The sequence below is a fragment of the Phaethon aethereus genome, assembly GCF_964289735.1.
Source record: "Phaethon aethereus genome assembly, chromosome: 1".
In the NCBI taxonomy this organism is placed as follows: Eukaryota; Metazoa; Chordata; class Aves; order Phaethontiformes; family Phaethontidae; genus Phaethon; species Phaethon aethereus.
Window position 1 is genome coordinate 7,612,689 of NC_138575.1, and position 63,478 is coordinate 7,676,166.

General features: G+C 46.2%; 2 protein-coding genes across 3 annotated transcripts; both read right to left on the reverse strand.

Moving 5' to 3' along the window:
• Positions 1 to 9,322: 9,322 nt before the first annotated feature.
• Positions 9,323 to 23,138, reverse strand: PHYH (phytanoyl-CoA 2-hydroxylase; the record flags this gene model as incomplete). Its single annotated transcript, XM_081998968.1, has 9 exons — positions 9,323 to 9,376; positions 11,982 to 12,113; positions 14,591 to 14,740; positions 15,506 to 15,687; positions 17,428 to 17,509; positions 18,199 to 18,364; positions 18,483 to 18,593; positions 19,158 to 19,213; positions 23,046 to 23,138. The coding sequence occupies 9 exons, from the start codon at positions 23,136 to 23,138 to the stop codon at positions 9,323 to 9,325; spliced, it is 1,026 nt and encodes a 341-aa protein (XP_081855094.1).
• Positions 23,139 to 33,081: 9,943 nt separating this feature from the next.
• On the reverse strand, positions 33,082 to 54,300 carry SEPHS1 (selenophosphate synthetase 1; the record flags this gene model as incomplete). Of its 2 annotated transcripts, XM_081999722.1 has the most annotated exons (8): positions 53,495 to 54,300; positions 50,156 to 50,259; positions 45,736 to 45,843; positions 44,685 to 44,839; positions 43,784 to 43,874; positions 40,392 to 40,491; positions 38,622 to 38,834; positions 33,082 to 33,296 (listed from the first exon to the last, which is right to left on the reverse strand). In XM_081999722.1, the coding sequence occupies exons 1-8, from the start codon at positions 53,685 to 53,687 to the stop codon at positions 33,082 to 33,084; spliced, it is 1,179 nt and encodes a 392-aa protein (XP_081855848.1). In that variant the 5' UTR covers positions 53,688 to 54,300. The 2 variants fall into 2 exon arrangements, with proteins under 2 accessions (XP_081855848.1, XP_081855849.1); XM_081999723.1 differs by lacking the exon at positions 38,622 to 38,834.
• Positions 54,301 to 63,478: the final 9,178 nt, after the last annotated feature.

A 63,478-nucleotide genomic window follows, 5' to 3' on the forward strand; every position in this document is an offset into this window, starting at 1 on the left:
TAACTCAACATACTCTGTGCTCGCGCAGAAGCTGGACACCTCAGAATATGAAACAGCTCGGGTCTCAGCTCTGCTGAGCTGCAGAAGCTTATGAAGAGTCAAATCAACTTTGAAAGAACTGTGATGTAGATAATTAAACTTCCTTTTTCCCCCCATTTCTCTTGTATGAAGAAAGAAAGACCTTAATCTGCAGCACTGGAAGCCATAGGTACGATTCAAGATCCTTCCTTCGGCACCTATTCACGTGTCTTCATACCAAAGCACTGAGCGCGCAACCACTGTCAGCAAGGTCAGGAGTCAGCCTAAATTTGACCTGTCTGAACCGTTAGTCTGTAAACCAGCACATAAACACTAAGCAAAGCATCTTCTCGGTATTTATTGTCTTTTACCAAGCTCCAGGAAACACTTGGTTTCAACACATGTGAAATGTCAAGCCTAAAAAAAAAGTGTCTTAAACAGTGAGGCTTCATGCAATGCAGACGGCTGAATAAGCAGCTGGATGTCTAACTTTTGCAGGCTCCTTTTTGAAACTTGAATGCTGCTTTTTAAAAAAAAAAAAATAGTTGAGGGACAGTTAAGGTGGTGCAAAGACGTTAATGCAGAAACATAGTAAATTAGTTGGAAAGAATGTTTTAGATGTAACATGCGGTTAGCTAGAACAGAACTTCAGTTTAGGAGGCACACCCCGTACCCAAGGTGTGAACCTGAATATCTACAGCAAACCAAACAATGAGAAACATATCCCACCAAGCCAGGGCTATACTGAAACACACTATTACCAAAATAACTTCATATATTTTCAGAATTGTTTTTAATTCAATTCAAGCAACTTTTTTAAAAGGGTAAGCACCGCTTTGGTTAAATCCACGGCAACCCAGGCATACGTAACAACTTCTGCATTTCCCTCTCCTCAGAGCTCTGCTTACCAGGGTCTGGAAGTTTATTTATCAGCATCATCTGCATGGCCATTATGTTTGGGCCTGTGAAGCATTTAACCTATTTTAGGATCTACAGAGGAAAAGACAATAGAAAAAAATATGTTTTATGCTGCAGTAATATATTGTAAGTAAAAAAAGTTAGGCAGATCTATACTGTAAACTAACTGTTGATTGGGTTGTTCATGACGGAGAACCTATTATCAGCGGTTTTATCCAAAATAAAAAACTAGCACACAGAAACCACCTATAGGTGCTGCCGTAGGTGCAGTGCTCACCAGCGCTTTTTCTGCTGCCGTGTACGCCAAGGCATTGCCGAGATGGATGACTGCCAGGGCAACAGCTCGAGCTCTGCGAAATTTCGTATGTCCACCTCTGATTCTCCAGCACAACCAGAGTTTTGTAGTATTCCAGGGTCCAGGACAAGCCAGTACATGAGGACCTGTACCTACACGTCACATACATTAATATACTTTCTTATCTTAGGAAGAGTGATGGGAATCTGCTGCTGATAACCACCCCAACATGAACACAAAGTACAAATCCATCTGTTATTGTACGGAGCCTGTATTAGAATAGGCCTGTACAGAACAGAGCATCACATAACCTTGCAGAAGGGTTAGTCTGGCCTGCCCAGCTTGGACATTGCCTTCACCTTGGCATTAAAATGTGTACATGTTCTCACATCTCTGCTAGGTTCTCCTACCGCCATCCCCCTATTGGCTTTTTACCTCTGGCAGAGTACAGTATCTGAACAACTCTCCATCTTCCTGGAAATCATGCACTTTATTAACTGCTTTTTCAGACTGACCAAAGTTGGGTCTGCAGATCTCGTCTCGTTATCAGAACTCCCGGTGGATTCACCTCCTTGTTATAGAACCTCACAAACTCCTTTCTGCAAAGCAGAGGGAACTGGAGAAGCCAGAGCACATTTTAGCCACATTCGACCAAATTACTCTCCTCAAAGACACTGTTGCTACAGAGGAAGGTATCCAGCAAGACCACGCACATCCGTGTTGGGAGAGCCCGTCTTCCTCCAGCTTCCCAGAGCTCCCTCGGGATGCTGCTGCACTCCGGCCCCCCCAGCTCCTTAGGCAAGTGTCCCATACCTGAAGCGCTCAATGTCTTCATCAGAAACGAGCTTCTTAATGAGCAGATACCCGTTGTCTTCGTAGAACTGCCTTTGCTCTGCGGTGAGGACATCGTTGTGCAGGGCATAGCTGAGATGCAGAGAAGAAACACGTTAGTATGGCCGGGCAGCGCAACGGGAGCACCGTCGGCAAGACCCGGCGGAAGGACGGTGCCGTGCCAGGGATTGGCAGCCGCTGGGGAGAGGCAGGCGGCTGCGGCCGGCGGCCGGCGCAGAATCAGCGAGAAACCCTCCCCACAGCAGAACACCAAGGGCGCTTGGAAGAAAATCATTAAGTAGAAATTGTAGTTCAATTTTTGATTTTTGTATGAATGAAGATGGAATTTACTGAAACATCCTTGGCTGAGCATGAGCTGCTGCTGGAGCAGGAGCAGTTATTTGGGATGTAAATTAAGGAGAATACACTCAAGCACAACGGAGTATGAGAACGTTACTGCAGGGAAATGACACCCCTCCCAACGCCTCGCAGGGAAAGCGCACACAAAGGAGCCTTCCGATTCTTTTTAACAACGAGTTCAGACAAACGCGACCGTGTTCTGCCAGGCAGAGAGAGCACAGCCTCACCCACAGGACAGTTAACCCCCCTTCCTAACGAAGCCGCGCAACAGCTTTGTGAGTGGTGTTGAAGCTTCACCCAGAGAAGGTTCAAACCTGAGCTGGTAACGAGTCACACAAGGTGTGAGCACGGATACAGCCCGTGCACGCAAGCGCGACTGCGGGGGCCGAGTCAGGGGAAAGCGACGGGCCTGAGAGGAGTGGAGGAGGAGACGTAGGAAGGGAAAAGCTGGGGGGAGAGTGAGAAGGACGCGGCACGTGCAGGGTGCAAGCAGTCAGCGAGAGCAGGGCGGGGAGCGCCGCGGCAGGCCTCGGAGCAGAGGATGCCCGTACGGATGGCACTGCTGCACCAAGCTCAACAGGACGTAACCCCATACTTCGTGTCCCAATTTCAGTGGAAACTGGACTCACGGCCGCTCGCGTTCTCCAGCTGTCCAGGGCGCTGCTCTGAACCACGAAACCTCCTGGAGGGTCTTTCTCCTTCTTTTCAGGCATCGCAGAGCTGATGGAGACACAGGCACTGGTTGAGCCCCAGCTGCGGTGCTGTATTGGGTCTGGCTGAGATGGAGCGAGTTTTCCCCACCGCAGCCCTCACGGCGCTGTGCTTCGCGTGGGCAGCCGGGACGGTGTTGGGAACACACCAGTGTTTGGCCACTGCTGGGCAGTGCTGGCACAGCGTCCAGGCTGGCTCTCCACCATCCCCCCTCACCAGTAGGCTGCGGGTGGGCAAGACCCTGGGGAGGACACAGCCAGGACAGCCGACCCAAACTGCCCAAAGGGGTATTCCATGCCATATGGCCGCTGCTCAGCAATGAAAGCTAAGAGAAAGGAGGAGGCGGCGAGGGGGCATTCGTTATTAAGTTTGTCTTCCGGAGCAGTCGCTACGCGTATTGAATCCCCACTTCCCGGGAAGCGGCTGGACATCGCCTGCTGATGGGAAGTAGAGCATAAATCGTTTGTTTTCCCTTGTTTCTGCATGCAGCTTTTCCTTTATTGAACTGCCTTTATCTTGACCCACGTGTTTTTTTCCATCTTATTTTCTCCCTCTGTCCTGCTGAGGAGGGGAGTGATAGAGCAGCTCGGTGGGCAGCTGGCGATGGGGTGACAATGGGGCGACAGCACACAAGTCCACCAAGAGCTGGACCCCGATTGAACCCCTTCCTCCTGGGCTTTGCAGCACTTCTTCCTCTCACTGGTTTTGCTCTTGCCACCTTGCAACCCTCAAAGGACAAGTTTGGGTTGCTTGGACAACTAAAAACAAGAGGTACACAGGCTGGGAAGGTGCTACCACCTCTGGCAGTTCATTGTAGCGAAGACACAGAGTATTTAAACTTTCCCCTTCCCCTCACACACCCCCTTTTGGGAATAATGTATTCACAGGCATCTTAGCCAACGGTGCAGGCAATACTTGGTATGCTTGGCAATGCTTGGCAGGCAATGCTTGGGTACACTCAGAAGCAAGCAAGTGCTTTTGCAGAGACTGGCACAGCAAGGTTCACGATTCAAATAACTTCATTTATTATTCACAGGATACTGGGGGACATTGACAAATTAAAAAAAAAAAAACAAAATACACCTTTGTTCCAAGAAGCCATTTTCAATTTTTCAAATCCATCTCTCCTCCTGGTTCCTGTGCTCTTCAGGAGGAACTTCTTCAACACAAACCTGCAAAGGAGCCAGGAAATCCAGACTTCTCCATATAATCTCCTCAATCCAGCCATCCACGAAAAAGACAGGCGTCAACCTGGGAAATTCAAACTCTCACATAACACAGCAAGTAAGCTTCCTTGTGTGCTTGCAGTTTGAGGCAAGTCACAAAGTGCAAACGCTCCTTCTCCTCCCAGCTCAGTTCAGAGCTGCCGATGAATTCACAGGTGTAAGAGCAAAGGTCTTGCAAAGGCAATTGTGAATATGGCTTTTTCTCCATTAACACCTTTCAGTTATGAGAGAGGAGGCTGGGGATACAGAGTATAGCACTCTCTTCTTTCTGACATCAAGCATCCAAGAAACATCTTCTGGATCCTCTATGCCTCATGTCAGGCTCTTGAAGAAGCCTGTGCCTTTATCTGGGTCACACCACCACCAATGTGGAGACCACTGCTGCTTTCCACTCACCTCCCTCCTCCTTTTCCACTCCAGCCCCAGATCAGAAATGGTCCAGGAGCAGGGGCTGTACCCAGATGTGAGGATAAGTGCCACAGGTCAGCGTCCAGCTGAGCGGTTGTGTTTGGCTTTTCCATGATGACTTTGACGATGAGGAGATGTCATCAAGAGCCCAGCTCACCGCCCAGCACTTACAAGGTCTGCACAGCGCTCAGGGCAGAACTCAACCACAGCATGGGCAGCATCAAGGTGACAGTCCCTGAGTGCCGTTTGCTCCTCTTCACCTCCCCTGTGTATGTGCTGGCACCTGTGCATGCCCAGGAGCCTCTCAAGAAGCTACAGGTCTCACCATCCTGGCTGGGCAAAGGGTGGGAGTGAAGGAACAGGAAGGTTTTGGAACAGGAGGGCTTGTTGCTAGAGGCTGGGAAGTAGGTGAGGAAACTTCAAGCACGGTTCTACATGCTCCCTTTCCTGTACTCTGCTCATCTGCAGCTGCCAGCAGCCACCGTGATGGCTGCGAGGACACAGCCAACAAGCATGCAGAACCCAGCACCTGGCAGCTCAGTCACGCACCACATCTGTGCTGGCACGGGTGGTTTGCCAAATTAAAGAGCGTGATGGCTCCCATGCTCTAAGAGTGCTCTGCTGGGAAAGAGCAAGCCTGGAGGAGAAATCCTGGAGTAGGGAGAGAAGGAAAAGTGAAGCTAGCTTAAAAATGGGGAGCTGCAAACGGAGGTTGCAAAGGCCTTGTATTCCTCTCAAGTTGGGACATGCTTAAAAATTATATATTTTCAATGTACGCTGTCCTTAGCAGTGCGCTTGGTACTCTCATCTGCCAACATTAACTCTGTGAGCGGTATTTGAGAGGAGATAAATACTGAGATTGAATATGGATCCATAACAGACCTGCAGCAGTTCAGAAGATGATTTTTAACATCTTCGCACATCCCCTGTTGCCACTGCACTGTAGAGCCTCGCTGCTCCTGCAAAGTGGACTTCAGCCCCACCATGTCACAGTTCCGACTAGCTTGTGCCGTTGGTGTGACAGTCAGTTCATCCTCAAGCTCTACGCTGTGAAGCAGACACTGCTGAAGGTGGGGTTTTTCCTGCTGGATTTTGCTGTCCTTCATCTTTCACCTCTCCCTGGGCCAACTGCACAGCCCACAGGTCATGGCCCTTGCTGCGGGAGGGAAGGTGGAAGTATGGCTCTTCACAGAATCACTAGGTTGGAAAGGACCTTCAAGATCATCAAGTCCAACCATTAATCCAGCGCCACCATGTCCCCTAAACCATGTCCTGAAGCACTACATTCACACGTTTTTTGAACACTTCCAGAGATGGCGACTCCACCACCTCCCTGGGCAGCCTGTTCCAATGCCTGACCACTCTCTCAGTGAAGAAATTTTTCCTAATATCCAATCTAAACCTCCCCCTGCAAGGACCAGGAGTGGGTTGAATGCAACATGTTCTCATTATGAACAGGGGTCAGCTTTCCTTCAGTCTTTTCTGACCCCCAAAAAGTTGGAGGCCACAGGCTGACCATGGTCCTTCTCTTGGCAGAACTCTTCCTTTTTTCACATGAGCTTTTCACAGGATAGCAAAAAAAAAAAAAAAGCCACCACCCTTTCTGATGGAAATAGCTTGATACTTCGGGATTGCAGAAATCATTGAGGGATGGGCAGTGTGTTTGGGAAGAGCACTTGGGTTCCTGCATTTGTTCTTCATGGGGCCACAGCATGCTGGGCAGTTTCCTCCTGGAAAAAAATTAAGCTTGGGGCAGCAGGTGATGGTTAATTATTGCTTTTCCTCTCCTCCTCACCTTCCTGCTGCCATGGTGGTAATTCAAAGAAGAGGGAGTTTGGACCTGATGGTTCATAAGACCTTGCAGCTCTCCTGTGGACGCAGCTCTCTGCAGTCACCTGCCTGACATGCCTAAATCAGCTGCCCAGTACCACCAGGAAACCAAACCCAAAGATATATGGTTGTGGCTTTGTTTTTTATCAAGAAAGCCAAGTGCTGGAGACTGAGATTAATTTCTAGCTGTGAATTTCCACTGGTGGGGCACATGCTTTGGAAACCTGTGACTGCAGGATCTCTGCTGGCCGGCATGGGTGGGAACAAGAACAAGAAAGTACTAGGTAGATCCCTCACACAAAAGGTCACATTTAGACGAAGTAATTAAGCATACTTTGGACTCCAGCCCTTGCTCAAATTTCCTGTGAGGAAGCGCTTGTAGATCCTTACTCTCCCAGGGACATGGTCCTGCACCCATGAGTGTGTAGCTTTGCTGAGAAGGAGCCAAGAAGCCCTGCTGGATCCGGCTCTGCGCAGGGTCATTCTGGGGAGCAGTGATCAGACTCTTTGGCATTGCTAGGATGCAGCTGAGCTGGCCTTGCACACAGTCAAGGGGAGCTTGCCCAAGCTTAGCGCTCCCCAGGCTCTGGAGTATCCTTGATCTGTTGTTGTAGGAAGAAGTGAGGACATGAGTTCCACCAGGTGGGACAACTGCTAAGTTTAGATGATCTGCGAGGTCTTTGATGGGTTTGCTCTTCTGAAAGAGGAAATTTAATCCTAAATCCATAGGCAGAGATGCGCAAATTTTAAAAAACAAAGCTAAAGTACTTCCTTTCCTTCTCTCTCCCATCCATAGGAAGAGAAATCCACGATCTGGAAACTCTGGGAATCTGATGGACACATGTAGCTCTTCTCTGTGGTCACAGCTCCCTCTACAGCCAACTCAGCTACGGCAATAACGCCAGTGAAGTATCGCCTTGAATCTCGTGTTGCGAACCAGACAGGATAGTTTAAATCCTCACAAAAATCCCAAGGAGAGCATCAGCTAGGCTGTGAGCCAGAGCTCAGCAAAGTCAACAGAGTAGTCTCCAACTCACTGGAAATCATTCACTCAGGCCCATGCAGCAAGCAAAGACCAGGCTGAGAAGGTCCAAGTCTGGAGAGGCATCATGGCACATCTCCTCAAGAGCAGGATCAGTGCCAGGGTTATATAGAGGACATGGGAAGAGATGCAGAAACCAAGATACTCAAAAATCACCCACTGAGCAGGGCTGGAGGTCTGTCCTAAAGTCTCCACCTCGTCAGACTTCTTGGTTTTGTGGTCAAACCAGAGGCTACCGAGAGAATATGTCTGTCTCCAGGTGGGAACCACAGCCCAGACAGTTCACCCCACCACCAAGGGTTTAAGACCAACACAATAACTGTGCTCAAACCTCTCCTTGTTTAAAAAGCATACAAATAAACACAAAAACCTATAGATGCTGCAGGAAAAGGAAGCAGCACAACCCCCTCTGCAACAGCTTCGACTTGCAGCCACTTGTCTAGGCAGTCCCCCAGGGGAGAAGATTTTGAGCCCTGTGGGTCAAGGACAGGACTGCACCTGATCTCCTGTCTTGACTGAGTGACCTCCCGAGCTGCAGGATAACAGAGCAGAAGGAGCCATGAGAGCCCATCCTGTCGGTGCAGCCCTTGGTGCTGTTTTGGCACCTTCTTTGTGTGGAAGCGGGGGGTGAAAAAGAGCTGAGGACTGACGTATTCAATGACACAACCACCGCCAGAATTTCTGAGCTGCAGGAATAATACAACACAGCCCTTGAATGCAGTTTTCTCTGATTTAATCTGTATTTCAAAAAATAGATTCTGAAAGCAAAAGAATCTCTCAGAATACAAGGAAAAACATTGTGAAAGGCAAGAGGATCATTTCAGCCCGTGTCGCTCCACCCTGCCACTGGTGCATCCTGATGAGCATCTAACTGCCCCCAACCTGGCAGCACCAAAAGAACTTTTCCCAGACCCGCCAGACTCGAAGGAGGACTCCCTCATTTCACACAGCCTTGGATCGGTTGCGCGAGGCCAGTGGGACACTGCTTTGCTGCCAGCCAACCCTGCCAGCCACATGTTTCACTTGTGCCAGCGCTGCTTAGTAAGAGATGGTGCCACAACAGGTCATGTTTAAGGAACTCTACTAGCAATCATGTTCCAGCCCATCAATCCCATTTTTCTATATATGTGAGTGGTTGCTGCTTCCCCTTCACCCAGTTCCTTACACTGTTGATTCTGCTGGTACCAATATCCCCCACCTTCATCAGCTGTACTAATGACTTCCCATGTGAGCTCATACTGAGGGCTTGCATGAAACTCTGACGCTTTTTTTTTTTTGTGTAGAAAAGGAAGTTGGAAATGTTAAAAAACATACCCTGGCATAAATTCTTGCATAAAATCTTATGCTAGTATAGCATCACTCCAAAGGTATGTCATGTGAGAAACTTTTAAAAAACAAGAACGAAAGCATCAAGAAAATCAAGGTGTTCTTTCAAGACCTTAATTCTTTCAGTTGTCTAAGATAATCACAGCAAATCTCTGTTTTTCTAGCTGATGTACATCAGCTGTTCAACCCCAATGCAATTATTTTGTATTAGCATAAAATGATTTTGCAGTGCAGCATTTGGCTACAGAGGTCAACAAAGCACGCGTAATTCTGCCTGCCTAGGCAGGGTGTGCATTCTCCGATCAGAGAAGCTCATTCTCAGGCACGTGTTTTCCATCCTGATCTTCAGAGGCTGTTCTACAGGTTAATTCTTTCCCCTTGCACAAGCCGTGCTCGGAAGTTCCAAAGATCCTTCAAAACAAAAATGAGACAAAGGAAAAGCCATAAGGGCCAGCAAAAACTGTGACCAGGATTCCAGTTAACAGAGATCGAAAGAGATACAGCATTCTCAGCTTGCCTACCTACCCATAAAAACATACCAAAACACTTACTGAATATTGTTTCAAATCCTAAATATCAAGAGCAAGAATACAGCCCAAACTAAGGAAGAGGTGCAACTTCCACCCCCATGAGACAGGTTGTTTCCAGGTGTTACACAGCAAGATGACCATGGTTCTGTTCTGGAAGGTGTAGAAGAGGAAACATGAGCAGCACAGAGAATATTACCCTTGCAGAAGTCACCCTCGCCTGCTTGTGCACACAATGTCTCCTTTGTACGCCTCTGGGTGATCCAAAAAGCTCACCAACCGATTACACCTTGCATACTGCTGCCCAAGAGCAAGTGATATTCCTTGTGCAGCTGAAACCAGCAGGAAATAACGGATACGAATGCAAGCCCTTAGCCAGAAATCAGGTGCTGGGCAGGCAGTGCTGCAGATTGTAAAGCAGAGAAGACTACTGCTGTTTGCTTCACGGAGGTAAGTCTTGGACAAGCTCCTACCTCAGTTTCCCTGTGTGAGGATTGCTTGTTTCTCATCATTAGTCTCGTGAAGGTGAAATATAAGAGCTGGGAAGTCCTCTGGGAGAAAGCTCCAACTCTGGTTAAAAAGAGCTTAAAGCTACATGAAAACACAGATTCATCTGAGGCTTGTACGGGCACACACTCAAAAGAAGGGCAATGAAGCTGGTGAAGGGTCTAGGGCACAAGTCCTACAAGGAGCAGCTGAGGGAACTGGGGTTGTTCAGTCTGGAGAAGAGGAGGTTGAGGGGAGACCTTATCACTCTCTACAACTACCTGAAAGGGGGTTGTGGCGACGAGGGTGTTGGTCTCTTCTCCCAAGTAATAAGAGATGGGATGAGAGGAAACAGCCTCAAGTTGCGCCAGGGGAGGTTTAGACTGGATATTAGGAAAAATTCCTTCACCGAAAGGGTTGTCAAGCATTGGAACAGGCTGCCCAGGGAAGTGATGGAGTCACCATCCCCGGCGGTATTTAAGAGGTGTAGATGTGGTGCTTAGGGACATGGTTTAATGGTGGACTTGGCAGTGCTAGGTTAACGGTTGGACTCGATGATCATAAAGGTCTTTTCCAACCTAAATGATTCTGTGATTCATTTCCACTCATGAGGAGGAGAGCCTCACTATGCATCGCTTTGGATTTCACTGTGTAACTAAATAACTCCAGGAACCAAAAGTCAAGCAAGCTGTAACTTCACAGACAACATGTAAGATCAGGCTTGCAAAACACAGCTGGACAGCCCACCATACCCAGATACACTGGGGGAAAACCCAAACCAAACCAAAAACCTCAAAAGTGAAAAAGTCCTCGCCTCCAGAATGCCCTAGATATTGTAATATCTGTAAAATATGTAAATTTTAAAAGAAAATCACTGCCTATTATATCTAGACTTTACTGCCTTGATACTGGCTGTGCATGTGTTTGGGAACTGCTGCACATTAAGAAATTCAAAACATTTACATCCCAGTAACAAGGGTTTTTTTTTATTTCAGTGGCTGAATGCCTGAAGAATTTAGGTTTGCTTTCTATTTTACACAACACAACAGTTTCAGTTATTCAACAAGAGTCCATTACCCCCTTTTTTTTTTTTTGAAGCAGATGTATATCGCTGCTGATAGACCTGCTGCAGCCTCAAGTCTAAACAATTGATGTGGGATTATATTTAACAAAAAAAATTCAGTCCACTGTTGCAGTCACACGTGGCTTCTTGTTCTAAAAGGAAAATCCATCTGCCATTGGGAGGGGAAACTGTAAGAACAGTGACCATACAAACTGTGGACGAGCACCGAATATATTATTGCACCTTCTTATACTTGCGAATTCAGGGCAGGAGATGACCACATCTTCCTACTTACGTTGTGCAGTCCAAGTAAAACTGCAAAGAGCTCTGGTTCAGACACGTTCCCCACAACAAACCATGAACCAGGAGACACAGTGAAGGACAAAGCTTGCATGGACTTCACCCTATTCCTGCCTTGCCAGGTTACCCCTCCCCACTGCTACCCAGTGGGGCGAAGTCTGGACCCCCTTGAACGGTGTAAGAAATGCATGTGAGCAGGCTCAGAGCTGAGCCATCATGACAGAGGAGTCCGCAGCTCCTCCTCACTTATGTGACAACATCAGTAGCATAACGAAGTGCTAGTCTAATCTGCATCAGCTCAGCTGGCACTGGAAGGGATCAAGGCGTGCTCACAAAACCCATTCTGACCAGCAGAGCTGGAGGAGGAACTTCTGGAGGTCAAAGGATGTGAAAGGGCTGCCCAAAGAGCAAGGCCACTTCTCCAGCACAGCAAGAAGCAGCCTTATAGGCAAAAAGGCCCCAGAAAAGCCTGCCAGTCATCCTCTGAACATCAGGTCTTTTATTCTGCCTAGCACCTCTGCTTGGCACAGCTTGATCTGCCAAACTAGACATAGCAAAAAGCACAAACCTGTCATGCAAGAGACACTTAGGAAAGAGAACTGACCCGGACTGTAACAGAGGGCATACAGACAAGTCTTACCCTGAGTTCCACAGAAGTCATGTTGTATTTCTTGCGAACCATTTCTACCAGTTCTTTCTCCAGGTGCTCTTGGGTCGTGTTCTTGACATCAATGTAGTAGCACTCGGAGCTGGCAAAGTGACAGCTTATACTCTGCGTGAAGAAACTGGGCATCACTCACTGCCACAACAATTACAGATGACCGGTGGAAAAAAATCTCTTGCATCCCAGATTGTGGACATCCCACCCTTCCTTATAGATCATGTCAGCAAACTCCTTCCTCCTTTCCGAGCACTCCCACTCTCCTGAGTGTGTCCCCTTGGAGAAATACTCTTGCTGGAGAAAGAGTGTTGCTTGCGGACGTGCTCTTCTTAGAATCACAGAACTGTTTGGGCTGGAAGGGACCTTTAAAGGCCATCTAGTCCAACCCCTTGCCATAAGCAGGGACAGTTTCCACTAGAGCAGGTTGCTCAGAGCCCTGTCCAACCTGACCTGGAATGTTGCCAGGGATGGGGCATCTACCACCTCTCTGGGCAACCTGCACCAGGGTTCCACCATCCTCAATGTGAAAAATGTCTTCCTTCTATCTAGTCTACATCTCCCCTCTTTTAGTTTAAAACCATCACCCCTTGTCCTATGGCAACAGGCCCTGCTAAAAAGTCTGTCCCCATCTTTCTCATAAGCCCCTTTCCATCCTGGCAGCTGCAGTAAGGTCTCCCCGGAGCCTTCTCTGCTCCAGGCTGAACCCCCCCAGCTCTCCCAGCCTGTCCTCCCAGCAGAGCTGTTCCAGCCCTCGGAGCATTGCTGGGGCCTCCTCTGGCCCCGCTCCAACAGGTCCATGTCTCTCCTGTGCCGAGGGCTCCAGAGCTGGACGCAGCACTGCAGGGGGGTCTCCCCAGAGCGGGGCAGAGGGGCAGAATCCCCTCCCTTGCCCTGCTGGCCACGCGGCTTTGGGTGCAGCCCAGGACACGGTTGGCCGCCTGGGCTGCGAGCGCACATTGGCGACTCATGTCCTTCCCTTCTCTCCCAAACACTTCCCCAGCATGAACTGTACTACTTGGTCTCAGAATATCAGTAACTAAGGTGGGAATAGAGAAAGCCAGGGTTGGAGCAGACCTGTGTGTTCAGTAAGGGTTCTTACTTTCTGCACCCAGTCACATCAACCCACTCGTTTTGCAATCAGATCTTGCTTACACAGAGTCTAGAGGAAATAAATAGAAATGCCCCACTGGAAAAAGCTGTTCTCTCAGTACACGAGCTATGCCAGCTGCAAGCGAGATCATGCCATATCTCAAAGGGTGCTGCCAGTAACCTGGCTCAGAGAGCTCCAGGATACTCATTGATTTACCCCAAAGGCAGACAAATGTTGGGATTTGGCACAGTATGAGGAAGCTATCATGTTTCTGTGGGATACTGAACAGGACCATTGCTCTGCTAGCCAGGAAAGAGCCATCAGATGAGACTTTCAGTACCTGGTGCCCCTCTGCTTTCAGGATTGCAGGAGGAAGGAATTCCACACCAGTAAACTGCTACTGGGGCTGAAAGAATGGGCAATACAGTAGTCGATGCAGGCAGAATAAAATAAAAACAGAGCAGCCTGTGTTGGCAGCGCACGAGGGGAGATGTCTGCATTGCTACTAGTGGCCACGCTAGAGGCTACAGTTGCCTTACATGCCTGGATGAATCCACTTCTGAGAAAGGATCGGGCCTCCAAAGGAGGGCTCTTTTGCCTGCTTCAGTTAAATAATCATGATGCAAAACAAATAGAAAATGCATAATCAAATCTTTAATAGAAAAATGGGTTGTGTTATTATAGAAGGAGCGTCTGAGGGAACTGAGGGTGTTCAGTCTGGAGGAGGCTGAGGTGAGACCTTATCGCTCTCTACAACTACCTGAAAGGGGGTTGTGGTGAGGTGGGTGTTGGTCTCTTCTCCCAAGTAACTAGTGATGGGATGAGAGGAAATGGCCTCAAGTTGCGCCAGGGGAGATTTAGATTGGATATTAAGAAAAAATTATTTACGGAGAGAGTGGTCAAGCATCGGAACAGGCTGCCCAGGGAGGTGGTGGAGTCACCATCCCTGGAAGTGTTAAAAAACCCCATGTAGATGTGGCACTTCTGGACATGGTTTAGTGGGCATGGTGGTGGTGGGTTAATGATTGGACTTGATGATCTTAGAGGTGTTTTCCAACCTTAATGATTCTGTGATTCTGTGATAAATAAATATTATTTATTGGATGATGGAGGCTCCTGCCATCCAGAGATGAGGTACCAAGAAGGCAGGGGGAAGAAAGTTAAAGAAGGTCCTGATATTTGGGACAGCTGAACTATTGGAAAAGCAACTACAGCCAGCTGGGCTTTGAACATAGATTCAACATCTAATTTCTACTCCTGCTGTTTTTCTCAGGCAGCCCCACAGCATGCTCTTCTCCCAAAAGACAGAGATGTTTAAAAATTAATAATAAAAAATAAATAATAAAAATAAAAAAGAGAGTGTAAAAGTATATTAGGAAGCTAAAAATTGAATATGTGGATGAACTTTTAATTAATGAGCTTGGAATGGGAGGGATATTTTGATAAGTTTTAAAAAAATAAAAAATATCAAAAGGTGTATCACGAGATGGTTTCCTACCTTTCGAAAACCTGATGTCTTGTTTATCCCAGAGCCATGAATGAGCAGGGGATGGAAGAACACTGTGTCTCCCTTCTCCATGACAAGGTGAACCCTGGGACTCTTCTCATCCTCATCAAGCAGCCCATGGAAAAGTTTGTTGGCTTTACCCTAGAAAAAAATGCTGAGTTGAAATCACTCGGTTAAAATTAGAGCAAGTGTCGATTCTCAGTGCGAGGGACAGCGGGGACAGCTACTGCTCTGGCTTTCTCTGGGCAGCGTATTCGGTATGCCCGACCAAGAACCTGCTCACTTGCCTACAAGTCTTCCTATTTCAAGCCTGATGTACAGCAAAATAATGGTTTTTTCTATTTTCTGAAGCTGGATTCAGACAATTAAGAGCCTTTCTTGACCGGAGAGAACAGAGGGAGGCACCGGGGAATCCCACAAGTGTAGCCTGACACCACTGCTGGGGTCCACCCTTCTGCTCCCAGTATAACCATCACCAACGCCAGGTCAGGAAACATCCGTTCTTAAGAGGAAGATACTGATTGATATTTAATTGCATCCAGTTTTTACTATCTAATTTCTCCTCTTTGGGGCAGTACACATGCTCACCAGGCAGGAACAAATTCAGAGGAGGAGAAAGAGTCCTCAGACTCAGCAAGGGCAGTGGAAAACAGTTGCGTGTGTTTATGCTGTTATGCCACAACGTACCGGACAGTTTCTGGGGGAAGGTGGGAACAGCGGCAAATCTACGCAGGTTACGTGGAGTGAAGCCAACTAAGCAACTCACTCCCAAAGCAACAAGTCAGTGTTTGCATAAACAGAAAAACCATCACCGAAAACCTCAGCTTTGACCTGCGCGTCATCCCTCCATGGTGAGCTCTCCCCAGCCAAAATGTCGTCCCCACACACACGCCCGTGCTGCTCTACCTCCCACTGTGGATAGCCGTGAGGCTTCAGGGGCATCTTGTGCGTCCCTGGCTGCACAACCAGGCACCCGTTGTCCTGGTCGGCCCTCTCCATGGCGGTCCAGGAGCACACGATGCGGGCCGCAGGCCGGAAGGGGAAATAGTGCAAGTCCTGATGCATGGGGTGGAGAAAAGTCTGTTTATCTGCAACACAAGTTCAAAACCTTCAACCTCATCAACCGTGACACAGCCTTTTCCTTCCCATTTAACCACTGCACTTGTTGTAACATGTCCTAAGAAGCTGCTGCTTGCGACTGAAGGGACTTCGTGTACCCAGTGTCTGCTCCAGCTCACCACTGACTCGGAAACCAAATGGTTTAGCTTACACCCCATCCCAAGATGGACCAAGAGCACAGTGGTGGCTCTTGGGTCAGCAACGGCACAGGGTCATAGTGAATGCCAGGAGGTTGCCTGGCTGTGTGATCCCTCTGAAGACTCCTCTGGCTGGCCTTTGCCACCAACAACCCCCTACCAAGTTTTCACCATTCACTTTGGCTGCTCTCCAGTTTTTCCAGTTTTGTGAACTTTAACCAGCACGGTGTTGCACAAACCTCTCCTACTACAAGGACTTTCAAACAGCTGTGCTGTCTGTAGTCACTTGATCTATTGCTGTGTTGCAAGCAGAATCAACCCTGTCTGTGCTGCACCCAACACGTGTTTATTTAGCCTTCTCTTAAAAAAAAAAAAAAAATAAATCTCAATTTATGGACTGCAGCCTCCCCAGACAGTCTACCCAGCACTCCATTAGCCTTTGCCCTAGAGGCTTTTTTCCAAGAAGTCTAAACAAAAATAAATATTTCTGAAGTTTTGTTTGTAACTTCTTTTCCCCCTTTGGAAATGGAAACATATCATCCACACCAAGACATCCTTTTATGTATTATTTATATATTTATTTTGCCATTGAGTTTGCTCTTTGTTTCCACTTGCCTCATTTGCCATATTATTTAGACTTTGGGCAGCCTCAAAAACTCTCCTGAGATCTGCACCTCTCCTAAAGTACTCCTCAAAGATATTGAAGCAGTTTCCCATTTTTTGTCTATTATTGTTTTGTTTTTACTTTAAAAATGTATGGTCTCCTCTTGAATTTCCAAACCAAAATGACACAGCTTTCTATGGAGTATTTAAGATGACAAGTGGAGATGACTTGAACAAGCTCAGTATTTTAATAACTCAATGTACTATGTACCTACTCAGAAACTACACACCTGGGAGTAAGAAACAGAGCTCACGTCTCAACTTCGCTAAATTGAAACAGCTTATGCAGAGTCAAAGCTACTTTGAAAAACTGCAATACAGTTAGTCTGGTTCTCTTCCTCTCCCCCTGCCCATTACCCTTCTATAAATTGTAATCTCAGTTTCCAGCAGCAGGAGCCAAAGCCAGGCTTCGAAATCCTTCTTTTGGCACCTATTCAAGTATCTTCATGTCAAAGTGCTGAGCGTGCAACAACTGTCAGTGAGGTCAGGAGCATATAAAGTCCAAGCAAAGGATGATCTCTGTATTTAAGCCTTTTACCAAGGTCCGTGGAAGCACGCTTTTTCAACACATTTGAAAAGTCAAGCTTAAAAAGCATGTCATGTTTTAATCTGTAGGCCTTTATGCAAGAGCAGCTGGCTGAACAGGGAGCCCACTTTGAACACGTGAGTGGTGCAGCCAAGACAACCACCATCTTTAGCAAACAAACATCCACTGAACATTGAAAGACAAGAAATGTTATCTTATTAAGCCAAGGTTAAAAGGAAACAAACTATTACTGAAGTGGCCTCGTAAATTTTCAAAGTTATTTGGTTTTGTCTCATTTTTTTCAGCTTTTCTGAAACATTAAGTTCAATTTTGGCCAGATAGACAGCATACACACAATAATTTGTTATCCAAGTTTTCCTTACCAGAATCTGGAAGTTTATTTATCAGCATGGTGTGCATTGCCATGATGTTTGGCCCTGTGAAGCACTCAACATATCTGAGGACCTACAGGGAAGAAAACATAAGAAAAAATATTAGAAACATGAAAGACAAGAGGAAAGATTGTTGAGGAAGCACTGGGACGTGGATGTTTGGTTGAGGACTAGGGTCAGGAGCAGGAGGTTGGGATGAAGCGATGCAGGACAGGAGGCAGGATCTGGCATGGCACACAAACGGGCGTGATGGTAGGAGGCCAAGATGGAAGATGGCGCAGCAGGCTGCTGCGTGGGGTTGAAAAGATGGGGAGTATCATATGTCCACAAAGCTATGGCTGTCTATCACAACATGAATATTGGCTACAAAGCTGGACCTGCCCAGAGAGCAGAGAGCCTGGATAACAGACACTTAGAAAATGTTGCTGATCTGTATGTCCTACTAGCCTGGCACAGTTTGGGCTAGTCACATTCCTGACTGGCTCCATGCCACGGGAGCAGAGGAGCACTGCTTTAAGTCTTCTGCCCTGACCATCATCCACCATGCAGACCACCATGTTCATGCAGAACACTCTTAAAAGATGGCTTGATATTCCTTCCTCACGTATGTACTTATGGGAGTGACATACAGGGGCTCTAAGGGATAACGGATAAAGCTTTAGCAGAACCAAAAAAGGCTTCTTCGCACAGGCATTAAAACAGAGATACATTGATATAGGCTCTTCCACCACCATCCCCCTTTCTGCTGTTTTTTAATTTTACCTCTGGCAGAGTACAGTATCTGAACAACTCTTCGTCTTCCTGGAAGTCCTGCACTTTATTAACTACTTTTTCAGACTGGCCATACTGGGATCTCAGGGACTCGTCTTTCATAATCATAGCTCCCACGGGATCCACCTCTTTTCTACAGATCCTTACGAACTCCTTCCTGCAAAGCAGAGGGGACGTCCGTGTTGGGAGAGCCCGGCTTCCTCCAGCTTCCCAGAGCTCCCTCGGGATGCTGCTGCACTCTGGCCCCCCCAGCTCCTTAGGCAAGTGCCCCATACCTGAAGCGCTCAATGTCTTCATCAGAAACGAGCTTCTTAATGAGCAGATACCCGTTGTCTTCGTAGAACTGCCTTTGCTCTGTGGTGAGGACATCGTTGTCCAGGGTATAGCTGAGATGCAGAGAAGAAACACGTTAGTAGGGCCGGGCAGCGCAACGGGAGGAGCACCGGCAAGACCTGGCAGGAAGATGGTGACACGTGGGGGATCAGCGGCTGCTGTCGGGAACTGGTGAGAAACCTTCCCCACTTGCATGTCCACCTCAGCTCTGCAGGCACGCAGTGTTCCCCATGCCCCAGGAGGGCCGCCATGGTGTGTCCATCTCTGCCCACTGCCACCCACTACTTCTGTGACAGAATTCAAAGCATCCCCCTCGTGGCCTCCCAAAGTGGAGAAGGGAGCAGGAAAGCTGGATCGGTCTTCAGCAGCTTTACTCTCAGCAGAGATACTGAAGCACACAGGAATAGTCTCTGCAGTCAGGTTATGCACTCAGACATTTTCAAGATGCATGGTTAAGCTTTTTTACTAACCTAAAATTAAACAAGGGAGAATATACCCTTGCAAAATGACAGGCTACACAATGTCTAGTGACGAACACGTGTGCTAGGGCGCAAAAAAGAACTGCATTCTGCAGGTTATAGGGTTTTTTTGTCTCTACCAAGGAAGATGCAGCTTACCAAAACCTCCCTGGCTGAGGAACAGCACTAACTTGGGCTGAAGTAGGAACGCTTGTCTAGGATGGAAATTGAGGAATATACACTCAAGCGCAGTGGAGTAGAACACCACCTATACACATACGTCCTGAATCCCACAATGTGGTTCGTCTTAAAGATAAGTGCTGTGCTGGACATTCAATTAATGTTCTTGTTTATTTTGCTTCTAAAAAAATCCTTCCCACCTTCAGAGTAGCACATCTGGCAGAGCAGAATAAAGTAACAACATAGTACAGCCTTGTCCACGCATACAGAAAAGTCAGTACAAAATGCCCAAGACTCCAGAGTAGTCCACGGACGTCAATTCATCTCCCAGAACATCAAGATACTCAATGAGATGCTCAGTGGAGATGCTTACTTGCCCAATTTCCCTCCCTATGCTCCAGAGAGCAGCCAGACCTACCCGAAACCTGTGTTGCCTCCTGGAGGTGCTTCTCCATCTCTCCCCTCCTAACATGGGTGCACCAAATTTGGAGCCAGAAGTCATACAAGGTGAATCAGGGACTTCCCATTTCCATGCAGTGGTGCAAACCCTCACCTGCTCTCCAGTTACTGCAGAGATTAGGTCCCTCCCAAACTTGACACGGCAAACACAAAGAGAGGACAGCTATGGGCTTGTCCTCCACCTCAACTCATCTCAACAATTTTATTTAAACGCAGTTGTGTTCTCCTATGCAGAGAGAGGCATTCTCATCCACTGAGCAATTAAACCCCACTTACTACTGAAGCCTCACGAGAGCTTTGTGCATAGTATTGAAACATCACCTAGGGGCAAGGACCAAAAAAAAGGACATTTTCATGTAGATCTGGGGCTGCAGATGCATATTTGGAGACCCCTGTGCTTCATGGTTTTATGTAAACCAAAGACCTTGCTCTACTGCTTGCCACTACCTTTTAAACATGCCATAAAAGCATGCATACTTCTGGAATAAGAAGTAGGTTTCATCACAACAGTTGCTTCTATGGTCCCTACACCAGGAAGCTTAAACATTAGCCGGTCAAGAGTCACATACGGTGGGAGAAGAAACATGACACATGGACAGGGGTGTAGCAAAAATTATGAGCCAGAGGGAGGAAAAGGTGCTGAGAAATGGACTGAAGAGAGAGGGAAGGAAGAGAACATGGAGAGACCAGGTGGAAACCACCACAGCAGGCCCCAGAGCAAGGGACTGCACAACTGAGGACACTACTGCTCCACACACCACATTTCAGGTCCATTTTCAGTGAAAATGGGACTCCTGGCCATTCAGGCTCCTAAATGTCCAGAGACAGCTGATGGAGACACAGGCACTGGTTGAACCCCAGCTTTAGCGTCCTCCTCAGCACACCTCTACCTCCCAGAATGGGAGGACAGTGGACAAGTCTATCAAGTGCTGGACCCCACTTGGACCCCTTCCTCCTGGGCTTTGTAGCACCTCTTTCTCACACTGGTTTTGCTCTTGCCTCCTTGCAAACCTCAAACAAGTTTGGGTTGCTTGGACAACTAAAAACAAGAGGTACACAGGCTGGGAAGGTGCTACCACCTCTGGCGGCTCATTGTAGCGAAGACACAGAGTATTTAAACTTTTCCCTTCCCCTCACACACCCCCTTTTGGGAATAATGTATTCACAGGCATCTTAGCCAATGGTGCAGGCAATATAATACTTCTGGAGAGACCAAAGCACAGGCACAGCAAGGTTGAAGATCCCCAGCAGCTTTTCCAAAGCATCTCCCTGCAGAGTCTCAAAGGACAGTACAAACTCCTGCATATCTAAGACAAGCACAGTAAACTTGTGTAGTTCTCTCAGAAACCACCTGACAGACACCGGGTGCTCTGTAGCTCCTGGCCGGGCAGCCACCGCTCTGCCGGCAGCATCAGGGTTTCATGAGAAGCAGCCGAACACCCAAATCGTTCGGGAGGTGTAGTTTCTTTCTGAATCTCTCCTATTTGCCTGCATTTTGAGGAAACCTTCCACTTCTACAGTTGGTGTGCTGGTTTTTTTTCCAGTGTCCCAAACCAGGCAGCACCCAAGCTGAATTCAGAGCTGTGGGAATGAAGGTCTTCTACAGGCACTTGGGAATGTGGCTTCTTCTCCACTGCCTTCCTGTAAGGAGACAAGTGCTGCTGTTACTGATGCAGCACTCCCCTCTGGCTCCTACATCAAGCTTGGAAGAAAAACTTGCCGCATTTCACCTTCTGCTGCTTCCTCTCCTTCCTGAGGCCACAGGAGAGGACTCTGTGACGGCAAAGGTTTCCCAGTGTTATGCAGAAATAACTCATCTTCCAATACACCGATACAACCAACATACAGCAACCTCTAATAACCCGATCCCTAAAAGCAACTACAGGAGGAAGCTGGGTATGTACAAGACAGTATTAAACTCTCTATTACGCAGGTTTAATTTTAAGTAGAGAAGACCAGGATGCTCCCTTCTCCAGCCTGGGAAGGTCGGAGCGCAGGGCCCACAGAGCAGGGCGGGGCGGGTGTGCACATCTGCACCCCGCAGGGCACTGCCGAGACCCCGCGGGCTTCGGGCGGTTTTCACGTGTTGTGTCTCTGGTGGTGGCTGCTACGGCCACCAAGACATTTCTCCTTTCGTAAAAGGAGGGGCATTTTCTGGGCGGAAAAGTGACTGTCCTACCCAAATCACCAAAGCCAGAGATTAAACAAAAACCAGTGCACTGGTGTAACATACATCAGACAAATCTATTCTGATTAGATTGTGTCATTTACTTTATCCACACACCTTTCTTGCTCCAGTCCAGCTTGGGTCATATTTCTGTCTAAAGCTCTTTGCATCAGGACCATTGTAGCTGAAAAACAAAACAGCCTGTGCAGTGCTTCTCCTTCCTTACTGTCTCTTTACAACCAGGGTGCTTTTCCTAGCATTTATTTCCAATTTTGTGTTCCTACTTGCACCTGTGTCTTATGGCAGCCTGAGTCGACTACTATCCATCCAGCTTCACAGTTTTAATATATTTGAAGACTCCTACATCCTGTTTGATCACACTCTCTTCACCAATTTATTATAATTCAGAGGTAACTTGTGAGCATTCAGCTCTCACCAAAAATCAGCGGCAAAAAAAAAAAAGGGTTTTGAAAGGCAACATTTAGGGCGGCGACTTTAAACATTCTATCAGCAAGTCTTCATTTAACTTTCGGAAGCATGGGACAGACTACCTTGAAAGCTGCTTTCTGCCCCGGTTTCCTTTCTCTGACCTGTCGTGAAGCTGGCAGCCTCCAGCATTTCCCCACGCACAAACCAAGCCCCGAAGCTTGTCCCAATGCTGCTCTACCAGTCAAGCCTGTACCTCTCAACAACATCTGAGGCACTGTGCAATTGCTAAGCCTTAATTGCTAAGTTTATCTCCCCCAAAACCCAGGAATCTCTGGGAGGAAAACTGGCTGCAGGTAACCCCCGCTCGGTGCCGGGGGGCTGCCGAGGGGCAGCTGGCCCACCAGACCCACACCCCCACGCCTGCAGGTCGCAGGACTGAAGCTCAGGGAGAAAGCACCAGGCAGCAAAGAGGCTTTCGGGGTGGGGCGGGTGCTGACCCCCAAACCGCCGGTCGGGGCTACCAGAGGACGCGCTGCCCTACTCGCCGAGGCGCTCCACGGGGCACGGCCCCCCTGCGCGTCACCCCCCGCACCCAGGGCGCGGGGCAAGGCCTCTGCCTGGGTGTCCGCCCCGCGCCGGCCGCCCTTGTCGGGCAAACCGCCACCGAAGCCCCACTCGGTGCCCCCGCGAGCGCGCAGGCTGCGGGGAGCGATGTGCGAGGCTCGCTGGGGCAGGGGGAGCAGAGCCCTGACCCCAACGGGGCCAGCGTCCCGCTCCCCCCGCGCCGTCCCGCCCCACACCGGAAAGGATACAGGAGCGGGGGCTGCTCCCAGCCGCGGGGAGAGGTGCCGGAGGATGGCGTCCAGCCGAGACGCCGGCCCCGACCGCTTCCCGAGCTGCTCCATCGCGGCCGGGGAAGCCGGAGCGCTCCGTCCCCAGCCCGACCCCACACACACACACAGCGGGGAGGAGCGGGGCCCCGCTGGCGTCTGCGGCCTTTGCCTCGGCTGCCCATGCGCCAGCAGCCGTGCATGCTCAGAAGGGCCGCCGGAAGCCCGCCGGGAGCCGAGGCCTGGCAGGGTTTGCCAAGGGGACGGTTTGCCAAGGGCAGGGCCTGCCAGCGGCTGGGACGTGCGTGGGGGACGCTCAGCGCACGCTCCCGCGCGTCCCCTTGTTCTCCCCGTTCCCCGCCAGCAGTTGCGGGGCTGCAAGGGTTTCATCAGTATCCTGGTTTCAGGACTAAACCACGACAATCAGCCCTGTGCAGAGCGCAGCGTGCTCGGGCACCGACCGCGGCCGAGGCCGGCTCGGGTATTCTCTTTATGGATCTCCCATCCCTAAGGAGACTGCCAGAGCTTGCCTTATCCCCCCGTGAATCAGCCCGGAGAGATGTTTACGGCCCCGCTGTCACCCCGGCGCGGTGGCGGAACGTGTTTCCCAAGTACCTCATTGGCACTGGTAGAGCTCTGGGATGTCGGCAGACTGCATCAAATCCGCACCGGAGGCCTTTCTGTCCAGCCTTCTGGGAGAGCTTTTGAGTAAGAAAAGAGGGAAAGGAGCAAAAAGAGTCACAGTGCAGCACCTGGGGATGTGGGAGGGGATGGAAAAAAAAAAAGCCCGGAGGAGAAAACCTGGGGTAGGGAGAGGGGAAGTGTAAAAAACGAGCAGCTGCAAATAGAGGTTGCAAAGAAAAAAAAAAAAAAGCTGTAGAGGCTTGGTGTTCTTCTGATGCTGGGATACACTTGTAAGTGGCATATTAAATATACACTGTCCTTAGCACACTCTCATCTGCCTTAATTAACACTGCGAGTGCATCAACCGACACAGTCGAGAATAATAATATTCAGGGATCGAAAATGGCCCTATCTCTAAGAACTGTGGCACAGTTCAGAAGATGATTTTCATCACCTTCGCACACGTGCCCTGTTGCCACTGCGCTGCAGAGCCTCACTGTTCCTGCGAAGCGGACTTCAGCCCCCGCGTCTCGGTCAGACTAGCTTGTGCCATTGGTGTGACAGTCAGTTCATCCTTCAAGCCCTACGCTGTGAAGCAGATGCTGCTGGAGGGTGAGTTGTCTCCCGATGGAATTCGCTGTCCTTCATCCTCCCCTTTTCCCTGGGCCAGGAGGATTTCATCTCAGACCAGGACAGAGCAGGGAAGTAGGGACAGAAGTAAGGGCTCTGAGGAGGATGAAGGTGGGAGGAAGGCCTGCTCCAGGTCCAGCCTTGCAGGCTGCTCTCCCACAAGTTGGAGAAGTTGGAGGAATCTGGATGAGAGAGCAGGGAGAGGAGTGATAAACTCAGGGCAGCAAACCCAGTAACAAATACAGTGCAATAACATAAGCTGGATTGCAGCTTCAGGACTGGAAGGAAGTTATGCTAAGAATTTACATTATTATTTTGCCAACCTGACCTTTGCAAATAGATCTTCACTCCTGCCAGTCCGTTCATAAACCCCTTCTGCATGAGCAGTTCAGCCCGGCCCTGCTCCCAAAGATGCACCATCAAAGATTAAGTCCCCTGGTTGCTCCAGGTGGTCTCATAATAATAGGGTCTGCACCAAAACTCTGCACCACAGCTGCTTTAGGAAGCTTAACTCCATTTTGCAACAGGTTTTGCTGGAATCTGAGGTAGCATGTCGATAGATCAAAATCAGCTGTCAATATACTCAGCTTCATGTTAGTGCTACAGATAAACAGAAGCCAAGGCACGGATAGAAAGTGCTTCTGAACTTAACCTGTACCCTAAAAGCTGATTTCCTTTAAAACTCAGTGGCAAAACTCCCCATGATTTGAGTAAAGGTGCACCAGAGCAGGTTTTACATACTCGGTTTGTGGCAGCCGCCTGGACTGGGTGCATTCCTGTTTGTGGTTCTCACCATCAGTGGCTCCACGTATGCTCGGTGCAGTTAGTCGACTACTCCCTTCGAGGCCCACAACAAAACATAGGCTGCTGACAAAAATGGGACAAACAAGATTAGGAACCCAAAAAACCCTCTCATCTGACAAAACTATTTTGTGTAGTCAGAAGCAAGCGTACAGGCTCTGTGAAGGGACAACTAGCAGCAGCAGTGACAAGCACCCAGCGCTTTATTGCCAACGAAATCAGACCTTTGACTCCTGAGCTATAGGAAAACTCCTAGTGATAGGTAAACAGAAAGTTAATAAAAGACCCTCAAATCAAATTCAAGTGAAGGGGAAGGGCAAAAAAAAAAAGGCAAGTAGAGTAACAGTTTTATTACTGGAGTCCTATTATAACTGGACTGAAAGGTCTATTTATAATTCAGATATATGCTGCAATTGCCTTCACAATCCAAACTGAAACAGGAACCTCGATAAATCTTCATCTGTTTCAAAATTCAGGTAAGAGTCCCTTTGAAAAGATAAAGCGGAACAATACTACACATACCAATTCTGCCACGGACCTGCTTGCAACGTAGGTATTTTTTCCACTGTATGTGTTTGACAGCATCTTATGTAAAGGTGTCTTGCATACCTGAAAAAAACAAAACAAAACCAAAAAGAATATGTAGTTAGTGATTTTGCTGTCCTGATTTAGGAGTTTGGGAGTGAAGGTGCTTTTATACATACATAATACATGCTTACATACAAATATATATGCATTTTTAAACAAGAGCAGCCTCAAAAAAATGATCTCTCTGTGCATTGAATACAATTATTCCTTTTTATTATTCCTATTATTCCTATTTATTATTATTCTTATTTACTGGTTCTCTGGTAATCTTGATAATACAACCGGTAACATCCAGCAATACTGGCTTGTGAAGTAGTTGCCGTGTCACTGGACTACCCTGTTGTATCCCACCCCGAAGTGATTCCGATGCCTCATCCACCGTGGCACGGAGGAGTGGGTGGTTGAGGTGACTGCCCTTTGTTCATACCCTCACGCCAATACAGTCCATATCACGCTCTAATACAGCAAAAGTTGATCTCGGGCGTTGCTGGCACCCGCTCTGTGCCTGGCTCTCGGCGCCGCAGCCGTGACATCATTGGCATGACTGCTGGTTGTGGGGTAGCCATGCTCTCCAAAAACAGGAGAACTGTGTGGACACATAGGAAAACCCCTGTCCTTTGCATCTGACTCTGATTTTTATTTAAAAAAAACGCCAAAACAAACAACAAACTTATCTGTTGATAAGCTTCACTAAAGTACAGACTGAATCTCATTAATCTAGGAAAAGAAACGAGGGAGAGATTTTCTTCGTTAAGAAAACTGACGGTGGCATTCATCTTTTTATTAAAATTAATGGCATTTAAGAGGGACTGTGTCTTAGCAAAGTATTTTTACAGCTTTGTCTGTCAGTTTCACGAGTTTTATAGAACATTTTTATACAGCTGTTTTGCATTTGGCTTTTACGTTTTAATGTTTTCTGTTCATTAAATCACAAAACTAATAAAAACTAAATGATTGAGATTTCTGCAGCTGTACAGGAATAGTCCTAATGCACAGTGTTATAATTTAATAAGCATCTCAATTGACTATTAAAATCCACATTATGATCAGAACTGTAATTCCAAAGATGAGGTCTTGTGAAAGCTTAATTCACTGTGGTGGGAAGTGGCAGCTGCTCCAACTCAGCAAAATTAGCTTTTTTAACTTAGATGCCAGGGAAAACAGATGTAGATGAGACTATAATAAGAACAACAATAAAATCCACCACCGACACACAGGTTCAGTTCTTATCACCAGGAGATTCAAGAAGGGCTTCTAAAGACACATTAGCAGCGAAAGGGAGGCAAAGGAAAATGTGGACCCAGTGGAGAACAAAATGGGGAGACCTAGTGACAAAGGACACAAGAAAGGTCAAGGGACTCGATGTCTTCTCTGCCTTGGGCTTTGCTGGCATGGTCTGTCCTCGGCTTCCCTGTGCCGAGCAGTGGGGTCTGGGGCCACCCACACTGCAGAAGAACTGAGCTGGAGGCCACTGAAGCAGATTGGGCATTTTCAGGTCCATGGGACCGTGCGGGATTTATCTGTAGGAGCCAACATGACTGCAAAACTGCTCTTCTCCTGTGCCAGCAGAGGTTCTCGATGAACAGAAAAAGGCAAATGTTGTACCCGTCTTCACAAAAGGCAAGAAAAAGGATCTGGGGACCTCAGTCTCCAAAAAGATTATGGAGTAAGCCCTCCTGGATTTGCTATGTCCATGTACACCACGGACAAGATGATTGGGAACTGCCAGCAGACTTACCAAAGGCAAAACGGGCCTGGCCAACCTCCTCGCCTCCTGCGACGGAATGGCTCTGTGGACGAGGGTAGGGCAACGGGCAACGTGCACCCTGACCTTAAGAAGGCTTTTGCCTTCTTGGGACAGGCAGGCTCTAATGTGGGTGGAAAATGGGCTGAACTGCTAGGCTCGAAGGGCTGTGATCCGCAGTACGAAGTGCAGTTGGTTACTAGTGGCATCCCTCAGCATTCGGTAGCAGGACCAACGCCAGTTTATCGCCGTGTTACCAGCCTGGACAAGAATGACTCCTCAGGAAGCTGCCTGACGGCACTAAGCTGGGGAAGCAGTTCCTGCTGCTGGAGGGGGGGCCTCGGCAGGCAGGCTGGCAGCAGCCCCTGGAAGTTCAGCAAAGGCAGAACGCCACAGCGGGTGTGGAGTTAACCCCGGGCTGCGGACAAGCTGGGTCCTGCCTGCCCGCAAAGCAGCTTTGCAGGAAAGGACCCGACGGACAAGTTGAACACGAGCAAGCAGCGTGCGCTTGCAATGAAAAGGGCCGACTGGATGCTGGGCTGCGTTGGCAAGAGTGCGGCCAGAGGGTCAAGGGAAGTGGTTCTTCCCCTCTTACGAGGCAGTTTGTGAGATGACATCTGGACATTGCGTCTAGTTCTGGGCTCCCCAGCACCCATACTGACATCCTGGAGCTAGTTCAGTGGAGAGCCACCAAAATGAGGGGGCTGAAGCACAGGGTGCACAAGGAGAGGCTGAGAAAATAGCTCAGCTTGAAGAGAAGGCTCCAGAGAGATCCTACAGCTGTCTGCAAGTACCTAATGGGGGCAGACAAAGAAGACAGCCAAAGTTTTCTTGAAGGTTTACAGCAAAATTAAGAGACAATAGGCACAAACTGCAGCAAGAAAAAATCCTGTTTGATGTAAAGAGAAAATTCTGCAGAATGGGGATGGCCAAACACTGAAACTGAGAGTACAGAGAGATTGTGAAATTTCTGTCCTTGGAGATATTCAAAACCTGACTGCACACAGGCATGAGCAACCTAGTGTGACCTCAAGGTTGTCTCTGCTTTGGACCAGGAGACTGCAAGACATCTGTTCTACACTGAATTATTCTGTGAGTTCAGCTAGGGTGGTAGGAACATCCCCCAACTGACCTGCTACAATAAGGAATGTGCATTTGAACACAAATCTGGTTTTACCTTAAAAATATTAGGATCATTTTTCTGTTGTTACTACCCCTCTCTGAAGCTTTGAGATGTGGGGCAACAGCTTTTTCATGCCTTAAAAAAATACAACAGAAAATAGGTCAAGATTGCATGCAAAAGCACAAAACAGCACTGGTCACAATATCAGCATTAGCTTAAACATGTCTTGGGTGACAGACGGAAAGATGTGTCGTGGTCTGGAGATGGGGCAGGCAACGAGGTACGCACCTGGAATCAGAGTCTGGAGCAGCAAAGCCTGTGCTGCAGTGCTGGAGTCTGAACTGCTGCTGCTGGAAGTAGAGCAAGCCAGATTACAGCTCGTTTAGACATACTTGGAGGAAATCCTCCGTGTGGGGGGCACAGGGTCTGTCGAGAGACAAAGCTGAACAGCATTGCCTTCCACAAAAGCAAAGTCCTGCCTCTAGTTCTGGCCTCCGCTGAATGTCAAGCTTTGGGCAACCCCTACCCACCTTACTGAGGCACTGCAGCCTGGCTCCTCTCCAGCGTGAGGAGCAGGGTCTCAGGACCACAGACGTCCCTAACTTCTGAGCTGTGGGTGCCCACCCACCCCAAAAGACGCAGATGCCTTAGAAGTACCGGAGACAGCTGGATCCATCACAGCTATCTCTGAGAGCGAAGGGCGTAAAAACCCTCAAGCTCTTCCTGCACGGTTGGCTCTTGCGATGCCAGCTGACCTCAGCAGTCAGTGAGCAGATGCGCAGAAGTCTCCTTCAGAGAGGTTGCTCCTATCGAGGTCCCACAGCTCCCCAAAGGGATCCCCCTCTCCCTCATGACCACCCAGCCTGGGAAAAATGCCCATATAAAGGCTGAATAAGGGGATATTTTATTACCTTTCCCCTCTTCAAGCACTGGCCACAGAGGCTGCCGTCACATCTTGTGGTCAGAACGCACACATCCATGCAGGTGACTTTTCCCAACTGTTCGCCAGATGTTCAGTGAAAAAAAAAATATTAAAAATACATTGTAAAAAAAAAAATAAATCAGTAAGTATTGGCCATCATGCCCATCCATTCCCACTGCAGTCACTCAGGTTTGCTGCCCTCTCACTGCAGCACTCGCACTAAATCTCCCAAGTAGAAAAGGGTCAGTCCTGAATTTCTAGTGAAACATGAAAATAATACCGAAAAAAAAAAAAAAGACAAAACTATTCTGACTGTATATACGGAGTGTTATTTTTCCCCTGATGCAGGGGAAAAGCAAAAGGCTGAGGACACCAGCGTATTAAAAAGATAACACATACTAGCTTTTCAAGAACATGTGCTACTTCTCAAGGATATTGCTTAGGCTAGTGAATACTCCCATTATAAAATTTCTTCCTTCTCAATCTCCACTCTTCTCCCAACTCCGATGGGGTTTTACAAGCAGCCTTCTCATCCAGACTGAGGGATGGAAGTTGGTACATGTGGAGGTACCTGCGTATGCAAACAAAAATACATTGCATTTGTATAAATGACTGGACATAGCTAATAAAAACTGCTGTTGCTTTCTTACAGCTTTTTGACCAGCATCTCAAAGATCTCCTTTTAAATGACGATTTTTTTTAAAGTGTCCTGCTCAAAGCTGCATGTCTTTGGACTTGCTAGCCCAGTACAATGTACCCTCCTACAGCTTATGCTTGATCTGCAATCTCTTTATTTAGCAAAACAAATCACAAAACTTATCCGAATCACTGCACTCCTTAACTGATTAGGTAGTGCTAACGGAAGACTTCCCAACTCCATCATCACCCACTGGGAGGCACCTCTCAGCCAGCCAAGCCAGGAAGCACTTTGGGATGTAAATTTCATCCATCAGGAAACATCAGGAGAGGCTTGGACCACCAGTTCACCTGCGCGGGGTTTTGCCTGTAGCTGGCGAAGGGAAGTTCTCCTCTGAAAATCCAAATGGTTCTTGCCATGAAAGGTTGGGGCGAAGGTTGTGAATTTTCACTCGCCTTGCTGGCCAGGCAACTTTCCTCTGCATGCCCTTCCTCTTGAAGATGGACCTTCCACCATCCAAAGCATGTCTAGGGAAGGAAAAGTGTTGGTTTCACACCTGGCTGAGGAACTATTCACATAACAAGTGAAAAAAACCAACAGTATCTACTACCTAGTATATTTTTCTGCTCAAGGGGAGCTTACACACACCTAGCACCAGTTTAAAATACAACAAATCTTTGTAACAAGTACTTTCACACAGTAGTCAACTGTTTTGGAGACATTTGATCTAGTTTGGTTGTTTTTTTTAATCTAATAAAATAAGCTATGTAGTGACAGTCTTGTCCATGACCATAAAGAAAATGAACAGAAGCCAGCTCCACAGTTTTGTATCAGGATACAGAACAAACTTCACAAAACAGCAGAGGAAAAAAAAAGAATTCTATCAGTATTTTTTGCACAGACAACTGTTTTTTGATGCTTTATTTTCAGAACTGCTGTAAAAAACTTCCCCCCCCCCCCCTCCAGCCAAGGCAAAAACTCAGTTACTGCTTTGAGAGTTTCGTGGTGAACAAGCAACTCTCAGATGACTTCTTCAGGAAAAAGAGCGCGAGATTCTGTACGGTTTAGGCTACTCATGGGGGGGGAAGAAAGAAAATTCCAGCTTTGCAAAAGGTGTCTGCTGAGAACACTACTGAGCGGAAAAAGATGAGCCAAGTTTTTTGCCAGAGCTGTCACTGGGAGGAAGACTGGAAATTTAAACCTCACATGATGCACAAGACCGGTTCATCTCTCGTGACTCATTTTTCATCCACAGAAGCCCTTGTAATTTGTGCTGGTAGCAGTAACGATTGTCCAAGATTTTCTTCTTCCTGGTCTGAATATCAAGGAGCAAATTCCACAATCTGTGAAAAGCTTGGGAAGAGCTGGTTCAGTGAAGGGCGCTCAGTCGCATCCAGCAGAAGGGCCGCAGGGTGCGTCTCGGAGAGCAGAGTCAGCAGTGAGCCTGCTGCATCGGGGCAGCTCACCATGTGTCCGGGAAAAGATGGGTTTCAGCTCCCGTCCCACTTTCAGGGCTGCTCATGAACCCTCGTCTAGCTTACAGCAGGCGCAGCCGGGAGGACGTGCAGAGGAAACAATTCAAAACCATTGCATACTTCGTGCTGATAAGTAAAATAAACAAAATAAAGTGGATAATATACTTGGAGATAACCTGCTTGCCCCCAACTTTGGCATGCAGGCAGATATTCTAGATTACCACTGGACATCACAGCTTGCAGAATTGATCAAAGGAGTAATAACAACTATCAATATAACTACACTCGCAATAAAATTAAAAAAGGAGGACTTCTCCTCTTTCCAGTTTGTAATTCAGCTAGGAATCAAAAAAGTTCATGCACTTATACAAGAGCAATAAAAAAAATTAAATATTTATTTTGAATAACAAGCTTAAGTTCAAGCTGCAATGTTGGCAATGGAGATTTTAAACACAGATCACAAAAGCGTGCACAAAAATGTATTTGAGCAAAGAACAAAATAATACTAAGAATTATACTAAACAGCTGCTGATTTTAAAGAAACAAAAAAGGCTTGTAATCACTATACAAAATATAAAATGTATTAAACACTACCATCCACAGAACAGAGGTTTATTTTAGTTTGATTATATTTAAAAATTATTTGTGTAGTTATTTATATAGTGAATTGTAAATGAATATTATACAGGAACCTCCTTTTGGTCTGCAAAACCTTTGTTGCACTATAGCACATCCAATCACATTGCAAAAAAAGAATTATTTTTCCTTACTACCAATAAAGAAAACAATCATTGATAATACAGTAAATATTGTCAGGTCTACAAATAATGAAATTAAAAATGACTCCTTCGACTCTGAAGCGCTTTCCATGCAAAGTCAACACTTGCTCGTTTAAACAGAGTGCACTACCAAGCAATGTCCAGGGTCGTAGATGCTCTTGGTAAGACTAAACCTTACAAAAAAAAATTAAAAAAAAAAAAATCAAAGATTGAACGTAATCATGCAACCCTCTTACTACTGGGTATACCCACTGTGTCACTTATCAATTTATTGCCTTCCTGGAATATCACTCAAGGCATCAAAATTAGACTTATGATAAATATACATATAATGAAAGGACACAAAACTGCTATTCGACACTACTACTGGTAATGTCTGTGCTACGTGAAAGCACCTTTAAAAAGAGCCTATGCGGCAAGAGATAAGTGTCTAAAGATTCAAAATGAATCAACAGTATTGGATAACAATATAATTCTCAACTCAGAAGCTGCCTCAAGATTAGGTGCATCTTCAGTTAATGTAACAGGAAAAAAAGGCAATGGATTTTATTTTATTAATTGTATCCACTCATAAACTGACCTAAGGCCACCAGATGTGCAGACACAACAAGTTTTCTTTTCTTTTTACAGTTCTTTAAATTGTAGGATGATAAAGGAATAGATCTATTTAAAAACAAACAGCTATTTCATCTATATTAAGAGGTGGCACCGGGCGTCGGGTTCACGTTCTGAGTGGCCACCTGTGGTGCAACTTCAATGATTCGTGGTTTGTCTATAATTCTGGCCGTGCGGTTGCCCTTCTCTACAATGCCGATAATCCATGCTTGGTGACCTTCGCCGTATTTTGGAGACTTGATCTCGGCACAAAAACGCGCTGCCTGTTCTCGTGGTAAACAGATGAGGAGGCCTCCTGCAAAGAAAAGAAGCAGAGCATTAAAAACATCTGATTGCAAAACATTTCAACCTTGATCTGCCAAATCCCTATTTAGACAAGTACTTGGTGACTTCAGTGGATTCTGTCGATCTCCAAGGACTCCAAGAGAAGACATGGTAGAAGTCTGAGCTCCTGCTTTACAGAAGGAAGTTTGCGCCTGAATTCAGTGTTTAGTGGGTATGTACATGAAGCCAAATACACACAAAAGATGTTGGCAACAGGGCATCATACCGATGCCAACAAATGACATACTGAATCAACACCACCATTGTAAACTTCCAACAGAGGACTGCAAAGTGCCTCTACACAGAAACATGTTGGATAAAGGTCATATTCAGATACCTATAACCACATATTGGTAGCAGCTGATTCTGCAAGTAATCCCACTGCCCACAATGAAATCATTCATCAAAGTAGGGACTATTACCAGAGAATGCAAGAGGCAGAAAATTAAACATAGGCTTGATCCAGTGCTCCCTGTGACAGTCCTTTTGACCCCTTTGTTAGAGAATTTTCTAACGTTCTTTAGCCTTTCCCGTAAGATTTTTTTCTCAGAGACAACAGAAAAAATATTTTATTTACTAATGAGTGGTTTTCAGAAGCGGCACAGTAACTAGTTAGCAAGCTCGCCATTCAGTTATTAAATGTAAGAACACTTCCATTCTGAGAATCCCAGAGCACCAGAACGGTGGCTTGCCAAGTGAATTACTAGAATGAGTTTCATCGTCAGCTCTGGCACAAATTTCCAAGGGGCTATGACCAAATCATTAAGTGTTTTGGTGCTACTCCTTACTAGAGGAGTAGAATACTAGAGTATTCAGCTTTTCTGTATCCCTTACCTTTTTTACAGTGATGCTATGCTGCGATCGTGTGAGGCACTGCAACGCAGAGCAACAAACTCATCTGCAGATACTCAATTAAGCCTCAAAGCGTTGTACGCTACACGCAGTTTGCGCAGCTCACGTCTGTGCACTGTGCTGTATTCTGACACACAGCAGCCTCTTGCAAGGGATGTTACAGTATCATCTCCCATTGGAAAATGTTTGGAGGACACAGGCAAGACAGTCTATTCAGGCAAACAGGGATTTGGGCACGTGCTCAGGCTTGCTTACTCTTAAAGAGTTATTTGACCCAAAGTCTTCTCATGCGGGTGAAGGACATCAGCCAGCAGCACCAGTCATGCCACCAGCTCTGAGCCAACCCTGGGGGTGAAGTGCCACCTGGCGAACTGGCCACCCTGGGCTCGGTGCCACCTCCTCCTCCACAGCCCTTGGGCAGCTTCTTAGCACCTTGGGCACCTTTATGTTTGCTTTCCAAAGCAAACAGTCCTCTTGGCGGTGACTAAAGACACTTTTAATTTAAAGCCGTGAGAAAGAAGCAGCTACTGAACATGAGGATTTACTTATAAGGATACGTGAAAGTGTGAAAGTTATTTTTTAGGTTCTGCATGAAGCAAACAAGTGTGCCATGCAGAAAAACGCCTACCTCTCTCAGATGTTTCAGAACAGCCAGGTATTTCCACCAAAAAACAACAAAGAAACCCAGAAGCTTGAAAAACAGCATTTAAGCTACTCCAGATGTAACAGACAAATCAATGGCAAAAGAATTGTGCACCATTCCCATGGAAGGCTCTACATCAAGAAAGAGAAACCTATGTCATGGTGCAAGCGAGTCAGGGAAGAGGTTTACAAGTGGTAGTGCAGAGAACGTGCAAACTAGCCAGAAGGGAGGCGCAGAAGTATGGTGAAAGAGGAAGTATGAAAGAGCACAAGAATAATCTTCATTCAATTATCTTCCCCCCCTCCCCCCCCCGCCTCTTTCTGCAATTTTGTATCATTGGTACACATAGCCTCTTAACACTCTTTGGCAAGATCAGAAAAACGTACGAAATCCCAGCTTCCAATCAAAAACCACTTCCCACCTGCTGGCTGCATCCCACAGTTTGATCAATAACCCTTAATAAAGGCTATGGGCTACTCTCCATCAGTAGTAGGACTCCTATATTAAGGGATTATAATTATTTCTCTGCTAAATTGACCAGTCTAACCCTTTGGGTAAGTCCTCAAGGTTTACCTCTCTGCATTCTGCTGTAGTCTAGTCTATGCTACTGGCGTTCCCAACTGCTGTTTTTTGTCCCATGGACAACTATAAGAAGTCTTCACCTGTGCAACGTCACAGCCAAATGGAGTTTAAGTTGTTGCAATGCGCCTGTGGAAAATGAAGCAGCAGTGCCACTCTGCACTGAAGCAAGCAGCATTTCATGGTATACCTAGTTTTTGGAGGTCTGCATCAGCCACCGCTGAAGACAAAGCAAATGAACTGTAGAATGAACTGTAGAGTGAATGAACAAATGGCTGGGGCGGTTTGGGAGTTTGATGCACGCTTCGTTCGGGGTTTGAAAGGATGCAGATACTTGGTGTTTGTCCTGGCATACCTCTTTAAAGATGAGAGGGATTTTTCTGGTAAGAGGTTTTTAACATTGCTGGTTTTAACAGTTGCATTGCAAGCAGGGAAGTGGACCCATAAAACTTCAAAAGCAGACTAGACAAAGCTTTGCAATTAAGAGCAGAGATACAAACAGTTCATGAATCATAACCAAGTGTCCTTGCTCCTGCTAATGGCTTTCTCCCACAATGACTAACAAAAGGATGAGATCATTATCCTTGCCTCTTGTCAGGCACTAACACAGACCTTCTTTTCTACCCACTTGCCTATTTCCACAAATTTGCACAAACACCAAGTTGAGATACCTCTACTACACTAAAAAAGTTAACAGTTTCAAAAGTTATTGGAAGAGGACTGGCAAAAATACACACATGCATGAATATTCCACACTTTGTAACTTATTTCTGCAAGTAGCCAGTCTAACAAACAGAATTAATTATTTTAAAACTAACTGCCTGACTGCAACTTTAACCATTACCAGTTACCTAAAAGAGAGTGCAAAATCATGTAAAACTGCAATTTTAAGAAAATACACCATAAGCAAGAGTGCCTGGAGGATGGAACAGATGACATAACAGATCTTTCCAACACTGACTTTTATCAACAGGTGCCCAGCAAATGCACACTGGAAAAAAACCACAAGAGTCTTAAAATCCATTCAAATTGTTTTCCAGTAAATTTCTCATTGCCTGCCCACTCTGCTGAAAAACATCTGTTCACAAATGAAGAAGCTACAGACAGAGCATTTCTGGAAATTTAAGCCGATAAAGAGCGTTATCTATATTACTGTATGAACAGCCCTGAGCAGCCCCCAAAAGGCATCCTCACAACTGGATATAGAGGTACAGCAAGACAGACTTCATATAAATCAACCCCGGGACGTGAAGCGCGCAAACAGCATGGGTCTGAACGCTGAGCCACCTCAGCGCACCGTGCCCAAGCTAATACACACTGCTGCAATCCGTCAGACAGGACTGCAGTTGTACAGCTTTCGGACCAGAGCTATTGTGTCCACGTGGCTCTGGATCTTTCTAATATTTGGCAGACGCTGCCCTGTAACAAATCCCTACAGCCACCTCTAACGCGAGAAAAGCAACGCTGTGATGAAATCAAATATACGTGTTTTGAGGCAGCCAGAGTTCACAAATAACCAGATTATGTCTTGCTGGTTTTTCCATCATCATCTGTCTATGTTGAAACATAAGCCCTTCGGCGTTTCAAAGACACCCCTGGCTCTCAGTCCCAAAAAGTCGACTGTTTTCCGCTTCCAAATACTCTCACAGCAGCACGTACATCCGCACCATTTTACAGTCCCTTAGTGAAAAGGGAGAATTGGATATCCCCAGGGTGCAGGATGTGCCGCTCTGAAGACTCACGCACTTGGTTTGCAGCTAAACCATTCCCATGCCAACTGCTGTACAAACCTCTGCCACACCCACGCACCTGAAAGAACATCCTGCAGTTCCAGCTCTGTGACCGAGTTAGTTTTTGGACTCTCTGCAACTGATAGCAAATGCTTCTAGCACTCTGGTTATGTGGACTCCTGGGTATAAAAATCTCTCTGGTGCTACCAATCTTATTGACAGAGCTTGCCAAACTGCCACCAGGTATTTCTGGTCTCTGCTGACTGACGCTGGATTTGAACTCTTGAAAGGGTTCACGTCCCATATCCTATTACACATCATCTGAGCCATACAGTCTCTGTAGGACAGAGCGTCTGTTTAAACACAGATGGTTAAGGAACAATTCAGCAGATCATGGTAAGTTGTGTATTCACTAGGGGAAAAGTTTATGGCTCCCACTGTGATGCTTCTTTCCAGATCTTGGGACTGTTTTGCTTCAAGGGGCCCCCTCTGTTGTGAACTGCAGAGAACTTGGATAATACTTTTGGAGAGCAGGAAGAGGGTGGAGAAATGAGATAAGAGAAAAGACAGATTTGTTGCTACATCTTCTCCATTTCCCAGAGAGAAAGAAAAGTCAGATTAAAGAAGAAAAAGCAACAGGACAGAAGATTCAAGGGGAAAATGAAATCAAGACTTCCAGCAGAAGACAGTGATCATGCTAGTCAGCAAAGTGGCCTACACTTCATAATAAGGCAACTTTCAAACATCAGAAGGTCTTATCACCTGATGACTGTTTAAATGTTTATCTGAAATGAACTTTGTGTCCATAACCTGATTCTCAGTACACATCTGTTTTATTTGTTGTCACAGCAAGTGGCAGCTTTATTAAATAGAGAACACAAGCAGTGAATGGGTTAGAGATTTTTTTTTTTTTTTTGTGCTGCTAGTCACAGTCCCTTAAAGTCAGATTTCATGTATGTCAGAGAGAAAATCTATATTCTTAGATGTCTGTATGCTGTGGACAGAGAAGGCCTCAGTCACTGAGGCTGGCCCATTCAGCACTAAACTTCACACATATTCACGAGAAACAAAACACCACTCCTTTCACTGGCAAACCTCCTGCAGGCGGCTCTACCTTTGAGAAAACTGTGTTGGCTATGCTGGAATTTTCAGATATACACTGTTCTGGAGTTAAGAGCTAAGAGAAAAATAGGTTTCTAAAGAATTCAGAATCATCATTAACTTCTAACTGCAAGATGTTCTAGATACAGCCAAGGTTTCTCTAATAGCGCTTCATAAGGAAGTAGAAGGCTTTCAGGGTAGGATGGCGGTTTGGAAGTTAGGCTGAACAAGTTAATTGTGAACAGTTGTGTGGCTAATGCTCATTAGCTTGGCTATCCGCCAAACCAACTGTGATTTTGAATGCAGAGCACATGATTTGTACATTTGAAACGCTATTAAATTCTAACTTGGAGGTGTAGAGAAGGAAAAGGGGGGTACAACTGTCACCTACCTGAAGTCTCTGGACAAGTCCCGTGCATGAGGCCGAACATATTGCCACAAGCCTTACTGACAGCAGCCATCTTAGCAAGAACAGGAAGGTTATGAATAACAAAGGACACCTCATTTCGCTGCTGCTTGGCAAGGTTTTGTGCATGCCCCAGGATTCCAAATCCTGTGATGTCTGTAGCTGCGTGTGCATTGAAAGTGTGCATGAGTCCAGCAGCTACAAGAGAGGGAGAGGGGAAAAAAAAATTAAAAAAAAATTAACGGGAAAAGCAATGCTTCGACAACATTGTGCACAGTTTTGAATGAAGTTGCATACCTTTAATTTAAGTCAGGATAGGTTGCTGTTTAAATTAATAATTAAAAGAAAAAAAAGCATGCTTGAAGGGGATTGGAATTCACCAATACTGCATGTAACCCTTAAAAAATTCAATTTGTATTTAAGATATTAAATCATGCCAAATATCCAGCACCAAGTTATATTTATGAGCATGTTCTATTTGACACGTGCTACTAATTTCTATTAGCAGTCTAAGAAACAGGGGTTTGCTCCAGATTCAAACTTCTGAAAGCTGAGGACCAGAATGGTTCTGAGCTCAGCTTTGCTTCATTAAGGACAAGGACCAGACTCATCCTGGGTCAGTTTTCTCACGTCTTCCCCTGCCACTCCGTAAAACGATCACATTAGAACTTAAGTTCTGGACACTCGAAGTTTAAGAGCGTAAGAACAAAACCTGCAGGTGTGGGGGAAGGGCACCAGCCTCCCCACCTCTGCATTCATGAAATTCTTGGGCATTTGCAACTGCAGAGCCCCGGGTGGGAGAAGGGCACCTCTGCATGCAGGACAATAGCTCCAGTTAAGAATATTTAAGTGTTGTTAAAGGAGCCTGACAGGAGTCAGCGGAGAAAAACAAAACCAAGAATGCTTTGCCCTTCTTTGGTGCTTCCCAGTACATGAGCAGGACCCGAGTTCTTTTCCATAAGACAATCCTGGTCATTTATTTTTCCTGGAAGACTTCGTGAAAGAATGAAAAAACAGTGGGATGACATAACAAATACCAAATGAAAACTGAATAAATGGAAGAAGAGGTATTTAACTATTCCTATTCCTTCAACTGAGAACTAAGGGAACACCTAATTAAATTCTCTGCTCCTCCAAAGATATTTTGAACAAAGGGAAATCCTGGATTAAAATTTCTAGGGTAAAAGCAGAACCTTCCCTCCAGAAAATTAAAAGGAAAAAAACAACCCACCTTCCCCCCTGAAAAAAACCCAAACAAAAAATAACACCCCAAAAACCAGAAAACAAAACACGTGCTAAATATTCCACACTTTGGGAAGCACATAACACGACAAAATAAAAAAAAAAAAAATTGAAGTGTACTCAAGGAAGAGCTTTTCCTTTTTTATTCTACTTCGAATTTTTTTAACCTTACTACAGTCAGGCCCTCATGAGTTCTCTAGGCACAGAAGATAAGGAACAAATCCAATATATTTCCCTTTAAAACATCCTCTAACTCACTGGATGTTACTCACAGCACTCACATGAGTCATAATCATCTCCAGCAGCATTTGTGTTTTTGCTGTATAATTAAAAGAGGACGTTTGATTTTAATTTGCTTGCTTCACAAACACTGAACAGCAGAAAGATGGGGCAGAAGGAAGGAATGAAGTGGCTGTGCTACATTTCCCCATGGCAGTGAAATAAAATTAAGCATGGAACTGGAAAAACCCACAACCTCCCCTCCGCCCCCCAAACATACCCATCTCTTCTTACCTGTTCTGTTCAGTCGTGCCATATTCATCATTGCTTCCTGGTATGCTAGTTCTACATCTTCTTGCGTTACCACTAGTTTGATTTTATTCCACTTTTCTGGCTAATGGATGAAATAAAGATATTTTAGATTTTCAGCTGTATATTTTAAAGCACACTCTTACCACTTAAAAAAAAATTCTTCATCCCAAATGTACTTGTACTTTTTTTTTTAAACTCTGTTAAAGAGAGACAAAAGGTTCCACAGTCAGAGGTGTGTGCCTTACTCTATGTACCTAAGTGAAGTTCATTTAACGATCTATTAGGCACCAAGCACTTTCAAATCTTGCTTTCAGCAGCAGAGTGGAGTTGAATAACCTATCCTATGGCAAAGAACTCCTTCAAGACAACTCTCTGGCTTAACGCCACAGCCAAATGAAAAGAACTTTGCTGCTGGATGTTGAGATTTATAATCTCTGGCTTCTTGGGTTTTTAAGAGAAAATTCTAGATTTCACATATGGATCCTTTGATTAAGAAAGGCCACTGATATCCACAAGTCCAGGTCTGAGGAGTGCATGTGAAGGCAGGACAGGATGTAATCACTCCAGTGAGTTAGGATTAAGGCAGTTTCATAAGCTTCCTCTACAGTTTAGTATTGGCATCTCCTTCTACCCATTCTCCAGTGTCTCGTGTGGACTCATGCCTCCATCAGATGCTAAGCAATGCTTTTCATCCCAAAAGGGTCTCAGAACAAATTAGGAAATGGTACCTTTATAAAGAGCAATTGTTTCATTCAAAGCTGAATTAATTCCAGATCCAGAATGAAACAAAGCAACTATTTATCTGTTAAGAGCAATGCTATAAACTGGTTTAATTTTCTTCTTTTTTTGCAATGGTAATAAAATTACAGACAACTCAAAGTAAACAAAAATAGGATTTTTGAAGCCACAATGCCTACACTGCCGTTCCACAGAATAAATGCATAGAACAAACTTCTTACTAAGTCAAAGGTGCAAAAACTACTAAGAATTGGTATACGATGCTGGATGGGTGAAGGATCTTGTCAAAGAGGCTCTTATCGTTAACAAATGAACGCTGACTTTGAGGGGTATAAGAAAGAATCCAGAAATAGCAAGAGGGGGGAAAAGAGATTAGTCAGCCAAGCAAGTAATTTGATAAAGAGCAAGAAAATACAGCAGGAAGATCAGAGCTTCTGAAATTAGACTGAACTGGGTCTGACGAATTAAGTAAGAAACGCATTTTTATTTACATAAATGAGAGACCAAGTGAAAAAAATTGACAGAATAGTGATTATTCTTACTCCGGGTATGACTGAAAAACCTGCGCAGTCATTCTGCCTTAGTTTTCACACAGTTCTGAGGCAGATCAAGGGATGGAAACTGGTCAGGTGATGTGAATGGAAATCACAAATGAGGTGGAAGCGGAACTCAAGGCTGAGGCTAGGGGAGCCACAAACACAGGTAAGATGCAAACTCCTCTCCACTATAGCAATCAGATACTGGGGTTAGTAAACAGGAAACAAAGGCAGAAAAGTTCACAAAAATCCCCAAACAACTTTTAAAAAGCTTAGATTTCCAAATAGGAAGGGTCGGTAGACAGCATCGAGGTCCAGAAAGGCTTTTCTAAAGGGGCACATCATGGCAATCCCCTTATGCTTTTCAGCTGAAAGGGGAAAAGGGATGCCACCTCCCAGCTGTGGACCAACCTAATCAGTCCACATCATCAGCCTGGCAGCCAGAGCCACAGCAACAGCTTCCCCACCTCTAGCACATCCCTGACCTGGTCCCTGCAGCCTCTTTGCAAAAGTCTCTTCCTTTGCACCCGACGGCAGCTGCTGCCAGCAAGACAGCTGGGGCTTGGCTGCAACAAGTTTTGCCTCCATTTGGGTCTTCCTTTCACTTGTCACCAGGAACTCATTCACTACTGCTCTGTTTAAATACCTCAGCTTTTAGTTTTGGGTTGGTTTTGTGTTTTTTTAATTTGTTTTGCAGCCACATAGCTCTACACTCCAGTTTTCCCTTTCTTGCCCATGCATAAACTTGCTGTACTATGCACCTTCTCACACATACTTTTTAATGCAAAGTCAAATTCCCTACCAAAATTTGGTTTACGGGTGGATTTGTGATGGGTAATTCTAGTTTCACTTTCCCTACTCTTTCACAAAACAAAGCTAAGGAAAAGGCAGCACAGCTACTCAGAAATTTTCCCACCACAAAGATATATTCTGTTTACATGTAATAGGAAGATTGATTTCCTTGCTGTCCTCATTTTTCAGTCCAGAAAGTGTTTCTGGTTGACAGTCAGGGAAATTAGAAGTACTTGAAATATGTGGAAATTCAGAATATCCTTAATTTGCAAGTCTGTCAGCACAATAATAGATATATTAAGAAGTAAGATTATGGCCAGAAAACATACTATAAAATTGGTGTCTTGTTGTTTCACTTCATTTTCATAGCAAGATTATCTGAGGCCCTGATCCTTCTATCTGACTGGAAAACGCAGGATTCTGCAGAGGTCAAAATTGCTAGGCCAGACCCTATGAAGAAGGAGAAAAATATTTTTTTCCTGTTGCTCATGCTTCAGACTCCAATGAAGGTTTAAGCTGGTTCTCTCCCATTTTTGCTAACACAAGCTTTGTAATTAGAATTCTATCTGACAATGTAGTGGCCAACAGCCAAAACAAAGTAGATTCCAGCTCACTTCTCTGCCAGTCTATTGGCTCAGTAGTCCCAAAAGTAGAAGAGATGCATCTTTTTAAAGTGTAAACTGAGCAGTTATAACTCTGAAGACACGTACTGGGAGCCAGACAACAACAGCAGATGCCAATTTTGCAGTCACTTTTCAGTTCAGTAGTTACATTTTTGCCTGAAGTAACAGATGGAAGTATGTCTACGTACATAATGCTCCTAGAAATATTCTTATTGAATGCACAGGGTAATGCATGTGAAACGTAGATATATTTCCATGTACACAAGCAGAAAGCCCATGAACACAGACAGCAATCTTGGCCTAATTGCCATCAATACGCTTTTGCCAATTACTTTGGCAGGTGGAGTAGGGCATAATTTTACCCAGGGTGCTAGTCTGTTGTTCTGTTAGTAAACAATTTTGCTTATTACAGCAACGCCCGAGAACTAACTAAGAATTAGATGCAATTAAGATGGGCTCACTAAGCACAAAATAGTAAACTGTCTCGATTCCGAAAGAGTTTTGCACAGAAGCAGGTAAGGCTGACACACCAAAGAGGAAGGAGGAGAGAGAGGTGGTAGATCACTCCCAACTCAGTGTATTTATTACACTGCCGAACTTTGTCATTTTGGGACATGAGGGAATGAGGAAGGTCACCTTTAACTCACATCCCTCTTCCCTATTTCTTTTTTTGTGGTGTACTCACAATATCTAGCCACTGGTGGACAGCTACAGCCACTTGTGTTCCCAAGGGTTTAGTTAATACGAGCACATCTCCTGGCACTGCATTGTCTGGCCTGAAAACAAAGGATTCATATATTAATTACATAGTGAGATTCACACACATTGTTAGGAATAAGTGCTGATAAATTACATTTTCCCAGACCCATGTATCTTGTTGCACAGTTAAAAAACTGACTAATTGCAGAATTACCCTTTGGGATTCATTACCATGGGGTATTATTGAGCAAAATGCTGCAAACTTATTTAAAAGTGCTAATCCTTCTTTTTTGGAATAGAACAATGCTTGCAGTCAGACACACACAAAATTACATCTTTTCTTTCAATTTAGAAGAGATGTAAGATAGGATAGGGAAAAAAATTTACCTTTGTTACTCCAGGCATAAGATAACCATCACTAGGATCACAAACAAATTCGTTTGTGTAGTGTAACGTGCCACAGTGGAACATTCTACCGTTAAATGGACAGTAAAGACAGCAATTCTGTAGTTGTCTACAGCCATTAATAGGATAATTGGGAGATGGTTTAAAATGGAGGTATAAATATGACAGAAATTTATGTCTCAAAACAGCCTTCAATACCTTTAAAGGTTAGAAGCTTAACTCTCCTGACAAAAGGAGCATAGGATCAAAAGATACTGGGGGGGAGGGGGGGGGAAGAGAAATAAAAGAACACCCTGTTTAAAAAAAGCAAATATGTACAAAAGAGATGTGGCATCTGTTGAGTGCTAAGGACAAAAGCAAGCAAGAGAAGGTACTGCTTTGTTCATCAGGAGACAGATCACAAGATCACAACATGGTATTTAAAGGATTTTTACTGTATCCCTTCAGACCAGTGCTTTTGATTGTTTAGCAATTTAACTTACATTATAAATTCATTAGGCTGACAGACTGTTGTGGCCACTCCTCCTAAAACAATCCAGGGATTTAACACTGTTTGGCCACCAGTAACAGATGTTCCTGCCTCTTCTGCTGCATCTTTGAAACCCTGGATAATTAGAGGCATCACTTTGTCTCTTTCCTAGAGATCAAAACAGAAGTCAGAGTTCCATACACAGCAGTGCTACTCATTTCAAGACTGGTCCAGGGCTTTTAATCACTCAAGCCAAATGCCCTCATAGCAAATAGTTCATGACAGAAAAGACAGCCTTTAGGAAGAGGTTAGCCTCCTGAAAATTGCTTGTTATCCCATAGAGCTACGGTTTTACAGCTCTTCCTAAAAAGAGGTGAAGGTGACATTCTTACGCTGAAGAAACATTCTTCAAAAGATCATAACAAACTAAAGAAATCAGAGTTCTGGCAAATCAGAACAACTATCCTGCCGTTGTAATCAGGTACAGCCACAGCAGTGCAGTGCAATAAGGCAAAGTTAAATCAAGCTGCAGTTGGCCTCCGCTAACCTGCAAAGTTTTAACTTACTTCCTTCTAAGAATAAACATCCCTTTTTTGCCAGAGCAAAACAAACATACATACATGCTGGTCACTTGCACACACAAAACAAAACAAAAAGAAAGAAAGAAAAAGAAAAGCAATCTATTTCAGTTTCTTCTGCTTCAGATAAATGTTACAAAGCTGGCATAGGCAAACCAGAAGTATCTATCCAGACTGACACATGAGTCGGTAATAAAATGCTGCCCTAGGGCAACACTGTCCTGAATTGACAGAAGCAGGGACCCCATTTTGTTGGGGATGAAGGTATTAGCAGAAGAAGATTACAATGCCACGGAAAACTGAACTTTTAGCAAGTGACTCAGAATGTTTATGAGGCAAGACCCATACTATGAACGGAGACATCCAACAAAACCATCTCTTTAAAAGCGTTCAAACTTTCAGGAGAAAATACACTAAAGATAAATACATTCTAAGCACGTTTAGCTGTTTGGGTCTTCCTTAAAAAGCAAGTACCAAAAATCTTACCCTATCTGTCATTTTATTGCTGATTCCAAGAAGCATCAACATGTTGTCGCATTCTGTGACCCCCATGGCATAAAGGTCACTTAGGACATTGGCACACGCTATCCGTCCCTGGAAAAAGAGAGACAGACACACAAAAAAATCTGCAGGGCTGCTTGTGAATGTTCAGACAAACACCTGCCACAAACAAAACTTCCAGCATGAGTTTGCACTCCGAGGCAGCTACTAATTCCACAGGCTCCTGCATTAAGAAACCCAGTCAAAGATGTGGGATGATCCATTTCGTGCAACGTGCCCACCTAGGAGTGCAGATACCTGTTCCTTTTACAGGTAAGGAGAGAATTCACCCAAGCTGTCTTGGGCAACATACTCCTTCACTGACTACATCAGAATCCCACGCTGAGTTTAGACTGGATGCCTAATTTGAGAGGCTGAAGTTAGGGTTGACAAAGTCTACCTTTGCTAACAGTTTACTCAATCTGATATGCTCCTATTAACTATATTCCAGCACAAAACTGTACACGCTGACGAAGACAAGCATGGTATGTAATTCAGAACTGCAAGGAAGCTAATCCAAAAAGCCTATGTTGCTGTACCTCTTCTGCATTGGAACATGTAGTACACAGGGACCTTGATGGGGAAAGTCATTTGTTCCTCTGCACTACCCTGAAGGCCACGTCTACCCTCCAAAGTTTTCTGGAGGGTACTCTTCTTCCCAGAGGATACAGCTGTGCTGCCAGCACATGGTCACACCGAGGTGCTTTTTCTGTCAGGATGTCACTAAGAAGCTGTCTGAGGAAGACAGTGCATGCAGGGTTAAGGAGCCCAGGGCTCCCGGAAGCCAGCCTTGTCCCCACGCACAGCTACTGCGGGGAGATGTCCCTCCCGCCACTTGTATAGTGAGGGGGATGTGCCTACTCCGTCACTTGTTCAGGTGACAAGATAAGGCTGAATTTTGCTACAGGCATACACTTTTATTGACTGTGTGTGAACATCTCCACTAGCAAAAAATTGTCCAAGAGACCTGGTCATCTACTGAAGGTGCCTCTAAGAAGTCGTGAAGCTGACCGGACTGAGAAGGGATCCCTTGCATCACATGAGCTTAGCTACTCTAATTCTACTGAATTAATGTATCTGAGTCAGGGTTTGTTGAGGTGTGGACCCAGCACAGATGAGACGTCAAGTTTCCTGATGAAGATGCAGAACTTTCTGATACAGGATGTGCCCTAAGAGATGGCAAGATAATTTTAAAATACAGGACAAATTCTGTTACTTTGGAAGACTCCACACATTTTATTAAAATTGGTTTAGGTTTACAGCTGCAGAACTGTAACAAACATCTAGTTTTACAATTTTAAATCTGTGTTTTTCATAAAGTTCAAAGGCAACACCACCGTGATAAAAACAAAACATGCTTATTCAACACATTTTGGACTATAGAAATATGCTTTAGCTAGAAGACAGATTGGCGGGGGGGAGGGCATCGAAACACATTTCTACCATCCCCAAAACCTTACAGTCTAATCACATGTCCAGGATTTTCATAAAAATTAGTATTTTCAGGCAGTTACCTTGCTTGCAGATGGCATGAAATAACACTTCCAAATCACAATTAAGTATAATCCAGTTTTTCATACATTCAAGAGCTTTCAGTGGCATCAGGGGAATCCCTTATACCTGGAACTGGAATATGTTTTAATCGTTTAAATCTTAAGCTATTAAGAGTCAGCTGTGTACTGCATGGTTTGATGGATATTGGTTGTTAAATTTCTAGACGTTTAAGAACACTAAAGCCTGCCATTTTCCTTTTCTGGAAGGGGACTGTCAAACCATTCTCTACTGTCTTCAGTATTTACCAAGCAAACCGCTGATTTATGCCTCTTAGGAATGATAGGTAAGTTTTTAAAACTACACTGACAACATCTCTCTATTCTAGTAGTCAAGAGGTCAGTGTAACATTGCTTTTGCCAACTGGCAAAACCACTACGGAAACAGATTCAGGGAGTGCAAGTCTCAAGTCTGAAGCAGCAAAGGGAACAATACACGGCTTGTGAACATCGATAAACATGACAGGATTCACGAACAGGGGTCAGCCGAGCTGGGTCCCACATGCTACCTGACTGCTTGAGTAGTCCCCCTGGAACACAAGCATCTATGTGGAACACTAAGAACTATTTATACGGGCAAAGGATGGAGTATCAGACCTCCATCCCCAGTCTTGAGTGAAGGATCTTCTTAAAAGGCACAAAAAAGGTCCCTGGAATGGAGGGGGAAGGAAGTCCCCTCTCTAAACCAGCCAGTTTCCTGCTCCTGTACTCAGAAAAGGTGTCTCCAAGTGTCACAACAGAGGCTAGTACCAGTCCTATTGCCAGTGGCTTGATTCTTACAATGAAGCCTATTTTCAATTTCTTGTAACTTTTCCAATATCAAACCATATTAGTTGAAACGTCCTATGCTGGATATAGATTTTACAGGCTTACATCCTAGGGATACTTCAGACGAGACAGATTGAGTGTTTTTCAAGAATAAAGCCAAAGAGGAGGGAAAAGGGGAAAAGAAGGAAGTTTTTTTTTTTGCACCTAACCGCAGAACTTCATTTTAAAATAGGCAGTGACAGAGTGAGAGAAAGCTTGTTTTCTGAAGCAAAAATCTGAAGTTCAGCTGAGTCCACATGCAGTTTTGCCTTCCTCAGCTGTTTTCTAATCCCTTCTGTGACAGCACCCAGCTTCGAGTCCATTTGCACTTTTGGCTTTCCCCCCTTGCCTCCTCTCTCTCCAACTAGGAAGAGAGATCAGATAAGGAGCTGCAGGTAGACACTGCATAGAGAAACAGAGAAACTCTACATCAGGGAACATCCACCCAAAAACAGACTAGAATTGACTAGGTGAGGGGACAGAGCAGAATGGCAAGAAGCAGAACATGTACTGCGTGCAAGTGGTAATGAGAACACAGACTGGTAATGACAGGCATGGGTTGGGGGAGTCTAGACAGAAAATAGGGGAAAAAAAGCAGCTAGAGAAACAGGACAGCTGCTGATACAACCACTAAAGTTGGCCTTAGTCCAAATTTACATTCCATTCCTACCACACTGGCCCAAGCCTGATCTGGGCATGGGCTCATCTATACACTCCTGCAGCACCTCAAATCTTTGTACCTCCAAACAAAACAACCCTCCTCCACCACAGCCTTCTCACACTGTCCCTCACAAGTTTTTGTTACAAGGTGAGAAAAGAGAGTTTCTCAGCTCATAAAGTTGAGCACAGCTCTCCAACAGGTTTGTTTTTTTTTTTTTTTTATCCCAGTCCCTGACAAGTTCCCACTGATGTTAAAGCAAGCCACTTGAATCAAATTTCTCACGTGAGCTCAACAACTCTGTACTCCAGAGGCCAGCCAGAGATTTTGGCTGCTCAGTTTGCAGAAAGAGAGCTGTTCTGGAACAGAAATCAAAGGAGCTAGGCTTGCGTATATGCAAAACACCTGGTCAAGCGTGCTGGGGAAAAAAAAAAAAAAGTCGGTCCCAATCTCAAACTGTGTGTCCAAAACCTACGTGACAGGTCTCTCAGAACAAACAAACCAAAACCAGCAAATAAAGCATGCAATCATATAAACAGCAGTAAAAGCATGCCTTAAAGCAAAGGAGTCACATTCAAACCACAGGAAACGTGAATTCTAGCATTTCTTAACTTTCATCTAATGAACACCTCCTGCAGAATTCCCTACAGGTTCACTAAGTTCTTTTTTAAAGTTCACTTGTTTCCCTATGACCTTCTCCTCAAGTCAGTACTGATCACCGCCACATGTAACACCACAGAGGAACCCCCACTGAGACGGACTAGGTGAAATACGGACACAGAAGGAACCGAAGTCAAACACACACAACTCCCAACAAGTCATTTCAACTTATGCCTCTACAGGCAGAGGTAGTACAATAGGAAAACTGGTGTTGCAAAAGCACTCTGAAGTTGCCAGCTGCTGTTGCCAACTACTGTCATTTAGGCATTTCCAGTTCTAACATGTTGCCTGGTTATTTCAGAACCTCAAAAAAGGCCAATTACAACACAGTTCTGCTCGTAAGTGGAGTTTACTGTCTGCTGCTTCACAGACAGCTCTTCCCCCTCCCCCTTTTTGGGCTTTTCAAGCCAAATCCCACAGAACAACAGATGGAGGTAAATTTGAATTAAAGGTAGCAGTTCTCCCAACTTTCACCTATATAAAGCAGCATTCCTGGCTGACGTGGAAAAGATTACAGGACAAATCTGTAATTTCCCTCCTTGCATGTATTTAGGAAAGTCTCTGAATGCAATTAATCAAACAACTAGCACTGCACATCTACAAGAAACGGTCAAAACTGCCATCAGATGGGTAAGTGAGAAGCACAAATCAGATCAACAATACAGCTAACAATTAAGTTTAGTCAACTTACCATCATATAAGGATCATCCACAATAGGATAAATATAATCTGTCGTCTGGACCAACGACAGACCTCCGTGTCTTAATGGAATAACGCACGTGTCCATCCCAATTCCTGCAAAGACAGAAATCAATCAGTGAGGTGAGTAGCTCTGCCCTTAATTATCTGTTCCTCTTAACAAGAGAACTCACAAAACATGTCTGTGAAATATAACTCACAATGTTGCCTAAACAGACACGGCAAATTCCTTCCTTAGAGAAAGCACAGAGCACAAACAAGAGGAAAACCAAGCAAAGAATGAAAACTCCTGACTGGATCAGAAGTGTAAATAGCTGAAAGCAAGAACTAAACTACAATGATTCTACCTTTTTTTGCAGCATAATAATAATGCATTAAGAACACCTGTGTTTGTATGTATGTACATTTAAAGTTAAGAGGAACTACGTAAATTGATATTGTCAAAAGCAAATAGGTTTTCCTGTCACTCTGATCTCAACGAAAACATAGTGACACTTCTAGAAGGATATAGCCTCTGATAAAGGGCACTTCCTCATTTCAGGAGGAACAAAAATAACGCTGCAAGTCACAGCCTAGGACCTTGGTGAAAGACGATTCACCCACTTGGAGCTTCTGCAACTGTGTTAACATTGCCTTACTTCTGTGAGGCTGAGAGGCGGCACAACAATCTGCTAGACAGGGAATCTCCTTTGAGAAAACCACACCACCAAGCGCAGCCTTTTCCCTGATGGTGGGTATTTCAAACAGAATAAGCGATATTAAAACCTCCAGTCATTTGTTGCGACGCAAGAGCCCGCGCAAAAGTGGCAGGTGACAAATCACAACATGCTAGCTGAGCCGCGCTCCCTCTTGATATCCTCGTGCCTTGAGGCAATGGCAGGTAGCTTACCTCCTTCCTGGGCTGGCAGCACACTGCCTAGAATTACTTTGCGTACCTCCACAGGGCAAGTGTCTTCAAACCACCAGTTTTCAGGGAGCAGATGTCACACAGTGACTTTCTCCCATGTATTAATGAAACAAACTACCTAGCAAGTGCTACAAGCCAGTACTTGGCAGCGTGCTGTACAGGGATGGAGTGAGCTGCTACCATCCGAGGTCCTACTGAGGACACAGAGCAGAAGGTCTGCCAGGCAGCAGGTATACAGGTGGAGAGGATCTTGCTTCTCCTGCCTACCAAGACAGCAGCTCTTCCCTCGGAAGAGACAGGATACTGACAGAAGCTCATGAGCAGTAATTTAGGGTTGTTCATCCTCTGCAGAAGCTGCCAAGCCACTATGCATGATGTCCAGTGTCTCTAGGGAAGTGCATATAAGCAGTTACAGAGAAGTGGTTCATGTATAGGAGCTGTTTTGCCCTCAGTTCACCTATTCATGCCATAATGCTGCAAGACTGATTTCACCTGTGCAGTTTTCCACAACTTCAGCAAAAATGCTGCTTGACAGACAGGCCAAAGGGCCACGATGGTCCTTCTGAGGCTATGTTTCTGTTCCACCAAAAAAGGACTGGCTAAGTAAGTTAATCTGCTCAGAGAGGTGACTGAAAACAGTGATTTCAAGGTCCGTAACAGCTCTGAGAATTAATATCAAATTTGCAGTTTCTTACTCACAGATATACTCAGAGCCCTATGTAAGATTGCTCCGGGTAACACCACTTGCAGAACTAAAAAAGAGTGAGGTTGAGCCTGCTATTGGAAATCACCCTCTTGACTGCATCTTGAAAGCATGGTGCATATGCACAGGCTGTAAAGTTACCCCTCTGTCCCTTTTAAGCACAAGGTATCAGAGGCAAGTAACACCAAAAACTTACTTAAAGACACATTTGTTAAAGGGATACTCACCATAAGAGCGTATTTTTGAGAGACCTGAACTCTATACCTTCTATTACTAGCAGGTTTCCTGTTACATAATACCATACCTACATATCAAAGGCAGCAGTCTACTTTTTTACCTTTTCATATAACTGGAGAAGAAAAATCTATGAGCAGTTCCATTACTGATTAGAGCCTGTAAGTTTCTAAGAGGAAAAAAACCAAAAAAACAAACCCAGCAGCTAGGTAATTAAATCTAAACCAAACCATTACTGATTTTTCAATTTGTCAAATTTCTAATGCTGTTCTGAGTAACTTATTTGATTTAGAAAAAAGCATATAAATAGTAATCGGGGGGATAAAAAGCTGGAAGTGTCCTTCATTAGGGAATATTATAGTGCCACCCCAGCTCCACACACAATTGCTGCTTAGGTATTTCATACAAAGATCACCATTGTTTAAGCAAGAACACGAGCTCCTTACTAACCTCTCACTGAATTCAATCACTATCAGAATAATGGGTTGCAACCTGTTAGCCTGCTAATAGACAATTAGCAATGTTAAAATGATTTTAAATTGGGTTATTGGACACTAAATTGATAATTAAATAACTTCAGAATAAATACTATGCTGATATTCCTAAATTGAAGAAAAAAAAAGTCCATTCTGTGCTGCCAAGCAGATTGAATATGCAGGGCTGAGTAAAGAGACAAACAGAATTAAAAGTGTCATTAAACACATTATCTACATTCATTTATCTATATCAATATTAGGTAGAGCAGCTGGTATCAAAAATACCTATGTTTGCCCTGTTCCCCATGTAGGTGGCTTGTGCAGGTTGTTTTCCCTTACTGCTTGCATCATTGTGCAAATACCAAAGAGAAAGTGAAGCTGGCAAGAACACAGACGTCTTGGAAAGACAGCCTTTCCCAGGCAGCTTCTACAGGTGAGCAAAAAGTGAGAGTGGAGAAACAACGAAAGGACTGAAAGGCGAAATGACAACTGTGAAACAATCTGCTCCCAGCGTCGGCAGAAGGAAGAAAGTACTCTCTTGCCCACTTCCCTAACCCAAGGAAGAGAGCGGAGGGGAGGGAGAGGGGAATGTCACCTGCAAGTCATCTAACTGCATACAATTCATTGCATTCATTGCCTAAATTTCCAAAGGCAATGTATTAATATAAAAGTCCAGAAATAAACTGATATGACTTCACTTTGCAAAGCATCTACTGGGCAAAGGGAGGAGGAGACTAACGCGTAAGCATGTGCCTATCACGATGCCCATTCCTGACCGCTTTTGCTTTGTAGCTGAGCACACTGCAGGATGTTAAATAATTAAAATAGTATTCGTGTATCCCAGATGCCAAGAACTGACAACACAAGATTCAATGCTTCACATTTCTGGATGCTGTGTGTGTGTTATACAACGAACAATTTTCAAACCAAGTAAACAAACCACCGATGAGATCACGTCACTAAGCAGACCAAACATAAGGATGACGCGTGTCTAGAGGAGCAACTACTTACCCAACCTGGGCATAACTGCCCCCAGGAACTGTTCGTCTTCCTGAAAATGGTTTTCTTGTAGAGATTCGAGCAGTTTCTGTAAGACATCCTGAGGCACTTTGCAGCCTGTGCCTTTCAGTTCAGTGAATCGGGTCAGACGGAAACTCTTGTCCAGTTCGTAACTTTCTGGGTTAAACGACTCCCGAACAGACATGGTTCTCTTGCACACACTGCTGGCCTTTCCCACCCCAGAGCAATGGTATCAATTTCTCTGATCAGTCTAATTAAAAAAAAAAAAAAAAGAAAAAAATTTGGAACATTAGAAATTCCTAGGACTACAAGATAACAGGTTTTCCACATAGAGCAAGTTAAAAAGAAAGAGAAAAGCACTCAACATCATTCACTTGTTAAGACAGGTGGGCACATCTCACACAACTCATTTCTCTACGACTACAAAGGAATGACTCCTCTTCCCACCCTCCAACATTTAAAACTGTAACTATGCCAGGCAAATCAGAGAATGAATTTCCTTTCAAGACACGCTACATGAGTTTTTCATTAAAAAAAAAAAAGAATCTAACACACTTACTGACCTCATTTAACACAGAGGTAATGAAAGAAATAATATTTCGCAGAGCACTGAGGCCAATTTCCAAAAGGCAACCTAGGCCCTGATCCTACAACAGGCTCAGCGGAGACATCTGTTTGTACTCAGCTCAGTGTGGGGTCATAATTTTAGCCATTAACATATTAATCTCAAAAATAAGATGCTTTTCAAACAATGGTGCCGCTTCAGTTCTGATGTAAGAAGCTGAAACTCCATAATACACCTGTTCTCCTTGGGGGAAAACACAAGCCTGATCTTCTGTTAGTACAGGTAACAGAAGAACAAAGAGGCCGTATTTAACCAGATTTTTTTTGTAGGTTGACCTACAAACACGCCAGTTTACCTTTTAGTATGTTCACAGACATAAAAATGTCGAAAAGTTTCTTGCCTCTTCAGCCCTTTTTTAGTCAACTAACGATACTGAGAATACAGAGAACTGCCCGTTAAAATGGTAATGTAGAAGACACTGATGCAACTCATTTAATAAAATTCTTAACAATGCACATCTAATTTTAGAACGTTTTTCCACTCTGACTCACATACACCACACTCCAAAACTAATAAGAGGCCTAACCGAGACACTGACTTCTAAACAGGAACGGCTGTGATAAAATGCAATTCATCTTTCTCAGAGAAGAAGTTTTCAGCAATTACTAAAAAAGACCTGTCTGTGGTAGTTTCTTAGAAAGCAAGGACCCTGCCTAACACCAAGAACGGCATCCAGCAGCATCGCTGACAAAATCTGATACCGGTGGCCACACTGTTACGAGGTTAAGCTGAAAAGCAAAAAAAAAACCCCAAAACTGAATGCAAGTGACTGGTATTCGCCAAGTTTGACGGCAATAAATGTAAGAAAGAAATAAATCTACAGACCAGGCAACTGATCTCCCCTACACAGCACTTATTAACAAGGACGCCCATTCCATAAATGTTTAAGTCTACTAATCTACTGAATATACGTTGTAGGAATTGAAGTTTTAAGCTCCCTGAGAACTTCTGATGTGGAGCCCAACTCCCCTTTACTCCTCCTTCTCTGGGAGGCGTGGTACTTATTTAAAACAAGTCTTCCAGAGCCCAGGCTCGGGCAGTAATCCAAACTCCAGTTACAAGAACGTGTCTTGGATGAGCAATGAATTCTGTTTGTAGCCGTTGTCTTCCAATGCGAGGAACTAAGCACTTGCAATCAAAAGAAACAAACAAAAAATATACATAGCATCTGGAAAACAACCTGTCAACAGAAATAGGAGACAAAAGCTTTCCAAGGAGGGGGGATTCCCCCCCCTTCATTCTTTTTTTAACACTTCTTTCTAATTAACTCCAGAAATTTATAAAAAGCAGCTTGCCCCACAAGGGAAACATTTTCCTTCATCTAACTAGTAATTGCAATAGGCTTAGCACCCCCTACCTACCTACCCAGGGAAGGATTCGGGGGCCACAGCCTACCAGGAACTTTTTGCAGCCTTGACTTGGAAAGACCCAGTATATTACATTCCCCGGCCCGAAAGCAAACCCCGAAACAAGCGAGACGATTTTATTTCACGGAAAACATCCACCATGCAGTAACAAAATAACTTTTTAATAAAGGTCTGAATAAAGCCGCATGCGACTATGCATTTTGCAGACTGCCACGGGAGCCACCTTCCTCGCAAGACCAAGTTTCTTGTGACTGCCGGCGGGCGATGCAAGCGTGTGACCTGAGCGTTAGGCGTCCCCCCCACCCAGGGGAGGAAAACTCCTCGTACCCCACGTCTCTGACTTTAAAAGAGCGGCACAACAAATATTAAAAACTAAATTTAACCCTTGCCTCCCTAAAGAGCAGAGAGAGGAGCGCGCAGGAGCAAAAGAGAGAGGGAGGCAGAGCTTGAGCCAGGTACCTACCCAACACCAACCCGAGCGCGCCTAACGGCAGCCCAACCGCCCGCGACCCGCGGGGCGAGGAACTGCAACAGCCGTGTAGCCACGGAGCGCGGCGGCGGGACATGGCTCCGGGACACCTTAAATTTGCAGCCGCTGCCTTTAAAGGCGAGCCAGGGCCTCCGCCGCCGCTCTTTGTGCGGCCGGAGAGGCGGCGGCGGGGGGAGGAAGGGCGGCGCGGCTGGCTGCGCGCGGAGAGGAGCCGCGCAAGCAGCGACCCCCGTCCCCCAGGCCGCAGGGGGCGAACCCCGCGGGGGGCAAGGGGAGCGGCTCGGCCAAGCGGTAAGTGACACACGCCCCCCCACGCCCACGCGGGTGCGGGGCGCACGTGCGTGCAGGTAAGACGTCAGCCGGGGCGGGGTTAACCCCTTGCAGGGTTTGCAGGCGGCGGCACGAGCCGCCGGCCCCGGGGCGCGCGCGCACCCGCGCGCGGGGCGGCCGGTGGAACGTTGGGCGCGCGCCCGCCGCCGCCGCCGCTCGGTGAGGGGAAGGGAAGGGGGGGGGGGAGAGGGAAGGAGGGAAAAAGGGAAAAAAAAAAATGTCGGCGGGCGAAAAATTTAACCCGCCCGTTGCCGGCGCCGGATCATTTTAAAGCGGCGGCGGCGCGACGAGGCGCGCACCCCCCCCTTCCCCCGCCCTTCCCCCGGGGCCGGGCTGAGGGAGGGCGGCGGGGCCCGGGGCCAGGCGGGCAGCCCGCGCCCCAGCGGCACCGCGCCGCGCCCCGCGCCCGGCCCGGCGTAACGGCGGAGGCGAATTCCCCTTTAAATCTCCCCGCCTTGCACCCCCACCCCCCCTCCTCCTCCTCCCTCCTCAGGTCTCCCTCTTACCGGCTCGCCTCCTCGCCCTCCGCCTCCTCCCGCGAACGGGACTCCCAGCCCAGTCCCACAATGCACCGGGCGCGCCGGGCTCCCTCAGCGCCGCCTGAATAGAAATGCTGCCGCCGCCGCCGGGCACGGGGGGGTTAAACCCCCCCCCCCCCCCCCACACACACTCCCCCCCCCGGCTCCGCGCGCCTCGCCTCGCGCGCGCTCCCCGCCCCCTCCCCCTCGGCGGCCGCGCGCGCGCAGCCCTCTCCCCCTCCCCCCACTCCCACGCCGCCGCGCGTTCGCGCGCGCGCCCTGTTGCAGCGCGACCTGTTGCAAACCGCCTCTTTCCCCCTCCCCTCCCCGTGTCCGTGCACGCGTGGGGCCGCCGGGGCATGTTGTGCGGCACCCCTGTCGCGCAGCGCTCCGCGCGGAACACGCCACGCGACGGGGGGTGCGAGGACCGTGGGGGGCTGGGGGACGGGGGGAGCGGCACGATGGGGCCACGCAACATACCCCCCCACACCGGCGCTGCTGGGTGGGTTGCAAGGGTTGCAGCAGGCGTGAGGCTGGTCACGGGTGGGGGGACGCGGCCTCGGCGCGAGCGGGTTCTCAAGCGGGGTTTAAGAGCGATGCCTGCGCGGCGAGGGCCGGCGAAGGGAGGGGGTGCGCTCCCTCCAGGCCGGCCTCGGCCCACCCGGCGGGACGCTTCGCGCGGGGGTGTGGGTTTGACACTTTTCCTCTGAGAAAGCGTTAACTCGCCCCGGGCAATCCGTTGCCCTGAGGTGTCCTTGAACACGCCAAATGCTGGGAGCGCTTTGGGGAGGGAAAGGTAGCCAGGCCTGAGGAGACCCCGCGGCCGTCGCCTCCAGGTCCTCCACCCATGCTGAGTTTTGCCCAGAAATTGGACAAAAAGTCATGTTTGGTCCATGTTAACACCCAGAAGTTGGGCAAGAAGGATACTGAGGCGGTCAGGTGGACTTGACGACTTGACATTAAATTTTTCAGGATGCAGAGCCAAGACTGTGGCCCCGGAGAGCCGGAGGAGACCTCGGGTGTCATCTGCCTGCCCGGGTGCATCAGCTGGTGAGTGGGGTTTTTTTCCCTCAAATCTGGATTGGGAGCGTGCTTTGAAAAAAATGTAATTTTGCGGTGGTGATGAGTTCAGCACAGCCCTGGAAAGCTGCGCCGTGTTTAAGTGCCCACGCAGCCGGGACATCGCTTCTTGTCCGAGAGTATTTGCCCAAGTCAACCCTTTTCTATCACCGATTTGCAAAGCATCCCGTTTTTAATTAGGCATTTCATATAGAAATCGCTGGAATCTGACATATCTTTAAGAGGTCTGATTTCCAGCGTCTTCTCAGTTTGCTTTTCTACCTCAAAGTGGTTTGCGTGCTTCCAAAGCCCCTTTTCACAATCAATTAAAACCAAAAAGCAAATGATTCTCACTTAAAATTTGTCTTGCTTTACGCGCGAGACAAGCTTTCCCGGAAAGGAGGGGATTTCGGTGTTGAGGATAAGCGTAGGGCCCCGTTTTACATTGCAGAGTAGATAAAAAAGGCACTTTGCTTCTTGTAGTTTGCAGTTAAGTACCTAATTAAGTAATTGACTGTTAATTCAAAGACTGCCTTTTGCGCAACCATCTTTGAAAAAGTCCTGCCTGAAAACAAGCAGAAAGAGAAGAAATTAAAATGTTGCTTTTCTTGCCTGATTTTTAATTACTCTTTTCATCTCTGAGCCAATGTAGCGCCCCTGGACCGTGGTGCAGAGGACCAGAAGTGCACGGGAGCTCCCGGCTTTAGGAAATCACTAATATTATTTGTATAATTAATTGATTTTTCAGGCTGCTCCGTGTTGCTCTCCTAAGGCATTCCAAGCTCAGCACACAGAAGTTGTTTCTCCGTGAGCAGCCGTCGGGCGTTTGACCAATGGTTTTGACAGTAGAGATGAATTGAGGACCTGGAATTTGAACTCCTCTTCCTCCCTCCCTCCTCTGGAAGGGAGAGGGGGCGGAAGGTCTCGGGATCTTCTGATTGCCATTGATCCGAGCTGATTTGCTGAGCATTGGCTTTGTATCGTGTCTGCGTGGTCGTTGATAGATGATTTAAATCTGAAAAAAACCCCGTAAGTATCTTGAGAGGTGGTGATCGGGTGCTCTGATCTAATGTTTCTCTAGTATTTAGCCATTGCCTCTACTGCCAGCACCTTATTTTAAAAAAAAAAAATCATGAAACATAAGGAAAACCATGAGATAAAAGAGAAAATTAACATTGCTGGTTTTTAAACCCTGACTTACAGTTTTTTCCTTTCTGATTTTTTTTGAGAAGAGAAGGAACAGAATCATATTTTCATCTTCCTCCCTCCCCCCCCGAGGGCTAAACACTTGTTTCTTTAATGCGGAGGGGGCGGGGAATAAATTGAGATTTCCAGGTAGTAGCATGACCAAAAGAAAACCCAAATACCTGGAAATTCCTGCCAAGGTGGTGAGGTCTGGTGACGCTGCCTTGTGCCCTGTGTTACGTGCAGGAGTGGCAGCTGCATGTGTCCCTTCGCATGGTTTCTGGGGGTGGGATGGTCACATCTGAAGACAGAGATGTGGGAAAGGGTCTGGAGGAAGGAAAACACATGCAGGGGTAACCGTGCAGCCCATTAGTACCAGTATGGATGTGACCCTCTAGAGCTGAAACTAAACAGGAGCTGGGTACGGAGGCGGGCACTGCGCAAAACTGACGGCACGGATGGATTCAAAGCACACTTCTCGGCATGGGCGACGGTGGAGCATCCTCAGGCGGATCTGTGAAGGGAATGGTTTGTCTAATACTGGGAGAAACTCCAGTGAAGATAAGATAATTGAAGGAGATCTGTGGGAGCGCATGAAGAATGGGCCGCAGGAGAAAGAACATAATATGATACGATTAGGGGAGGTTTAGGCCACAAGGGCACAGCGACCTTGGGGCCTGTGGATGTAGACCCTGCTGTAACCGACACTGTCAGCAAGTACGAAACTGAGGCATGCAGTGGAAAAGTACAAAAGCAGAGCTTGCGACCCTAAGAAACGAAGTAAACAGCATGAGGAGGAACAGCGAATAGGGAGCTCAGCTTTTGTAATATGTATTAGGTAATTAAGATGTAACCAATGAGTTTTGTACACGGTTGTGTTGAAGCATGTATGTAGCCGTATATAAGAAGTTTGTGTAGAGCAATAAAATTGAGATCTGATTTCCACCTAGCAGGGTCTCCGTCTCTCAATCGCGGCAAATTGGTGACCCCGACGTGATAGGGATCGTGAACCACCTAACTGCGTGGCAGGCTGCGAGTCCCACAGAACGTTGAATGAGCTGCTGAAAGGAAGCAGGAGCCGGCCGGCAACCAATCCCTCTGGAGTAGAGAGGTGAGCTGTGGGAAACATGGGGAATCAAGCGTCGTCCCCTGAGAGAGACGTATATGAGCTTATGAAAGCCCTTCTTAAAAAACATGGGAAGAATATCTCTGGCCATGACCTTAAGACAATTCTTACATGGGTGCAAGTTAAATTACCCGTTGTAACTGCATCCACTATTTTCACACGGGAACTTTGGGACAATGCGGGAGTGAAGTTATGGGATGCAGCGACTAAGGGAAATGTTGAAGCGCAGCGTATGCTCCCGTGGTGGAGAAGTATTTTTGAAGTTTTAAAGGCCCAGGAGGAAAGTCATAAAGATGACCCAGACAAAAAGAAAGACACTTTCCCGGTGTCTGCATTGTTATCGGAGGTAAAAAAGCCCTCGGCGCCATTGACGGTATGCGCCGCAGGGTATCCTCCTGAGGAGGATCCCTTCGATCCAGGACCCGTGGACCCTGAAAAGGAGCCAGATCTCTACCCCCCCGACCCACACGATGTGTGGGCCAACATTAGGCGCCAAGCGTTAAAGGAGGGGGAACTAGAGATTGCTAGAACAATAGTGGCTCCTGTACTCTATCAGAGAGGCGGAGGAGCCCAGTGGGAAGCTCTATCTTTTCCGGTGGTTAAGGAGCTGCGCCGTACTGTTACTGAACATGGACTTTCTTCACCGTACTTTGCGAGTCTGTTATCCTCTGTCCTCGATACATTTGTTATGACTCCGCATGATTTGAAATCTTTAGCGCAACTACTCCTGACACCGACTTAGTATACTTTGTGGGAATCCCACTGGAGGGGGGGGCTCCAAGCGCTCCTTTCGACTTACGTAGGTCATAATAACAATGCAATTGCTGCATTGACCATGGAACATCTCACGGGCACGGGTCGCCATAGTAATCCGGTAGATCAAGCCCGAATTCCACGAGAAGCCCTTGAGGCGACCCGCGAAGAAGCAAAAAAGGCCTTCTTTAAGGTTCCTGATTCTCAAAAACCGCAAAAGGCTTTTACTACCATCACACAAGACCCTCGAGAGCCTTATATGCAATTTATTGATAGATTAAAGCAGGCTCTGGAACGTCAAGTAGACAATGCGGAGGCACGAGAGATCCTGCTGTTAAAATTGGCTGTAGAAAACGCTAATGCAGATTGCAGGAAGCTTTTAAAATCTCTCCCGAATCAGAACCCTACTTTAGTTGAAATGATTGAAGCATGTAATAGATTCGGTACTACAGAGCATAAATATGAAGTCATGGCTGCTGCTTTCGCAGCCATGCGCGGTCCCTCAGCACCAGGCGTCTGCTATGGATGTGGTAAACCTGGCCATTTGAAAAAGAATTGTCTACTTTCTAATAGTAATAATGGACCCCGAGCCCCGGGAATCTGTCCTAGGTGTAAGAAGGGTCGCCATTACGCTAATCAATGTCGATCCAAGTATGATTTACAGGGACAACCGATCCAGGGAAACCGATCTCGGAGCGCGGGACAGCGACGCGTGCAGACACAAATGACGCCGTCACCTTTCAAAAATCCCCAGAGAGGGGCAGCAGTGCCTCAAGTCTTCGCCCAGCAACAACAGGCAGCGCCGGACTGGACCTGGCAACCGCCCACACAGTAACGTTACTTGATTCCTCGGTTCACCTATTGTTAACAGATGTCTCGGGACCTTTACCCCCTAAGACACAGGCCTTACTAATAGGAAGGTCCTCCACGACATTATCCGGACTCTTTGTATTACCGGGTGTTATTGACCCTGATAGTACCGAAAGTATTAAGATTATGGCATGGACTCCGTTCCCTCCCTGTACGGTGCCGGAAGGCAGCCGCATAGCGCAATTAATATTTATGCCCATAGGCACAAATTGTCCAAATTTGGATCAGCTCCAACAAAGACAAGGTGGATTTGGTTCAACAGGGAGCCCGCAAATCTTATGGGTACAATCCCTTTCTCAAAAACGACCTATGTGTCAATGTACCCTAACTCGCGGGGAACAAAAGGTGGTCTTGAATGGGATTATTGATACTGGAGCTGATGTCACAGTAATATCTCAAGCTAAATGGCCGCCACTGTGGCCGTTAGCCAATGTTTCCCAGGCACTAGCTGGGATTGGCGGGACTGGTAAGAGTCACCAGAGCCTGGAACTTATCCAAGTTCAAGGTCCAGAAGGGCACATTGCCTCTGTTAAACCTTTTGTATTGCCTGTTCCTATGGTTTTATGGGGGCGGGACGTGCTGTCACAGTGGGGAATGACAATTCGTACCCATTTTTAGGTGGGGCCATTGAAACGCGCGACACCCTAAAATTGACCTGGAAAACTGATGTTCCTATTTGGGTAGATCAATGGCCCCTACCTTTAGAAAAGCTTCGCGCTCTTCAAGAACTGGTCACAGAGCAACTCAAAAAGGGACACATTGTGCCTTCTATTAGCCCATGGAATTCTCCTGTTTTTGTTATCAGAAAACAAACTGGCAAGTGGCGCTTGCTCCATGACCTCAGAAAAATCAATGACGCCATGGAAACTATGGGGGCCTTGCAACCTGGGCTCCCGTCCCCTACGATGATTCCTCGAGATTGGTATTTAACTGTTATTGATCTTAAAGACTGCTTTTTCAATATTCCCTTGCATCCGGATGATGCTCCTAAATTTGCCTTCTCAGTTCCTAGCGTCAATATGCAAGCTCCATTGCAAAGATATCAGTGGGTTGTGCTGCCACAAGGAATGAAAAATAGTCCGACGATATGCCAATGGTATGTAGCCAAAGTACTTAGTCCTGTTCGAATTGCAATGTCTAATGTCTTATTGTACCACTACATGGATGATATCCTAGTGGCTGCACAACATCACGCGGTCATGGAGAAAGCTGTAGCCCTTGTCACGGCTGCCGTTAATTCGGCGGGCCTCTGTATTGCGCCGGAAAAAATTCAGAAAACACCTCCATGGAAGTATTTGGGCTGGCGCATAAGAGCTCAAACTATAGTTCCTCAGCCTTTGCAGATTCAGACTGATATAAAAAACCTGCATGATGCACAAAAATTATTAGGAACAATTAATTGGGTCCGACCTCTGTTGGGGATTTCTAATTCAGACTTGAGCCCGTTGTTTGAGTTGCTCAAGGGAGACACAGATTTACGTTCTCAACGCCGTCTTAGTCCTGAGGCTGTTACCTCGCTGCAAAAGGTGGCTACGGCCATTACTCTCAGGCAAGCACACCGATGTGATCCTAATCTCTCTTTTTATCTAATCATCTTAAACCCGGCTCGACAACCCCATGCATTGATATTCCAATGGGATCCACAAAAATCA